Source organism: Carassius auratus, unplaced genomic scaffold, assembly GCF_003368295.1.
Source record: "Carassius auratus strain Wakin unplaced genomic scaffold, ASM336829v1 scaf_tig00006024, whole genome shotgun sequence".
Taxonomy (NCBI): domain Eukaryota; kingdom Metazoa; phylum Chordata; class Actinopteri; order Cypriniformes; family Cyprinidae; genus Carassius; species Carassius auratus.
In genome coordinates, this window is record NW_020523728.1 from 1 (window position 1) to 53414 (window position 53414).

Genomic DNA, 53414 nt, shown 5'->3' on the forward strand with positions numbered 1-53414 from the left:
TGACCAGGGTTGGGAACCACTAAGTTTACACTACTGTTCAAACATTTGTGGTTGGTTACGAATTTTTATATTTTTAAAAGACATTCAAAAACTCTTATGCTTAACAAGGCTGCATTCATTTGATCAAAAATACAGTAAATCAATAATTTTCTCTTATAGTTGTAATTAAATAGTATTACAATTTAAAATATTTAACCCTTTTTTGACCGAGTAAGCAGGCACCTATAGCAACCTCTTATCAAAGGGTTAAACCATCTAAAACATCATTCCAACTTCATAGAAATGGCCTCAAACCACATAGAACACCTTGGCAATCCTGTAGGGCTCCAACAGGTTTAAAACCATTTAGAACAGCTTGGCAACCATAGCCAGAGACAAAACCATTTAAAACATCTAATCAACAGTAAAGCAACAGGCTACATTATGAATTGCATATGCTGATTAGTTATGTTTTGAAGCATGGTAGCTGGTTTAAGATGGTCCTTAGTTGGTCATGAGCTGGTTAAAAAGCTGGCTCTGAGCTGGTTCTGAGCAGGAGCAAGTTGCATAGGACCAACATATGACCAGTTAAAACCAGCTATTGACCAACTAGGGACCAGCTTAAACCAGCTCAAACCAAATGCCAACACATACAAAATAAATGCTTCAAAACAAACCTAGCCAACGTATTCTGTTTTTTCAACAAGGTAGGCAAACCACTCGTATTTCCTTCTGAAAATGTAAAGACTCTAAAAGAGTCTAAAATGTTTTTAAATCCTATATCAATGTATCAAAACATTGTTCTGTCAGAGCTTCTTTATCAGTCCAACACGACAATACTGCATCAACCAACAGCATTATTTTGGAGTGTGACTATCTACTCATCGAGCCTATATCAGACAGGACAGTGTTTGAGAAACATCATTCTATAAACAGTTTGTTTAATGTGGCTTGAGGAATTATACACTTCACCTTTAAATACTAACTATAGTTTTTATATTACAACTTACTGTTAGTGTTCTGTTATAGTTACAGTCTTTGAAGGACACACAGAACCCAGTCTCTTTCCCTGTGTCTTTCTTTAGGTCCAGGGGCACCTTGCTAAAGGTCAGAGGAATTTGGCAGGAGATGGCATGTCCCAGGTTACGAAGGTCCTCCTGGACCTCACCCAAAGACGCAATTTCTATGCAGGTGACCTTCTCTCTTCAGTGGAGATTCTTCGAAACGTCACAGACACCTTCAAAAGGGCCAGTTATGAACCCTCTTCTGATGACTTTCAGGTAAGAGAGAAAATAATCTGGTTCTTGTTAACCTCCATGCCTATATGCATCTTGTAGCTGATTTCATTTAGGCATTGTGGTAAATTAATTTGTCTTAGGTCTTGAATGTTGATAATGCAGGTTGAAAGTAGCTACTGATATCACACATAACAGGTCCTGAATACAATACTTTTTACAATACTTTTTGAACTACTGTTCAAAAAGATTTTTTTTTTATTATTATTATTTTTTTTTAATAAATAAATGATTTTATCCACCAATAATGCATTAAATCATATATTATGGCTTCCAACACAACTGTTTTCAGCTGTGCTCATATTGAGCAGAACATTTGAATATTAGAATGATTTCTGAAAAATCATGTGACAGTGAAAACTGGAGTAATGGCTGCTAAAAATTCAGCTTTGCCGGCACAGAAATAAATACATTTCTTTTATAATTTACGTTATTCTGATATTTACTGTCTTTATTGTATTCTTGATCAAATAAATGCAGACTTGGTGATTTTTTATTTTCCAAATTCCATTTAAAAAGTATACTAACCCAAAAGGTTTGAAAGGTAAAATAAATTGGAAATATTTCATGATATGCTTTAAAGGGTTATTAAATGCATTTAAATGGGTTAAAAATAATTGCAACTATATTTTTTTCAAACTTAGTTCTCTATGACATTATACTCAGTATAGTCGCAAGTGAAGGGCTTGGGACTGTGTGCATTTTTGTGCAGCCAATTAGCTGTCATGATGTCATTTTCCTCCAGAATGATTAAACACATGGCAATGTGATTGGCTCTAAAATGCATATCTCCAGAAACGAATGCCTGTGCGCAGAGATAGCAGCATGCCAGTCACATGTTTCTGAGGGGTGATGTTCTAGTCGAGGAACTGTCGTCGAGATTAATGGGAATACGGACAGGTTTCTCCAGATATTCTAGGCATTTGGTTGAAGTTAGCAAAATGGCTAAAGTTAGTAAAACATCTCCAGTCACTTACAGCACCTTCAGAATAGCAATGTCACTGCTTGGCACCATGACTGATAAATATCTTGCCGCTCTTGCCCCTCACAGAGAGCTTATGGGATTGTGACACCGTGCGCCAGCTGCTGATAAGAGATAGTCACTAAGTCTATCTCATTCTATCTCAAAGCTCGTAGCCTTCCCAATGCCGAAATAAACCGATTTTTTCATGACCTGTTCGTTAGAATCTGGGTATTTTTACATAATACGGAGTGTAATGTGATTTTGTGCGTGTATGTTTGTGTTGGGTCGGGTTGGTGTAGGAGGTTTTATCTAGCCCTGATGTGAACCGGTGTGGCCCTCCTCCCCACGTCATGTGTGCCGGGGTGGGTTGTGTGTTTTGGAACGTATTAATGCTGTGTTTAAGTGGACGCATTACCACCAGAGGGAGCATAAGCATTCAAGTAGAAAAACAAGCGTGCCGGAGCCAAGACACTACCTCTCTCCTGCCTTCCATGGCACAGAGCAGCAAACAAAAAAAGACAGGCGCACATTCCAGCTGGATATCTTATTCAGCCCAGTCACCGCTGCAAACATCAGCTCTCTTTCCAGTCTTGGAGTAGACAGCTCTCCCAAGCGCCTTCAAACTCAACCGGACGCTCTCTGTTCTTCCCCTTTAATTCTGTGCACATTCGAGTGCTTAGGAAAGATCAAGCAATCCCTGAATTGAAAGCAGCAGGAAATCCCAGGTGTGTTTTAGAGCCGAGGCCTCTGGACATGTCCCATCATCTCCCTGTAAATCAGTGCTGTGATCCTCAGAGTAATTCCCCGAGACACTGTTTGTTTAGACTTCCGAAATACAAGGGAGATTCTTCATTATTGCCTTTTCGGAGAACACTGAGTAGATTTTTTTCTTCTTCTCTCAAAACATCCCAGATATGAACATTTCTAGTTAGCTTTATCAAGGGCTATGTAAAATTTCAATTTAAAGTCAATTAAATTCCTGTATCTACTTAAGCAGTAGGTACAAGAAGCTGAGCTATTTTTATGAATACAGTCACGGCTAAAGTCACAGACTCAAGTACATTATTGCTTTTTCAGTGCTTCATAATATTAAATATCAAGTCCACAAATAGTGTTTTATTATGCAAATTCATTAAACATTATTCTTCTGTTATAGAATATTGTCCTTGACAAGCAGGATATTATTCTGTTGGTACTCTGCATATACATACAAATTTTTCAAAAATGTATTATGAGGTTGTTCTGAATGAATTTAGTCATTCATAATGCCTTATAATACATCTCAGAATCTGTTCTTATGAATAGTTAAAACTATAATTATCATACACTTTTAATTCCTTTATATTCTTTCAGAAGCACATTTCTTTAAAATACATGGTCAAAAATCATATTCATGTTTATATCATGCATTATTATGCATTGTAATTTTTAAGGACAATCATGTTTTAAAATGTTGTTGTTGTTTACTCCCCCTTTTCAGGTTCAATATCACTATCCATCTTACCTTTATTTATTTATTTTCCTTTTTTTTAAATTGGTATATAACTCCTATTTTTTAAGTTCACTTTCCTATTTTACTTGCTGAAGTTTAGGTGTAAAAATGTGTTGCAATTCACGCTGAAATTTATACTTTTTAAACTATACAATTTATATATTGACTGAAATGTGATCCCAACTATGTTCCTGAGACAGCAGCATTCTACTAACTACAATGTCTTCTCTCCACAGAATTTTTTTCAGATCATCAGCAATCTCCTGGAAGAGGAGAACAGAGAAAAGTGGGAAGATGCACAAACAGGTGGGTCTGAACATTGTGAACGAGTGTTTTTGAAGCTTCGGGGTCGAGATTGCTTTATTATGGTCACATCGCAGAGAGTATCTGGTGTTGTGTGTCACTCTGCGGCTGCGGCTCAGTGAATCGATTGCCATCACCAGTGCAGATGCTTTAGGTAATTGTCAGGTCAAAGAGGTGCCTGTCTCCACAGGCAGGGCTGCGTCAAATCAAACCTTTTCTGCCAAATACCGACCTCCCTGCTGTGCTGATTGGTGGAAGGACATGCAATATCCACTGCATCCACTTGGTGGCAGCAGCATTGGCAGCATATGTCCAGCTCTTATGCTTTCCATCAGCAGTGACGGCATTGTCTTCTCTCGCTCTCAGAGAGACAGTGTAAAAGCAGCCTGAGGGATTTGGACTTCAACAAGCTGAATGTTCTTTAGAAACTTAGAGGAAATCTCCAACTGCATTATTATTGCTCTGAAACAAATTGAGTGTATTAAATGTCTCTTTCTTTCCTTTAAGCCTGAACTGGTAATGCCTCTTAAGCAGACGGTGGTAATGTTAGTGTCTGTCAAATGTAAGCTGCTTTTGGAGCTCCTTCGACTAATGTTTTCATCCGAGTTCTGGTAAAACACGAGTCCTTGAGCGGAGCGGGGTGCCGGGTGTCAAGCGAATTATCCCTTTAATGGAGTTTGCAGTAGGGCAGTGTCACAAGGCTTTTAAAGAAAAGCAATATGTTTTTAAGTCAGGAGTGTGTTCGGAGATCAGGTCACGTAGCCGGTTGCTTGTTTTGCCCAAGGTGTTTTGCCTGGTTTAGAACGGTCCCAGGAGCAGACGGTCTCTCGTTTTCCATCCACGTTCCTCCTCTGCTTTGTCAAAGATTGAATCTTCAAGCTCCTCGAATCATTAAAGGACATCTGAGACGCTTGTCACCGGCTCTATCAAACGATTGGCCTTAGAATGCCCTGACGTTTAAAGATCACCCAGGATTTTATCTTGTCAGTCTTGTCTTCTTCTTTAGAGTCAGCTCGTCTGAGCTTTGATTGCCAGTCTAGAGTTCACACCTCAGATTCATGGCAGTCTCTGCTGTTCAGGCAAAGTAGGGGGGACTTTTTAAAGGAAGAAGCTTTGACTTGCCTCGCAAATTCGCATCAGGAAATAAAGAAGAGCCTGAGGTTCATTACTAGTTTCAATGACTGATGGTCTTCTGACTTCTTATAGATAATAGTGAGGTAAAGTTATTTTCTTATCCTAATCAATAGGATATTAAATAATAATAGTAAATACATATAAAATATATGTGAAAATGTTATATTATACACACACACACTTGTGAACCCCCCGTAAAATTAAAGTTAAATATATGATATTAATAGATTTATTATAAAATAAAATAACCAAAAAAAAAAAAACATTTAGCATTATTTTGCATTATTGGTACTTTTCTGTTAGTAAGGGAAATTGGCTTTTGAAGTATAGTACTGTATAAAAGATCCTATTCTGTAATAGTAATAGTAAATTATATTAATAAAAAATAAATTAAAATATTATTTTATTTTATGTTATTTTATTATAAAAAATTGTAACTATACATTTAAGACACACATATGTATAATAAAAAATGAATAGATACAAAAATCTTAGAAAATGAATTTAGTTAAATATATAATATAATATTCCATTACCAAAAATGTTAGTAAAGGAAGTTGACTTTGTATTTTGGTATAAATGAGCTATGTTTATACCTGTTAGCATACTCCAGTTGGATATGCTTGAGACTCATGGCTAAAATCTATATAGCAGAAGAGTGCACCAGTGCAACATGATATGATAGAACAATTTACTGTATTTGCGTGACACTGAGTGCTGCAGCAGTGCTGGTTCATCTAATGGCCGTCAGCCTCGGCCATTTCCCGCATTGCTGTCTTCCCTGCACACTTCAGCAGCCCAGCGCTGTTGCCATGGAGAGAGATGCTCTCTGCTGTCCCCCAGCAGTCTGACCGAGGGGGGGGGTGGGCCCTCAGCATCTCTCTCCCCGTCTGCAGCTTGTCTGATTGGCTTGGCCCAAGATCAGCCCCCGTTCGAATGCAGAGCCCGACTCCTGCCAGGGGGATTATTAGATATGTGACTCCATCGCCCTGTTTCTCCACCTCACTAAGGGTGCTAATTATGAAATGTCACTCAGTGCTATTTTTCTGCACCCGCGTTTTTATTTTGCAGACTGGCTGCAATGTGTTTCTGTGCTTTGTTTGTTGTCACGACGAGAGGGAGTTCAGATGCTAATGAGACGAGAGAACTAGGAAGCACAGTGTCATATGGCATGTAAATCCATACTGTAAATCTGCTGCGGTAAAGGGCTTAAGACAACTCGGCATGAGAAAGTCTTGATTAAACTAGTATAGCAAACAATGCAGTCTTATTTTAGCATTGTTTATATAGTATTATAGTGTTTTGTTTCGTTTTGTTTTTGAAATTTCTTTTAGTTAGCTTTTATTTTTATATCATCAATTATATTTTTGTCAATTGTTTTTGTTTTTGATTTTTAAAGTTATTATTATTATATATTTTTTTCTTTTAACTTTTAGTACTTAAGATTACATTTATTTCAGTTAAATGCCTAGGCAACATTTTTAATACTTTAATAGTTGTAATACTTTTAGGTTATTAACAACACCAAAACCTTGCATTAAGTTTTCATTTGTCAACATATTTAAATACATTAGTTAATGGGAACAATACTTCTACAGCATTTCTTAATCTTAATGTTAATATTGACATTTACTAATACATTTTTAAAAAGTTATATTACAGTATAATAATTATATATAACAGTATAATAATAATTTTATAAAAATATATGGATGTGTACTAACTTGAACATTACATTTTTATTAACATGTTATTAACAAAGCATGATCATTGTTAGTTCAAGATATTAATCATTAACTACTGATAAAAAAAAGTTGCCCATTTTTTATTTTATTGATGCATACTATTCATAATAAATACAAACTAATTGTGTGGCATCATTAATCCCTTTTACATTTCAACCCCTCTCTTCTCACCACTTGATTCCTCTTAATGTATAAAATAGGACCATTTAATAGATGACTTTAAATAATGATTAACTGAATAGTCCTATTCTTAAATATTCTGTTAATGAGTCTGAAAAAAACGGTCTGCTCTTTATAAAAGTTCTCCTAGCCCTTCTGTTCCCTCTAAAGATCTTTCAGAGTGATGGCAGATGTAAATAGCCGAGTTCAGTCACCTGAAGGTCAAGGTTTGGATCAGCAGAGCGTGATGCTATTGACTGAAAGAGAGCAGGTACTTTGACAGGCTGAGGCTGTGGAATCGGGAGGCGGTGAGCCACAGGCCTGAATTCCTCCACCGCATTTGCTCTGACACTGATGGCTGGTCCTCTAGAGAGGCTCTGAGCCTTGCACAATCACTCTGCTGCATGAGCTTGTCTTTGTGAAGGACTGCGCAGACAGGATGCAGGGCTCTAAAGTGTGAGATACAGAGGAAGTGCCCTTTAAAAAGTCTTTATAGTCTCCTTCCAAAAGAGTCTGTCGGAGTGCTTTTACTAAGCTGACTGTTGTCCTTCTATCTATCTATCTATCTATCTATCTATCTATCTATCTATCTATCTATCTATCTATCTATCTATCTATCTATCTATCTATCTATCTGTCTGTCTATCTGTCTGTCTGTCTGTCTGTCTGTCATATATTCTGTTGTTCCAACATTTTATTGATATTGTTCTTTCTATCATTTTGTTTTTCTCTCTGTTCCATCATTTTATTGTTCTTTCTCTCTATTGTTCTAACTATCATTCGGTCATTCCATCCATCATCCATTCATCCATCCATCCATCCATCCATCCATCTATCTGTCTATCATTCTTTCTATCATTCTGTTGTGTATCTATTCATTTTCAAAGTTTTGGACTAGCATTTGTTCTGTCGTTCTTCTGTTTCATTCATCATTTAGTCATCTTTAAGCTATATCCTTTTAAACCTTCACATTTGACACCAACACTTTGGTTTAATTTCATTTAAATATAAAATTGGATTCCAAATCCATCCTTAATCCATCAGATTTGTATCTGTGTTTGATACTCTTTTCGCAAATAGAGGAACATTTCTCTCATTTTTCACCTATGATTCTCTTTTCCCAGATTTACCCAGGGTCTGTGGAACTCATGCAGGTCAGTGAAGAGTTTATCCACATCGTCGGGCTGGGAATGAGAGACTTCGACAATGCCTACCTGATGACAGGAAACCTGGGTAAGAGAGCCGCAGAAACCCTCCCGCCAACCACTTGTCTTGCTGACTCTTCCCGTCAGTTCTGTGTGTCGTCAGTAATTGAGGATAAATGGTGCATGGAGGGGGACAAACAACCGCCAGTCGATAATGTTAATTAAAATCAGCCCTTTCCACTTAATGTACTAAATTCTAATGCAAACAGCCTCATCTTATTTCAGCTCGGAAAAGAGGACTCTATGTTTGGGTTCGGTTATATCTATTGCAGCATGCTTTGATTTTCATTTTCAAAAACAAAAACTTTTGGCCCCTTACCTGATTGATTGATTTTATTTCTGTTCATAAAGTAGGGCAGTTAAAAGATAAATCTAGATAGATCTGCATTAATTGCATAGCTCAACAAATATGAAATGAATGGATTAGGATGACCTTCCTATCCATCAGCAGATACATAGAGGAGTCTATAATGTTTGCATGCTTATGCACTATATCATTAAAATGGTATTTTCGTTGAAGGTCGTCTTTGATATTTTTTTTTTTATGTTAACTTGTTTTATGTAGCTTGCCATAAAACACAGACAGGATTGCGAGTGCCATGACATTATGTACAGTACATTGATGTATCCTGAGATTTAAAGCTTACTTAGTATCTTGCTTAATATGGGCAACAATCTAAAATACATTTCTTCTTAAATCATACATTGCATTATCAGATTATTTTGCATAGTTTTTTGGGACTTTGGTATCTCCTGACTTAAAAAAAAAAAAAAAAAAAAAAAACAGTTTAAGTATTGAATTTAATGACCTTGGCCTTCTTGGCCGTATCCAAACTGCTCATTTAATATTAATTTGGACCTTCTGAGATTGTTGAAGGTTAAACACCTTTCACTGGCCATTTTAGTAAAAGAGTTTCAGGCCCTATTTTGTGTCCCATTATTGGAAGTGTCATTTATATTAATTTACCTGCTGACTTTCACATTTTATTTAACGAAACCACAAAAAAAAAATGTTTCGAGGTCTTTTTACAGGCAAGAATGTATCTTCATCAAGCCAGTTCAGACATGACCACTACATTTCAGTGTGTAAGATAAAACGCACAGCCAGAACATCAACATCATGATGCAGGAGAGCTATAAACATTTTAATGTCAGCCACTGACAAGGCAAAGTAAACCTGTGATTGAAACTGCTTCTTGTAGTCTGAAGGTGAAACTGGGTGATGTTCTGTCTTCCAGCTGCTGCTACAGTTTCAGAAACATAAAGAGGCTTTAGTAAATCACTCATTATGTCAAACATTATGTTGATTTGTAGCCCACTTTTTATTATCTAATTACCAGTCATTTAAATGAAATGAATTGTAAACTAACTTTGAAAGGGCTGTATTCAAAAGCATTGGATTTGCTTAGGATGGTATTTAAAATTCCACAGGCAGTCCTGCTTAAACTTAGGACTCAGTAATATTTCATTTTGCAGCTTAAATATAAATATATATATATATATATATATATATTTTTTTTTTTTTTTTTTTTTTTTTTTTGAAGTGCTACATCAAGGCTTTAATAGATAAAGATTCATATATATATATATCATAATGCTGTTTTCGTTCTACAGTATTATAGGCAAAATGACAAAAAATGTATTTAGATTTTTTTTTAATTTCCTTATCAGTGAAATTAAACATCTGTCTCAGCCAGAGTCTGCTCTCTCTGATTAAAATAACAAAATGGTACTGCTTGTACTAGCCAAGTAAAAATCATCTGTCATAGTAAGATATTGCAGCATCATTTCCAGCCAAATTTATAGCACGTTCTTGACACCACAATAAATACCTTCTGTCAGCACGACACACTGTTGCGTCCGCTTTTAGCCATATAACCTTGATTGCAGAGGCTCCCTTTTCCGCGGCATGTCTGCTCGTAGAATAAACAATGACTTTGTCTTAGTTGCAGCTCTTTAAAGCTAAAAGTTTTATTTTAATTTTTTATGTGTTTAATGGATATTGATTTGTGTGCATTGATTACTCAGATGAGTTGAGAGACCCTGTTGTCTACTCCAGTAAATAGTCTAACCTTCACATTTAGCCGAGATTACACTGAAATCTTTGACGTGACAGAAATGGCCTGTTATTCCTCGGTAGGATCCAGTCATTAAGCTCATTAGTTACAGGTGGGCGCAGGTGCCGATGCCTCCTGGCTGGGTTCCCTGAGGACCGTTTCCCACAGCGGCGTCTCAGCACAGACTTGAGCAGGAAAACCGCTCTGAGCACATCCCAACTAAAGAGATCTCACACACAGAGGGAAACCAACTGAACAAATCACTGTTGCAGGAGATGATTAGAACCTGTCTATATAAGAGGAGCCCTTCACTCCACAACACTTTTGTGTGATTCTTCATCTTTTTTTGATATGCAAACTCTTTTGCGCTTTTAAATTTGACTGTTCATTTTGCTTTTGGTTCTTTTAGGCTGTGTTTGAAATACAGTGCAGACTTCATGTTAATAGTATGGTACATTTCCTAACATTTCACTTCACTTGTGTAGCCATCTTGTGTAGTTAAGGATACACAATATACAAATTGTGGCTGATATAATAAGCCAGTAATTATTTTCCGTAATATAGCTGGCAAACAATAAATGTTACCATTTTGTTTGTATTTACTTAAATGCATGAAAAATACTAAAAAATAAAATCAGTAATTTTAAGTGATCCAAATAGAATTAGGCATCACAATATTATAATGTATTTAAAATTATGTATTTAATAGTGTTATTGACTCATTAATGTTTTTTTTTTTTTAATAGAGCCAAGATTATTTACTAAAAAAGGAAATTTTTTTGTTTCTGTATATTTTCTATACGCTTTGTGCGCAGACAGATGCCAATGTTGTCAAAACAATCCCAATTCGCACGCATCTACAAAATGGCAAAAAATGCTGTATTATGCACTTTGAAGCCTATTTTCTAAATTCTGCATTTCAGGCTCTCAAAACGCTGTTGCTGTGTCTCTGAATGGCCAAAATTCCTAAACATTTTCAGTTTTTTATAATGTATTTATCAGTAACATGCAGCAGGTAAATGAAGCAGGATTCCTTCTGAACAGAGAAGCCTGTATGGAGGTAAAGATCACTAAAGGGCCTGTGATCTCATACTGTTTTAGAGCTCAATGTTTGAGCTGCTTCACCCAGTGTTCTTCAGTTCTTCCCTGTGCGCTCCTGTGACTAATGCACTCCTCCAGCTCCCCACACACAGCAGCTGTCAGCACTGCCACTCTCCTCCTCCTCACACACACACACACACCCTGTGCCCGCTGTAAGATGGTCCTTACCTACACCTCAATGCTCATTACCTGACAATTCTCTCTTCTGCTGGAGAGACCAGTCATGCACCAGAGTTTGCACCATTAAAATAATATTTAAAAGGTCTTTTTTAATTTAAATAAAAAAATCCTGGAATTTTAATTAAGGTTGCAAACATGATGTTAAATTGTAATTTGATTTAGAAGATGGGCAATGTAGTTAAAATTGAATGCTTTTCATTGAAATTCATTAACTCATTGAATAACATAAATTTATTTGCCTCTGTTTCTTATTAAATAACATTTCAGTTTATGGATCATCATAAAGAACAGTTAATTTCTCCTAATAATATATATATATATATATGTATATATATATATATATATATGTATGTATGTATCTTTTCTTCCAAATGACACCAAACAATATTAGAAACGTGCTGGCAAAAAAGACAAAAATAAAATAATGTTCTGAAAATGTAAATGATATCACGGTGCAGTTTGATGTTAATCGTTTTGACTGTTTTGTGCTTGGGTTCAAAAAAAAGTCTAATTAGTTGATAAAAACATATTCTACATATTATGGAATAAATAGGCACCATTAGTCAAACATTATTGATGTAATTATATATGTTTTGTCACAAATCTTGTGTTAGATTTCCTGTCTTGAAAGTGGATGGGGAACAAACTGTCCCTCCTGATTTTTTGTGTGCTTTTTTTAGTTGCAAGTATAAAGAGGATGCCTGCGCCATCTGTGATAACAGACATTAACTTTCCAATGAAGGGACGGAAAGGGATGGTGGACTGGGCCAGAAACTCAGAGGACAAAGTTGTCATTCCTAAAGGAATCTTTGTGCCCCAGACAGCAGGTAATGTATATGTTGCTATCTTATGTCCTGTATAATAAGGCTACATTAAATAGATTGTAAAGCCAGTTTTCATTCAGTGCATTTACATTCAACAAAGCAGGCCATCAGCATGAGAATCAAGCTGTCAGTGAACGGCAATAGACAATCTTTTTCCAGAAATAATGCTTTGAGTTAAATAATTAACGCAACAAACAGCATCTTTCAGGCTGACACTGGACGTATTTTCTTTCCGTTATGGAAATAACATCAATGAATTCAAGAAATTCTGGCATGTTATTTAATAGGGAACAATAATTGAGGTTTTTCACACCACGTTAATATTTTGTTTTGTTCTAACAACTAATGAAACCCAGTTTGTTCAAGGAATACAGAATGAAATAGTAGTTTGTAGACCTAATAAAAATGATATTCCTGCTTGGTGATACTGTGAGTGAGATTTTTTTGTAGAAGTTAGAATTTCACACTAGGTTTTAACACTTAAAACATGAAACACTTGGCAGACTCTTAACTACATTGCATTCATGGAGTTACACTTTTTTCAGTTTATGCGTTCCCTGGGAATCGAACTTATGACCTTGGCATTTGCTAGCACATTGCACATTGCTCTACTCGTTCAGCTACAGGAATATTTTTAACTGTATGTGCTAAAGTATATGTTAGAGATAGATAGTAAAGTTATCTCCTTTTTTATTACCTTTTATACTAGTGCTTTCAAATGATTAATCACGATTAATAACATCCAAAATAAAAATAAAAAAAAAGTTTACATAATATCTGTGTGTGTACTCTGTATATTTTGCAATCATGACTCATTGTATTTTCTCCACTTATTTATTAATTTTTAAGGCCATGAAAACGCTTTGTCACTTTGATTTTTTACATTTAAAATTTACAAATGAAGGCATATTCCGTTATTTTGGATCATCAGTAGGATGTTAAAAGTTTAGTAATCGCTACCATAATATGATTGTGTTCAAATTTCAAAGCGGTGACACACTGTGACCGTTTAATGGGATAGCTTTGAGATTACAAGACTACATGTCAAACGCTTGCCATTTGCCTGTTTTAGAGGAGACTGCACTTGGTTCGACCACATCAATTCAGATGACACAGCACTCGCTGTATCCTCTCAAACAATGATAGTAAAGAGAGCTGAGCACCAGCGCACCAGACTATTTACTTAATTAGGGTGATCAGTCTTATCTGAAGTGTATCAGAGGGAAGTAATGAAGGATTGATTTAATACATAACTCACTCCAGTTTGCCTTGAGCTTGACTAGAGGGCTGTACAGAGCTGTTTGAACCAAGATTAGCCTTCCTGTCAGCAAAGAAGACCTTTGCCTTCTAGTTATCAATAACCTTTCTAGTATAGCCTGATCTACCACTTGATTCACTATTGGCAGGGAATTTATGATGGATTAGCTGTCAAGGATATTGTTTGGCAAGAGATCTGATTTTTAATGAGTATTTTGCAGGTTTAGAGGTTAATGAATTCCTGTAGCTTTGAAAAAAATCTTGTTAAATTACTTTGGATTGAATGATCCCTACATGGAAGTGGGAAGGTATTAAAAGAAAATTCCTGCTGTCTGCCTCTGAAACAAATCTGCACTCTGAATTATTAAATAATCATCCATGTTGCTGAGTGAAAAGTTGAAAAGGAAGCTGAGAAAAACAACTTTGTATGGAGATGCTATTTGATATGATTAGATAATGTGATTATAGTATCATCTAACCTAGATTGTTTTCCGGCAGATATGGATGGATCTCCTGTGTTCATTCTTGGAACAGTTCTCTACAAGACTCTTGGTCTTATGCTGCCTGGTCCTCGGTAAGACTCTCCAGTCATTTAGATGAAATATTACAAAGATATCATAATGATATTATTGAGGAGAGATTCATAACCAAGGATACTTGTACCCTAGGGACTACTTAAGAAGGTTCCTGCCTAGAAAGATTTTGATGCATTAAACCTGTATAATAGAAAAATTACTTAAACAATTATTCATCACGAGAAGTTTTATGTTCTTTTATAAAAAGAAAATCAAATAATGTGTGTAATATGTGCAAGTTTATGAATTTATGACACCCGTAGAATACATTTGTTACTTTGAAACCGGAGACAAATATTCCAGTATGTGCATTTACGAAAAATTACTACTAAGTGCTCTGACCCTTGACTTATGTATTGGAATATATGTTTTAATGTTTCACAGGAGATATTAATTATTGGAAATAACAAAACTTGTTCTTAATTAACTTCCCTGGTTAAATAAAGGTCAAACAAAAATACAAGTACTTTTTAATATATTTTTTAATCAGAAAATTTCCTATGCAAAAAAAAAAAAAAAAAAAAAAAGGGATGGTTTAAACTTCCCTGTTTATTTCTAATTTCTGTTTATTTCTAACTTAATTAATTTAAAAGGTTTTTCATAAATTAGATGCACGCAAATATTAAAGAATTTACCTTTATGCTGATTTGTTGATATTTGTCCTTTTTTTGTGTATTCATGTCACATATATGCAGTCATAATCTTTTTAAGTTTGAAAGTTTGAAATTTTTTTTCTGTCATTTTATAGCATAGAAATTATGCTGCATTCATGTTGGAATTATTGTAATTTCGATAAAAAAAAAATAAAAAAAAAAACGTTACAAGTTTTATCTTAGGAAGCTAAAACTGTATGATGTCATTTAACAAAAATGACAGCAGCCTCAACAGTTAAAGGCAATTCTGTTCGATTATAGCCTGTGTAACATGGTGCTCTTTCTTTGATTTGAACTAATATAATGATAGATTGTGATGGGCGGCCTGATTTGGCATCATGGATGTTGCCATAGAAACCAAGGATTTCTGTGTCTGAAGATGTGAACTACTCAAAGAGTTATCATCTAGTATTTTCTAAATTGCAGCATTTTTCCAAGCTTCAAATGTCAGGTGCAGTCATTGTTTATTATGGTGCTAATAAGGAATTTGTCCTTGTATGTAGAAGCTCAGTTATGTGACTAATGTGTTAAAGCCTAGTGACAAATACTGTAAACGCAAAAAACACAATCATTTGTTTTAAAGAAAGCTGTTTCACACAAATTCCTTGTGATTTTCATCTAGTCCCAAATACAGAAGCTGGTACAAACACACTACAGCGTTTTCACTCACGGCAATTCTTAGTTATTCTCAGAGTCCATCTTGAAGCTCGGGATCAAAACCTTCTGTTTCATTCGAGGACTTCTAGTCAAACCTCCAGAGACACACAGGACAGGACAGACCTTTCCTGGTGTGGCTCTGAGCTGTCAGTCAAACCTCAGCAAACCCCAGTTTGATTCCCTCGTGCAATTCCCACCGACAGGGAGAGAGTTCATGGAAGAACAGAGAAAAAGGGCGGTCCTCTGTTCTTGAGCAATGTTGGATTTTACTAAAGCCAGTAGGGAGATGGAGATCAGTACAAACAGTAGAAGATAACAGAAGAAAAGTGTTACAAAGAACAACATAGCAGAAGGAGTTTTAAAGACAGATCATGTTGCTGAACATTTAATCACAAGACAAAATACTCTGGTGTGATAGTTACAAGAAATGTGTGGTTATTATTATTATTATTATTATTATTATTATTATTATGGGAAAAAATATATATATATATATTAGGATTTTGTGGAAATTGATACCAGAACATGCAAACTGTTTCTTTTTTCTTCTATATGTATTGAAAGTAATTAATCACTATGGCTTTCAGATACACTGAGAAAATAAATTGGTTCAGAAACAATTTTCATCCAGAAATTGCTAATAAATGTATACATTTGTAAAACACACTCCAGTAATCATCCAATAATCTGTTTTATTTACAGCTCAGAATTTTATTTTATTTTTCTGTGTAAGATTATCAATTAATAAAATTCTTAGTCAGTTGTATAGCTTTAATATATTGGAATATAGTATCCAAATTTAGTTATATGGACCACTTTAATAATGGTGCTGTTTTCTGGTCACCTTTGACTTTCATTATATGGTAAACCTTTTGTGTTTTATTGGGGTGTTGCTAGACCCTTTTTACTGTGTTAGATTGGTGTATACCAACCTGTAAATGTTAAGCAATCAAGTATGTGTGTTAAATTGTGTCATCTACAACAATGACAATGCAGCTCTTTTTTGCACATGCAGCTTGTGAATGGCTTGTACAAGACTGTATATCCATTTATATCCAAACAGCATTAAAAATGATAATATCAAAATATGAGCTCACTTTTTTGAAGCGGGCCTGTGCCCCAATACTGTTTTAAACGCTGGAAATGATTACCTGATGGAGTATATAATTACAGAATTGTAATCTTCATTTTTAAGAGTTTGTGTTATTTCATGCATTTCAGGATGTGTGGACAGTCATGACACCACGCAACACCACATCTGCTTGATTTAACCAAGAGGCTGGTTAACCATGCACGGATAATGTCTGATCCCATCTGTACATTTATTTTGAAAGGAATCATTTTTGCCTTTAGGCTGATCTATTTGCAGACAAAGACAAATTAATTTTCCTTGGCATAGTCTTCTCAATTCATATGCATTCTAAATACCATAATCAAAACTAAAAAGAATGTGACAGACAGTGAGGGCTGAGGAGTATGTCTCAGATGTAGCTTTTTTGTAGTCTTTTGAGAAGCTACTTGTTGGGCATTCATTTTCTGTCTTTGCTTCTTTTTAAATGGACCATGAAATCATGCCCTAAACAGTTCAAGTTGACAAATGTTATACGAGGAAAATTGGTTTAGTTTAGAGGAGGAAGAAGCATGCAAGGAGAGCGATGCTGAGTGTACTTGAATCTTAATATCGAAAGGATTTTTGCACCCCTGTTGCATTAGATAAGCGCACTCGAATGTTTACAATTTATGCCAACCAATATTGGTTTTAATAATGAAATTAAAAAAGTAATAAAGCACATAAAAGTACTTGAAGTAACTTTTTGTGTCTAGTGATGACAAATGACTGCTTTCCATCTCTATGTGATCGTTTTACCCAGAGGCGATCATTTCGGGTTAATCAAAAGCTAAACAATTTTCAATTTGTCAATGTTTAATATATTGTAACTTTGTCCATCTTTAGAGTTAGATCTTGATATTTCATTTATTTATAGTCTAATTATTTCACCTTCTAAAAAGTAGTCAAGCATATCACTATTTCTGGCCTCTGCGAACAGAAAATATCTTATTTGAAGGGAGAAACCAAAAATCACGACCTCACACCGATTTTCTAAACTGAGTCCAACCTGGAAAGACAGTTCTGTGCTAAATGAGCCATTTCCATTTAAATGCTCAGAATGGGGAGTTTAAACAAAAATCAATGCTGATGATAATGGAAGTATTGAAATTAGCATTTCTCATTCAAGCATGACCTGACTGTTGTGTGATCTAACCCACAGGAATAACACTGCTGTGAACTCGAAAGTGATTGCTGTGATTGTCCGACCAGAACCCAGGGTTACAGAAGCCCAGCTGGAGATTGAGTTAGCTCATCTAGCTAATGTAAGCACCAGTCAGATCTCAACACGCTTCACAAAAACAGTCCGTAGAGGCTAATTAATGCTGACGTGGAGGTCACATATATTTTAAAACCTCCTAGTTTTGGACTCTTTTACTGTTTCACTGGTCTGTTGGTTTAAGGAGCATGTTAATATGCCATTTATTTTACACAAGGGAAGGAATCTACAGCCTTTATGTCCCAGAGATCCTCCATTTATGGAATATCATCAGAAGGGCTTAAAGAAGTCCTGCATCTTATGTGGATTTTATTATTATTATTATTATTTCTTTATATTCATTATTATAAAAATTACAAATACTTATTTATGTATTTATTTATAGTGCAAAAAATAATAACTGTGCTAATAATAACTTGTTCTCTTTAACACATATTCACAGAATAATCTATTATTTGCATCATATGAATCATAACCAATTGATCTACTATAGAAAGCAGCAACGGTAAACACTAACTTAGCATAAAAATAAGGTTAAAATAGTATACTGTATATGCATACACACTGGGGTGGCCATATGCACCATTCATATGGGACACGTCCCAGCCAGGATTTCAATATTGCCTTTAATATTGGCTATTTGCACTGTGCAGGCTGATTGTTGTGTAACATACATGAGAGCTATAAAGAGCAAAGCAGACGGCTCCTTATTCTTTCGAATCGCTTTCACGTGTTTGTTCATTCGTTTGACTTGAAGTATTGTGCCGCACTTCGTTTTTTTTGGATTTGTGTGCAGCAACGCTTCACGTCAATCGAACGAACAAACACGTGCGCATATTTGCATTGCTTTCATCGTTCCCTCTTGATCTCACCTTCTCACACGCAGCCCCACGATTGGTCGATTAAGCACAATACCTGCATGTTATTGGTCCAACTGCTCTGGATGTTTTAGGTAATATTAAAATCTTGGCCGGGACATGTCCCGTATGAACGGCGCATATGGCCACCCTAATACACACACACACAAGGTTCTGCAGCAAATGATCTGTTCTGCATCAATACAAACACTTCCACATGTAATTGTGTAATTGATGTAGAAAGCAATGAAACATATGGCCTTTTAAACTGAGACTAGGAGAAGAATCTGGGTGTATCTGAGCTGAATTCGGAAAGAAATGTAGTTTTCTGTTTCTCTTTGAAGCAGTACAGCCAATCAAAGGGAGCTCTACAATGCCTGTGTCATCTGTTTCAGGCTCATTAATCAACAGACAAATAGCAGTAATTAGTCCAGTAATTAATTTGCCATCACCAGTTATTTCTCTCCTTATTGTGTTATCAAGATATGGCCCCGATGATTACAATGGGAGCACTTTTCTCCACATCGCTTTTTTCCCCTTTCCTGTTTATCTTTTAAATAACGTGACTTATGCTTTGAGATATTGCCTATCATAGTGAAAATGTCTTTTTATTAGCATGTACTGTGATGTCTAATCATTGTGCTGCGTGTCCAATCACAGTATGTGTTTGTTCTCTTGCAGGGAACAATGAATCCGTTCTGTGCACTGTGGGACAGCTCTATTATGTAAGTGAAAGTCAGTTTTATGTCTCCAAGATTGTGTTCTGATTTGTGAAAATGAGCCTTTAATACAATAACTTCACAGCCAATAATAAATTGTGGTGCTTGTTGAAATATCCAGCCATTGTATCCATGGAAACATGTTTCCACTGCCATCGAGGTGAAACAGTGGTTGACATTAGCAGTAATAGAATTTTGATTGTGTTATTCTCAGAGAATACATTTGATAGAAAAATATTTAGAAGACTTGTGGTGCTGTCAGGCTCCTCTTATCTTTTCACTCTAAAGTCAACATGAAATCAGAACTGACCTGGTTTATTTTATTAATTCCTGTCATTGGTCAGAAAAAAAAACGTTTTGTAATCTTAAATCAAATTCATATAACTGGTTTCTAATGCTAAGCAATACAACTAAAACTGTTAATATTTCTCAATATTTTTCAGCCTTTTCAATGTAATGTTATAGTTTTACATTTAACATTTATGGATTTATTTTTTCTTTTTCATATAATGTACCATTCCAACTAAAATTGTGGTTGTTATGAAATGTTTTGATTATGGGAAAACTGGTCTTGTATTACTGAGAAATACACTACAGTACTCTGAAAGCATAAGTATCCAGATGTGGTCTTTCAGAATAGATCAAGGACCAGTTTACCTTAACACAACCTTCAGGTTCTAGGAAACTACAGTGTGAGATCACTTCCACCAGTGCCCTTTAAAAAACTGTTTGAGAATAATTACTCCAGTGTCAGTAAAGTATGAGTTAAAGATGAAACGGACAAATCCCCAACCACTAGAAGGCATTACAGCCAGGCCAGCCGCAATCATTTCTATAGCTGGAGATAATTATATGAGAGGTAACATTAGGATGATATAAACCTTATTTTCCCATTTTGAAGTGCTTTTTTTACTGTAAGTACTGTAAATACTGTTTTTAACTGTTTTGAAGTACTGTAAATACACTACCATTCAGAGGTTTAGTTTTTATTTTATTATTTAGTAACGCTACAAAGGTACAGTTAATGTTGCAAATGGTTTTTGTAATACGAAATGTTTCCTTAGCAGCAATTCAGCATATTAGAATGATTTGTGACCCTGGACCACAAAACCAGTCTTAAGTGTAAATTTTACTTAGATTTATACTGTAGATCAGCTTTTAATTTATTTATAAGTTTTATAAAAACTTTTTTTTTTGAAAAAATGTATAAATAAGCTTTCCGTTTATGTATGGTTTATTAGGATCGGACAATATTTGGTCAAGATACAACTATTTGTAAATCTGGAATCTGAGGGTGCAAAAAAAATCTTGTCCAAATGAAGTTCTTAGCAATGCATATTACTAATCAAAATGTAAGTTTTGATATATTTACGGTAGGAGATTTACAAAACATCTTAATGGAACATGATCTTTACTTAATATCCTACTGATTTTTGGCATAAAAGAAAAATAAATAATTTTGATCCAAACATTTTTTTATTTTTTTATTTTTGGCTATTGCTAAAAATATACCCCAGCAACTTAAGACTGATTTTGTGGTCCAGGGTCACATTTCTGTATGTGTATGTAACACTGAAGAGTAATTTGTACTTTTACTCTATTTTTGATCAAATAAATGCAGACGTATTGACTTTTCAAGACTTGTTTCAAAAATATACTGTATGAAAAACAATCTTACTGACCTCTTGGATGGTAGTATACCTGTTGAACCAAAGAAACAAGTTTAATGCATGACACAGGAAGTAGAAACACTGGTGGCCCAATATTTTATGGAGATTTTTCCATTCTGAAGTGGTTTTCTAATTTAAAGTGACATACAGTACATTTTCTGCATGGAAGATCACCCTAGGCATAATTGTGATGGTTCATGGATCGATTCTTACTAGCATTAAACCTAAAATCTTTGCGCTCAGGTTTTTAACCGCTAAATTACCATGACCATTAAATTACTATGAAAGAATCTCTTTGTCTAGAACAAATGTCGTGTGATGGATTTCGTGGTGGATCTAATATTCTCTATTGTCACTCGTGATTGTGACTATAGCCCGTAGACCCTCTTTAGAGACATTCCGTCTTGTCTTTGCTTTTCATCTGGTCCATTTGGATTTGGCAGCCTTTTCTCTTTTGTTCCCTTAGCGTGCAATTAATAAACCAAGTATTTCTTTTGGCCAGGCTGTGCAGAGACAGGTTCTGTTGAAGGGATGATTTCTATAAATGGGAGTCAGGTTTGGCCACACAGAGATGTCTGTAATGCTAACAAGTTTTATTTAAATTCGAAAATTGTAGTACTGTGTGTACCATGCCATGTGCTGTTATTTTTCCTTTGTCATATTCTTTTAGTATTATTAAATATTTTATCTCCATACAAGATTCTCTCTTAGTGTCGTGTGAGTGCCAAGTTTAGAAAAGTATTATAACGATACCCTAAAAGTAATCTTAAAATGATCTGAGTAGTTTAAGATATAGTTCACCCCAAAAATGAAAATGTGTCATCATTTACATTTATACCTGAACATGGACCTCATTTAAATGCTCTCATTTTGTTCTCTGTACAATGGACTATTTGTTGCCATACTGCTAGTGTTTTTTTTGTTGTTGTTGTTTTTTTGCCCATGCAGTTAAAGTAAAAACCAAAAACAACAACAACAACAAAAGTTTTGCACGTTTGGAACAACATAAGAATAAAAGATGATAGAATTTTGAGTTTCTGGTAAACTATCCCCATGTTTTGTTATGATGTTTCTCAGTAATTATATGATATCTGTATAATCCCAGTCATTTCATTATTTACTTATTTAGTCCTGTCTGGCCCATGCTGTAAATTGAAATTGGCTTCTATTTAATCTTAATCATCTTCAAATATGAAAATTACATGGTTCTTCTGAGGCAGTATGAGCCAGACCTCTGTGCGGTGACCGATAAGAACACAGAGAAATCGTATTTATCAAATTCAATTTTCATTGAATGAAGGGCCACCCGAGTCTGCCCCCTTGAGTAATTTGAGCCACTTGAATGGATTTTAGCCCTGTGGTATTATTATATGCGGCTTATAAAGAGGGAAGGGTCTCTGCCCCAAAACACTCAAGAATATAAACAGGCTTCATATTTGCTATTAAAAGAGATCCGCTCTTATTAGGCTCAAATAATGTGGATTTCATGCCTGTTCATGATAAATTTAAATAAATTTGCTGTTGAGTTAAGTCTCTAATCTGTTTGCATGATTATTTATGTGGACGCATGTTCGTTAATAAATTTGTTTGTTAGCGTGTTTACTCTTTGCACAAAATCAAAATTGGCCTGTGCAAGCAAACAATTACAGAACACAAATGCACAACTCTATCAGCTCTCTCTAGCATGATTGTGCATATTTTGAGGTGCAATTTTAATTAGCCCCAAGAGATTTTCTCAAACAACGAGGGAAAACAGCTGCTGATTTCGATGACATTCATATCATAACATAATATGCGTCTCTTCTTGGAAGTCATTATGTATACGCTAGTGTATACAAGCTCCTTGCGAATGAGAAATTTCATTTTTTTAACCTCTGACATCACGGGTTCAGGCAGAGTGGAACATTTAAAGGACTTATTCACATAAAAAAATATAATACTCTCATTATTAACTCACACTCATGTTGCTCTAAACCTTGTATGACTTGTGATAGTCTCATTTCCATCTATTTAAAATATCTAGGAACCTGTCATGCTTCAACAGAAGCACTAAGAAAGCATAACAAAAAGTCCTGAAGTCATTCAATAGCTTTATTTGGAAACGTGTTTTAAAAATTAGCTGAAAATTTATTCACCCTCAGGCCATCCAAATTGTAGATTAGTTTGTTTCTTCATAGGAGCAGACTTGTATTAATTTAGCACTACATCACATGTTCGCCAATGGATCCTCTACAATGAATGGGTGCCATCAGAATGAGAGTTCAAACAGCTGATAAAAAAATCCCGATAATCAGTATAGAGGATTTGTTTCTTACAAACCCATAGATTTTCACTTTACAAGACATTAATTGATGGACCGGAGTTATTATTATGTTTTAAGCCGCTGTTTGGACTCTGATTATTATGGCACCCATTCACTGCATAGGATCCACTAAAGCAAGTGATGTAATGCAAAATTTCTCCAAATCTGTTTTGATGAAGAAATAAACTCACCTTCATCCTGAATGCCCTAAGCATGAGTAAATTGTCAACAAATATATTTTTTTTTTGGGGGGGGGGGGGGGATTATTCCTATATAAATATATTATTTTTGTTGTTGTTGTTGTTATTTCTAGATCTCCAAGACATGTTCATGAGAGAAGCTTGGATTCAAAAATAGACTGAGTCTTTTCAAAGGATTATTTCAGTTCAGTCCCATTTCAGTATTGGTCTGAATTATTTGGTCATGAATCAGACTGATCTAATTCTTGATTTCTCAGTGAATCAATTATCCAGGTGCTGTGGTTACTAGCTCACTGGAGGAAGATTATCTGTGTATAACGACTTAAATTTTGTTCTGTTCTTCAGATAAGGAAGTAATATGACTTCCGAAACTTTAAATATAGCACCATTTTTAAGAACCAGTTTTGCTTCTGCATCATTTTGACACTTGAAAGCTTTAGTTCCCCTTTCATTGTAATGGAAAACAGGACTGGCATAGTCTATTGTATTTATTTTTTTGCGTTTCAAGAAAGCACGAAAGATTTGGAAAAACATGAGGTTGGAGGACAAACTGAGGTTAAGTGTCTAGACTGGATTTCTTATTCATGTAGACTTGGATGCATGTTGTTGATTGCCATTGACACTGTGTTTGTGAGGAAAAACAATGAAGCTTGTTCATTGTTTGCAAGAAAGTAGTAGGTGTACTGAGGCACTGTTTTACAAAAACAATTATGGTAATGAGTAACTGGGGAAAAAATTGAGGAAAATGTGTTGTGAATACCTGAACTCACCATTACAATCCTGTTTGCTTATAAGCTTTGTTCACTTAAATGGCTTACATTATCCTAGACATGGCTTCATGATAGCATTTGTATATAATCAGATTCAAAGTATTTCTTCCCCATCCCAGCAAAACTGATTAGCAGTTTCTCCGAAACTGTCAGGAAGGTGTGGTATATGTCCCAGCACTGTGAAAATTATACGTTACCTTGATTTAAAAGCAGAATCTTTCTCTCTAAGGCAAAATGTTGCTTAACTCTGCATCGGTCATGCAGATTCTTGTTTGAATACTCACAACTCTATAAATTTTTGCATGTATGAAAAATCACAGGAGGGCCATACTTGGCATGAAATATTCATTCATTTATTCAATGGGTAGAAGAATTTCCAGCAAAAACATACAAAATACAGAATCACATAATCTGTATAAATTTGTATGACCTTATGTGGCATTAACAGTCTGTATTGGTTTATGGGTAGCTGACTTGCAAGTGACAAGTACTCAGTATAGCTGTAATTTAAATCAATGTATTTTTTTATAATTAGTATGACCATTTATGAACTTACAGTACATTAATTGAGAGAGTGCATGGAATATTTGCTCTTTAAAAAATTAATTTGTCACATGACAGGGCTATTATATTTTAAATTAAGTTGTGATGTTTAAAAAATGGATGTAGAAATATGGAAAAATAGTTCAAAAATGGTGTTTTTACATAATCCTAAATTTGAATTTAAAAGGTTTTATACATTTATGGATAATTTGTTTCATGCATTTATGGAATAATTACTGTATCTTCAAAATAAGTGCCTTCTCCCCTCTTTTTTATGATTATTATTTTTATATCTGTTCACATCTTGAAGAAAAACTACATCAGGAGGAATTATTAAAAAAGTAAACAACATGTTTAGTGATATGCAACTGATAACTGCTTGATTTCAATGTACATTATATGCTATCAGGATGTTTGTTGCTAAATTTGTTTAATGCATTTTTATAAAATATAATTTTCTTGATGTTGGAATCAAGGACTAAAGATGTGTGGTTTATGAGCATTTGTGCTATATTTTGTCAGGTGTACAGTACTACTACTTTTTTCATATGACCCTGAATTAGGTGTACGCTGAGTTGCATTATGAAAGTGCCTTTAAAGTGTTATTGTTAGGCTTATGTATAAAATGAACAGTCCGAAAATAACTGCAAAGCAGACATGAATAGACCACTGATTGCAATGTTCCAGCAAAGAACACCGCTTCCTATATTAAGTGCATTACTTCCAGTTACCTGGCATTCAAACAGTGCAATTGATATAAAATATAAAGGATATATTGAATAATCTTAAGAGTAAGACAAATCCCCAAATGTCAGAATTCAAATGAGATTACAGTGTCATTCTGCTAGCCTAAATGTAGTGATTCAGTACCATGGACAGCGTCACATCTTGGCTATTAAAAGTCATTAGTCTCTACTCGTACAATTGCCTAGAAACCAAGCCTATCTTGAGCCTAGCGTAATTTATACACCCACTGACTCCTCCACAGACTGTGTGTCTTTAAAATTACTCCCAGACCGGAAGAACCAAGTGAGTAACAAGAGAACAGATGCAACTAAACGGAAAATAAATGGCCTTTTCTCTGGTAGAAAATATATCAAACTTCCATAAATAAGCCATGCAAACTGGAATTACCAGAGTAACGTTTTGTTTTGATAGCTATAAGGTAATGTTGGTTCTTTAATGCCATACAGTCAGTGATCAGATGAATTGACTGCGTATTGAGTGTATCAGATCAAATTGGTTTGCTGACACAGTAACCCACAACAGTCTATTCCACAACGTCCTAATAAACGCCTGGAGTCAGTCACTATTGGCTTGCTGTTGCACCGGACAGGGCAGCACTCCGTCTTCCATGAGAGAATCGATCCAACCTGATTTATGTTGTACACATACTGTATCTAGAGCTAAATATGATCCAAAACCAAGAAGCATTTGCTATGCATGAAATGCTTTTGGATCATTACAGTTCATTAGTTAATGTACATTCAGTCATGAAATTTTCATGTGAATCATGCATTTTCATATATGAAATATTCATATATATTTCATATTCCTATATGAAAGATATGCTATTATATAATGCATGACACTCTTTAAATGAAAGTTATTATGCATGTTATCCATGCATATAAAAAAGTGTGAGTTTTAAAGCTTAATTAAACCTTGAAAAGAGAGCAATTGCTGCAGTTTAATTATGGAGATCCTCATAGTCTTCCTCAGGGGAATTAAGGCCTTAGGATGTCATGTCATACAGCCTCCGGAAAAAGGGCTGTGTTTGTTATGCATCTTTTGGAGGAACTATAATTCAGTGTTGCTTTTATACTACAGTGATTGTATTCAACTGGTTAATTATAATACTTAGTAGCTCTTGACTAACTGATTTTGTTATACCAGAGATTCAATATGAATATTTTACACAAGATAAACAATGTTATCATTATATAACTTATTTAAATTATTTTATATTTAATTATCATATAACTTATTTAACTATTTTAGCCTTAAATAATGTATTATCCGGCTAAGTAAGCTATATCAGCCTGATCTTTAGATGTTACCGCTGCAATATCAGCCGAGATGTGTAAGCATTAATAAATAGGTGAGATGTCTATTCTATCATTTTGCTAGCCAGAAAAGGAGAAATTGGCTGCTACCATCCAGCCCGTTTTCATGGGGTGGTAAACGTTTAAGCTCCGTTTTCCCCTGCCGTTTATTTATCGGGAAAAGCATATTGTGAAATTAAATGCTATAAAATTAGATTAACTTAAGATATTCGAGAATAAATGCCGAAATCAGGATGAACGAACAAGAAACGGGGACTATTTCTGAGGCATCTCACCCCTCCGCTGCAGCGCGAGGCAGGAGGCAAGAGAGTATCAGTCTGATGCCGTCCGCTGTTTCTTGACTGAGGAAAGGAAAGCGTCCAAAAAGCGCTAATTAGAAAAAGTGAGTGGAAATACATATCGATAGAGAACGATAAGAGAAACCTGAAGCAAAACTAGAGGAGAGGCGTCAAAGGAATCGCAGGTTCGGGTTTATTTTGTTATGTGGTGTGAGTGTATCTGTGAGCAGCGAGTCTTTCAGCACCAGAGCCTCAGCGCTTCAGTCGCACTCAGAACGATCAGCACTAAAAAAGCGTTGCGTTTACTTTCTGTCGCTTAAGTAGGAAGTAAACTGGATGAGATGAGAGCGCAGTGAAGAGGATTTGGAGTGACGGGTTCACAGAGAAAAGGCTTGTTAACGCGATTTAATCTTGTCTGTGTTGTGTAGGAACGATTCTTGGGGCAGCTGGAGCTCTAAAGGATGCAGAACTGTGCTCACCGATGCATCCCACACCAAATGCTTATGTGATCGGGTATCTACCTTCGCCATTTTGGCTCAACAACCCAGAGAAATAGTAAGTATTGGAATTGTCTTCTGCGGGGGATCTCGAGGGATGCTGTATTGATTAAAATGTGGGTTGTAATCAGATGGATGTTTAATAATTTACTTTAATTATGTAATGTTTGATTATGATAGAAATCTTTCTTGTGCAAAGCGTGTGTGTGTGTGTGTGTGTGTGTGAGAGAGAGAGAGAGAGAGAGAGAGCTCAGAATCTCCTGTTTAAGTAAATGTCATTACACATTTATTAAAATAAAAAGTAATATTGATCATCATAATCTCCATTTTACCTTTCCTAAATGTTGCTCAAACCATTTGTACATGCTCGCATTTGTATGTGTGTATTCGTATGTGTTCACATTTGAGATACAGGAGCATCAGCACTGGCCTCTTCAATTTCAGTATTAATTTTGCTACTTACATTAATAAAATACTTCTTTGCTATGAGATATTAGGCAGATATACCAGGATTGTGCATAAAAATGATGGCTTTCATATTATGTAATAATGGCTTCCTCCTTTATTAAGATAGTTCACTGTCTTAGATTAATGTGTAATATTAATCTTTCCTTTGCCTTTGCTGTAAATTGCTCTAAGCATTTATATATGCTTTACTATCAGCCATCAGCTGCCATCAGCCATCTCTTTTCTAGTGGGTTCAGTAGACAGCAAAACATGGCTGTTTTACCCTACAGAGTAAGAGGCAGCCATTTTTTCTCTGCCCATGTGACCAGTCAGAGGGCAGTCAGTGTATAAATGGCTCCCGTGTGAAAATGATGGTGTTGTCTGCGTCTCAATGATGCAGCAGGGGCAAAGTTTGATAACTCCTATCATTGCAATGCACAGCTGATATGTCACAGTGACTTGTGACTCCTGGGAACTGGATTGAGGGGGGTTGTCAGATGGAATTGTGGGGGGAAAAGGCATAAAACAAATGGACTGGATGTGCATTGTGAGGGCTTAGTTAAGGCCCGTGCAAATAATGCAAGCAATAGTTTAAAATGATAGGTAGCCATATGTATTCTTAATTGTGTTCAAAATTATGGTCAGTATCCATTGATTCCCCCACAGTCATTAAAACAACAGAACAAGAGACAGTATAAGCACTGGGACAGTCCAGTCATTCACATTTTTGATTGACAAATAAAAGCCTTGCCCTACAGTTAAAAGACCCAATCACCATTTTCAAAGAAGCATTGCCTGTTTGTTCACTCTTGAGTGTACATTAATAATACCATTATTTTGCATGATGAATTTATGACAGCAGTGTTATCATATTTTAGTTTTAATTAGAATATAGCATTAACATTCAGTTTGGGAGATTTCCATGTTTTCCAATTCAAGAAGCTGTTCTTGCATGTCCGGAAATACCTGCCCAGGGCATTTACAAAGATGATCTCTAAATAGTTTGACTTGCTTTAAAAGAGATTATGTATTTTAGTTAATAATGCTTTGTGGCATTAAGCCCCGACCTGTTGATAATAAGCACCGTGTATGTGAATGGAGACTAAATACATTTTATTCATGTGAAGGGGAGATTTAATGTGGGGGGTGGGGGGGGGGGGTTGAATTACAGACCAAAAAAAAAAAAAAAAGCTTGTCCTTTAATCCTCTAATATTGGACAGTATAAATGGCCTTGCTGCAATAGGCAAGCATCCTATAATGTGCTTTATTACCAGGCACTGAAATGGGCTTTTATTAGTGGTACAAGGGTTTGAAAATCGCTCACTGAAGCTCTTGTGTGCCATTCACAGGCTATGGAGTACTCAGGGGTTCCATCTGTGACACTAATAGTAGGCTGTGGTCTTTCCTGCCTGGCCTTGATCACACTGACCGTGGTGTATGCAGTTCTATGGAGGTAAGTGCATAGAAGTACAAGGGATTTTACAAATAATGCACTTTGCACTTTTAGAGGGATGCAACTTTAATCAACAATTTGTTTTCAGGTACATCAGGTCGGAGAGATCAATCATTCTGATCAATTTCTGCCTTTCAATCATCTGCTCCAACATCCTGATCCTAGTTGGACAGACGCAGACACATAATGCGGTAAATCTTAACATTTTACCTCCAGTTTGTTAATTTGAATAATGCCAGATTAGACTGAAATTTTGATATAGGCCACCAAGCATTAATGAATGTTGATTTGTATTTAAACTAAATGTCCAGTCTGGGTGCTCATATTTATTTCTCGGCTTGCGTGTGGGCTGATTTTGCAAGCTTGTCTTGAATGCCAGACTGCTTTTCTGCACTAATATTATGCCGATCTAGACATTTCAGGGTTTATAATGCAAGTGGTGGAGATCTCTCTGTCTGCTGTTTGTATATCATACCACCGAACCAGATTGTTTTAATTCCTCTTTTTGAGGCATTGTGACTTACTTAAATTCAAGTTGGCTGGCCTAATTTTAGCAAGTGACCTACCTACCTATCCAGATGTTCGAGTCTTTGTGTAGTGAGCTACATATTCTGTTATATGCTAAATGATTGTGTTGGTATGAACAAATTGCATTCTTTTATTGTGGTAAGCAATTTATGTACTGTAAATATTTTGATATGATTATATTTTCATAACCACATGGTGATTAGACACTGGTCCCCAGTGCAAAGAAACAGTTTAGGTTCATTTTGCAACTACTGGCTAATGAATTGCTTGTTGTCGATAATTTTAAAATGAACCTATATGAGCCGGATGCTTATTTTTAAAGGCATGTATTTAGAAGATTTTTATTTGAGCTAAAGAAGTGCAATTTATTATATGATTGCATTCGGTATTGTTAATTTGAAATATGTGAGACAAAATAGTTTCTTTCGTGCATTCTCACCATTGTTTATCAGCGTACTATATTATATATGAGTCTTAAATTAGTACTCCACAAGCCACAGAAGTTATTTTTAGCGAATGAGTCCATTTCTCTTTGTCCAATGCCAAGGAGAAATGATGATGATGCCTCTATGTTCTGAGCCACTAAATACATTAGCCAGAATTCAGCTGGCTGCATTCTGAATCATACAATGAAAATGCAAAATGGACAGACAAAGGTCCGAAGCACTTAAAGATTGTGTCTATATAAACCACAAATATGTATTTCCTCAAATAAGAGACGAAATAATTATTGGCATTGTTACATGCAGCAGTTCTGTTGCTTTAATGTCAAAATCCCAACTGTCCTAACCTCTTTCCAAGTAATCAGCTTCCCCAAAGACTAAACAGTCTTTCATCATCAAACAGGTTTTTGGTTGAGCGAAGATGCTGTTCAGTTAGGGAAGCAGAGATTGAGCATTGTCTGTTTGATACATTGCATTATTTAAATAAAATTTATCCTGTATATGATGAGGATCAGTAGATATGCATCACAGTAAATGTGAAGCAAAAGTCCTTTAGTGTTCACAGTCCAAATGGTTCGGTTATATAACCGTCTCTTTGCAATATCCAGAGCCCACGTGAATCTGAACATTTGGTGCCATTGTGAATGGAACATCTAAAGTTCAGAAAGGGTTCCAGGTAGGGTGAAAGCATTTTAAAGCTCTTTACATGTCTGCAATTAGTTTTAAAAAAGGACTAAATGGGCTCCCAGTTAAAACTCTGAAAATGATTCTTCCAGCTCACAGTGTGGAGATGGTGTATATAAGTCATTCAAGATGTAATTATAAGATGCTGATCCAGATCAGTGGATCCTAGAGTCAAATTTTCTCACATTCACCATTTCAAATTCGACATAAGAGATGATTGGATATGGGAAATTGCAGAACTTCGGAAGAACAAAGATTAATTATTCACTCTCACGCTTACAAACGACGCTCATTTGCCCTCGTTTGAGTAAACAAGATAAAAGAGGTTGATTTCTCACTGCTTACAAGCTTGTCAGGACTAGCACAGCTGGTGGTTTTTGGTTATCATCAGAGGAGGGTTTACACAGAGTGGAACGTTATTCCTACGCTGCCCACACAGATAGGGCTTCTGAGTGAGTCAATGGCGTTGCGGGAATCACACATTACTCAGTCACACAGTCGGACATTTCTTTACAGGCAGCACAAGGCATGAGCTTTTTCCTATTCTGATTCTAACGAGTGCTCTGGGATGGAAGGAAGTGAATTCCCAAGGTTAAAACAAATTAATTTCCTGTTACAGTAAATGGATCAAAAGATGACATTGACTCTAGCTCCGTTCCAAAACCTGGTGGGATGATTGACTGTCTGTCGTTCCTCTGACTGCACCTTGAGGGTGAATGGGTTATAAAAGCATGCATTTAGGACAAACATAAAGGCTTTAATTAAGCTGTTTATTGGCTCTATAAAACATTTTAAAAGGCCAATTTTTTTCTCTTTTTTTTATAGCAATGTTACTTGAAATTATTCAAATTGTTTATTATTTAATTAAAAAACATTATTAAATAATGAACAAAAATAAGCATTGCTATTATATATATGTATATATATATATATATATATATATATAATATAACTATTTCAGGTGACTACCTCTTGAAGCTCATCAAGAGAATGCCAAGAGTGTGCAAAGCAGTAATCAAAGCAAAAGGTGGCTACTTTGAAGAACCTACAATATGACATTTTCAGTTGGTTCACACTTTTTTGTTATGTATATAATTCCATATATAATTCCACATGTGTTAATTCATAGTCTTGATGCCTTCAGTGTGAATCTACAATTTTCATAGTCATGAAAATAAAGAAAACTCTTTGAATGAGAAGGTGTGTCCAAACTTTTGGTCCGTACTGTATATATAATAGATCAATCAACTATCATACAGCTAGATTTTTCAGGCATGTACATAGGACAGTTCAATATACTGTCATAGTTTCCAAAATCTTCATATTTATTTAAACAGCAATGCTTATTAATGTATAGACTGGTTGTAAGACAGATCCTTCCTGTTAAAAAAATGAAGACTTGGCAGCACGCAGTAAAGTGTTCTCTCCATTTTTAATATTTTAGTGACTCAGTTATTCTAAAACAATCTTTGAAACAATGAAAACAGAGGTTTAGTTTAAAAGCACTTTTATGAATGTAAAACTGTACAATGGAAAAGTACTCAATAATTAATTTAAGTAATGTACAGTACATTACTCACATTAATTATTGAATATTTTTTTCTTTGCACAGTGTAAAATTCACTATTTTGAATGAACGCTTTTTAGTTTCTTTCCACTCATCCACCACGTTGGATGAATGTCTTTACTAAGCGCATTGCGGTGCCTTGTTCGTGAACACTATATGTGATACTGTCTTTAGAATGTAGCCAAAATTTGATACTTTAGAAGGCAGAACTGTTTTGCTGCCTACACTTTGGAACAGTTTTTGAGTTTGGGAGCATGCCTACAATGCCTTAAGGTTTTGGAACAGAGCTTTGGTGGGTTGCTTGCCATTAAACATGCCATTTACATTTTTTTAATATTATACATGAATCTGCTTTGGCTTGTTGTGGTACAGTGTATCATACTTGGCGTCATTATTCTAAGAATGTACAGCACAAAAGTCTTGTTGACAGCAATGCAGCAGGTCCAGTCTGCCATTAATGGACCATAATTACATCTGGACCTCCGCTCTATCCACATCTAAGGCATCAGTACAGCATTTTAAATGGTCAGTGTGTCTGTGTTACCATGACAATAAAATGGCATTCTCTAGTGTATCACTGTCTTGCCAGTTCTTTTTGTAGCCATTTGCCACGCTCTAAAGCAGCAATTTAGAGTAATTCCTGCTTCAACACACTGGTGGGGAAGATGTATACGTGTCTCAGAGGGTACAGGTTTTTGCCTCCAGATGGAGGTCGCACATATGACGTGATGGTCATGCGAGGAAGAGCACTCAGCCTGCGGCTTCTCCAAATGCTGAGCTGAACTGAAGGCCTGTCAGTGCTGATCATACACACTCCCATCTTCTTCTTTAATTCCACACCACATCATTTTACATTAAGCATGAGGGAGGGTATATGCAAATATGCATTTCTATTTGTGAATTGGAAATGAAACGACGCTGACCTATCCACAACCTTCATTATAAGCAAAATCTGTAGTATAGAATGATTCTTTTGTGTGTGTGTGTGTGTGTGTGTGTGTGTGTGTGTGTGTGGAACAAAGGGTTGACATCCTCATTGCATCAAAGATGTAAAGCATTTCTGTTATCCTCCCACGAAATGATTAAGGCGCTGACAACAGTTTAGTCCCCTTTCAGTAATTTAAAATGTGCTTTCCTTTTTTTCTGGTGTGTGGATCTTCGTAAGCTTTGACTAATGGCAGCTATGAAAGTAGACATGCTTATACCTCGTTTTTTATTGGATTGTGGGTTGTTATTGAATCAAACAGGGTTTTTTTGGACTGAAATACAAGAACATGCAACAAATAGCAAAGAATAGGAACCTCTGATAGACGTTCAATACAAACCTGCCCTTAATAAAGGAGCTTTTTCAGCTGAAATGTAGCACACTTTTTAGTCAATATCTTTTTTTTTTTTTTTTTGTGCAATAGACCATTTACGAGACCCATGAGAAATTACAATGTGTATTCTGCTAGTGTATGTTGAGATGAGAGCTGAAGACATACGGTCAATGCTGTAGTTTTCTTAAGAAAATCGGACGGACAGGGCTAGGATTATTAAATGGTGCTCCGAGACTTCCTCTTATCTCTCGCTGCATGAAAAGGTCCCATTTAATCGAGTGGTGTGTTGTGAAGTATCTGAGTGCCAGTATGTAGTAGCTGTCAGTGGAAATGAAATGGCAGATTTAAATGAACCAGATTTTATTCACTTTAACTTTTACTTTCAATTTAAAGTTAGTCAAACTTAAAAAAAGAAGTGTTAAAGGAGACTTTTCAGGTATGTCAGCCTTTAATGATCCGAGTGGAGTTTGGATCATTTAATTGGCAGCCGCAATATCTGTCTGTCTATCTGTCTGTCTGTCTGTCTGTCTGTCTGTCTGTCTGTCTATCTATCTATCTATCTATCTATCTATCTATCTATCTATCTATCCTATCCTATTATTTTCTATTATTCTGTCTGTATGTCTCTCTGTCTGTCTATCTATCTATCTATCTATCTATCTATCTATCTATCTATCTATCTATCTATCTATCTATCTATCTATCTATCTATCTATCTATCTATCTATCTATCTATCTATCTATCTATCCTATTATTTTCTATTATTCTGTCTGTCTGTCTTTTTCAGCACTACCCGCTGTTAATATCCCATTAATATTTAGAATACATAAAACATATATATTAATTAATAATAGTCTTAAAACCTTTTCAGTATCGTAGGCAAGGCTTTGTCATGCCAACATGACATGTCTTCTTGACAAACCTAGCTTTTTATACAGTTTTTTTCTTTATTTATTTGAATTTCGATTAATTTTAATTGTACTTTTTATTATACTTTTAATCATACGTGATAACTTTTGAATTGCTATTCTGCAATTCAATTAAAATCCAGCAATTAAACTGTGATTCAAAAGTCAGCTTTGTATGAACTCTTTTGAGGTCATCCAAGAAGGAAATGTGTTGCAGAGACCAAGTTATTAGTAAAAAAAAAAAAATGAAGTTATTATATTTTGCTAGATGATTTCAAAGACATTTTTGAATAATGTGCACTGATCAATCATGCACCAGGAAAGTGCATTACAAAGTAAATAGGGTGCATTTGTTTCATATTGATTTTACAGGACAGAAAAAAAGCAACATGTTCTCTAAAAAAAAATAATGGTCAGCTTTCCTAAACATTTTTCAGTATCTTTTTGCACCAGACCTCAAAAACATCATAAAATGATCCTAATCTTCACCTTCAAGACGAGCATATAATTTAGTGTCTGTATTTATGTGCAACTTCCTTTTGATCAGTTGCTGACTTGTTTATTTTCTCAAGTACTAGATGTGAGGATAGCCCACGGCACCTTTCCACACACAAACATCAAGGATTTTGATGGGAGAGAACCAATCCGAGCAATGTTTGAACATGATGAAAAGCATTTGGAATTTCAAAAGTACTTACCTCGCTGAGTTTTTTTTTTTTTTTTTTCTGTGGAATTTTCATTTTGTAAACGATGACATTAGTAATAGTCAATGCAGTTTGCAGTGAAGGAAACTATAGAAGAAAACTGTGTGTGGTTATTTGTGGTATCTATTTAAAAAAACATCTCCTATTAAGCAGAGATTGGTGCAGCCATACTTAATGAATTATTTAGATGCTACTATTGTGATGTCAGTTCTTTTATTTAACCTCACTTGTTGAATAATATAAAGCAGCATTTTCGTATCTTGGCGAAACAGCAGCTTTTGTCATAAATATTAATGTAGGAAAGGCACTTATGTCAAAACAGAAACAACCCTGCTCAAACAGCAGAAGAGTGCTAGATGTGAGGGGTATGTAACATTAATTGGCGAGGAGAAAAGCGTTTCCAGCAATAATCTTGACAGAGTGTGAATAAATAGTTGTTAAAATGAGATATTGTTCTACAATTCAAGAATGTAATGAAGGCAGGATCACTGAAATATCCAGACTTGGGAAAAGCGACAATTCGAAGCCTATACTATTCTGTTGCATAATGAGTCTTGCTTAATTAGCCTGCATATCAGCATCATGTCAGTTTGACTCTTAGCTATGCCTTATATCAACACTTGCTTTACATTGTGCTGATCTGGGAAAGTGCTGAACTATTACAAACATCCACTGCTACCAGAGCTTTGGTATCAGTCTACATTAACTTAGATTTGATCCTGTTCTTTACAGAAAGCTGTCATATGGCTTCAGAAAGAAATAGTGAGGTGGAATATATATATACATCACTTGGTCACTGTCAAGCAGTTGAATAATTTCCAAATATATTCATCGGCTTTTTTTTGTTTTTTTGTTATTATTAAAGGTTAATCATGCATCATTGGGAGTGCAGTTAGAAAATAAGAGATAAAATAAATAGGAGAAGAATGGCTGATGTGACCAGATCTGCTACCTAAAATGATATAGAAAAGTTTAGAAGGCATCATAATTTATTTTCTTTTTTTATGTCAGTAGCGAATTAATGACTTTTGTAATTACATGAATGTTTCATTATTTTATTAAGTTGCTCCCTCATATTATGAGAGGTTTATTCCACTTGGTAAAATCTCATTGGCAGAGGACAATGCAGTGACCTCATATTCCCAGTACATATTTACTTTTAAATTACTTAGATTATGCTATATTATCATTTATTATTATTGTTATTAATATTCATGGAATCATTTAATCACATCTTCAAAGAGAATATTAAAGCTCCCTCGAAGAATCCTCTGAAATGAAAGGATTCTGTGTTGATAAGAAGCCGTGACGGATGACTCACGGATCAAATAATTTCGCTTAAAGTCAAGGATTTGAATGCTTCTGACACATCAGCCACTTTGATGATCTGTAGAGATAGCTTTCAATAAAAACCATGCTCTAATTTGTTTTATCTATAACTTCGCCTTGGGTTAAAATGAGTCAGTCTTTTTCATGTTTGAACAGCTGACTGATAAATATTTAATGACAGATTAATGGGCAAACTGACCTACTGCACTGGCAAACTTATGACACTGGCATCTGTAGATATTATCTGGGGTGGTAGGCTATATTTTGGCCCCAAGCCTTTTAGTTTAGTAGCTTTGTGAGTTACACAGTATTCTATAGATATCTTCTGACAGCTTGGTCCCTTCGCAACGTGTGAGTGATATGAAAGAATGACGTAAATGCATTCCTTTAAACTGAAATCCAAGAGAGCAGCGCCATTTAAAGTATCACCCTTGGTGAAGTGTAAGATGACAAATGCGAAAAGGGAAATAAAATCTTTAGGGACCTCGCGATTCAAATGGATTCAGGGAATAAGTATCTGACTCTTGACAGTGCATCTTGTTTTTTTACTTTATTATTTTATTAACAATATAAAACACATATTGTAAACCATATATTGTGAACTTTAACAGAGAAAACTGTTAGGAAACATCTCGTAAAAAAGCTATTCCACAACCGAAGCTGCAGGATATCTGATCATTCATGTTTATTTTGCATTTGTGAGTTGCTTTCAATTCATTACATTAATGTTTTAGTTAATTGCATTTTGTTAAAGTGTCCAGGCATTGAATTGACATAATGGGCACAGAGTTCTCTAGTGTGTTCAAACATGCAGTCTCATAAATTAAATCCCAGCTCTATACATAAATGGATCTCATTAGGCATTCATTGTTTAGAGTGATTTAATATTTCTCGTAATTTGCTGCATATTATATAGGTTTATTTATTTTCAACCTATATCAGCCTCAAACCGTGTGTCCGGAAGCTTATTGAAGTGAGTTAGCATTACACCAGAGAGTCATCGTCCATGTATGAAAATGAACTCGCAAACCTTATAGCTAATGTCTCGAACCCTCCCTGGCCTCACGCTCACGTACGTGAATCCCAGCAGCGCACATCAGCATCAGCCCTTCGACATCGACGCGCGCCTCCCTTTACGTCAGCTATGTTGTACTTTACTGTTCTCCTGAACTTCCTCTGTTGCCATGGATACAGACACAGTGCGCTCAATATCTCCCGGCAATTTGCCTTTGTAAAGGGCAGTGTGTACTCAGGATTTCAGCTGAGGCTGTGTGCCACCCCCTCCACTTCCTCTGCTGCCCAGCTCTTCAGGCAAACCCACACGCATACAGATATAGTACGTTTGCTACTTAGAGATACAAGTCAAATTCCCACTCAGGTTAGGTGCTTTTGGTGTCATGTGCCTTCAAATACCTTCAGATGTGATATGAATGCATCTTGTTCCTCTGTGTGATGCTATCTACCTTCAAAAGAAGTCTCTTATTCTCAACCCGAATGCATTTAGTTGATCAAAAATACCTGTTTTCTGTTCAATGTATTTAAAGATGTCATTTATTCCTGTGATGGCAAAGCCGAATCTTCATTATCCATTACTCCAGTCTTTAGTGTCACATGTAGTTTTCTATTGTACATTCGTATTGGCTGCCGCTTGTGCTTGCCCCCTTACCCGGCGGTAATAAATACAGTCACGCAAGCTACTTGTTAAGAGTGTCAATCGATACTATATTTATAGTAGTTAATTTATGCTCTGTGTGGCATAAGTGTTTATTCATCAGTCATTAGCACTGGCCCATATGGCCGTGAGGTCCTGCGGTGACATGCATGTGCCATGAGCCTCATCACCTCGCTTCTTGTTTGCTAAGCAGCTTCCATTAGGCAGGAAATAGAACGAAACACATCCGACACCTAGAAAAAGAAAAAAAAAAGATTGGTATTGCTGCATGTATTTAGCTCTTCATTGAGGCTAATGCATCTGAAAATGTGGTGCTAAGAATATGTATTCAAGTATCTACCTCTAGTTTAAAGTATCTTCAAGCAGTGGAGTAATGCTAAGCGTTCATGTAAGCATGAAAATGTTGTAGAAGAGCTGTTGCTTTGCAGTAAGCACACACTTACATTTATTTTAACAAAGTACAGTAAAAGCAGTTATATTCTGAAATATTACACTTTAATATAGCTGTTTTCTTTCATTTATTTTAAAATGTAATTTATTGCTGTGATGGCAAAGCTGAATTTTCAGCATTTTCACTGTCACTTGATCTATCAGAAAACATGATAATGGTTTCTTATTTTTATCGGTGTTTAATTATCAGTTTTACTGCTTTTTTATTATTATTAATTTAATGCATTTTGCTAAATAAAAGTATTAATTTATTAAAAAATAAAATATTACTAACCCCAAGCTTTAGAATGGTAAAAGAGACAAAAGTTGTGTGTATTGTAAAGATTTATAGTAGTTTTATAGATTTACTGACTAGAGAGTGGTGTTGGCCATTTTACTTTTTTTTTCTATCAAAGTGTTATGTAAACCGATGCAACAGTGAAAGTAAAACAGTCTACAGAAAAGTAGGCTACGGTGTCCTTCTAATTTTCGAAGTCAAGTAATAGCGAATGCAAAAGGGGATATTGGTCAAGGAGGTCGTCTGGTTTAGACGCACACTGGCTGTGAACTTCAAACTGAGTCTCTTAGATGCTGAGTGCAAGAGCTCATGAAAGCTGCTTTACTTAGGAATTGTGGTTTTATGGCAGCGTGAGAGAGCTCATCAGCATCAGGTGTTCCATCACATGCTGCCAGCTGATCCATTTTCACAGCATTCGTCCTGGCCGCATCAGGTGGACTGGGAGCAGGTGGAAGCAGAGTCTTCATTATGTCCCATCCAGCTTGTCTCTGGCTCATGTTGGCAATGCTCCAAACTCTTTTCTATGCCTTGAGCATCCAGGTTCTCCCTCTGTCAGATTCACTTGTCGGTGGCTAGCCGGTGGGTGGATTTGTCTTCAAGTACACCACCCTTGATGTGCTCTACCAAAGATGTGTTCCAGTATCAGCATTATTGTTGGTCATTCCCATCAACCAGTCAGATTTGAGGAAATTTCAAGACAATTTTACAACATTTCTAATCAAGCAATCATCACCCTTTGACTTTAGGGATGAGTGGGAATTTTAAAATGGTGAATTCCAGGAAAGCCATCAAAAAGAAGAAAATCTTAAAAATCCTGGAAATTTCTTGAGTGAGTAGAGGTTTTCTTAATTATTTATCTTCTCTAAAATATGTAAATGTGAAAACAAAGTCTCATGGAACACTGGTTTGTCAAATGTGATGGGAACCCCGGTTTTAGGAGAGAGGTGTTTTTGTCACATGCCGATCATCCCAGTCTTAAAAGATTTGCGTGAAACACATTGACTGCCAAATTCAGTGAGGAAGATCATTTGGTGAGAAAGATGGTAATGTTTTGTGGTTTTGATGCTGAAGGCATCTCTCTGACTGATCGCTGATGGTGACAAAGCGTTGAGAATGTCCAGAGCACATATGTTCTTATTGCAGTGAGATTTCCTAGATTTGTTTTTCTGCCACCACAGTGTGCACGTAACTGCAAGTAATGTAACTAAGATCATCTGAGCTATTGATCAATTTAATGCATTCTTGATAAAAAAATATAAAAATTCCAAATATATCTTGATGACCCCATTATTTTTTTTTTATGTTGAAAACTAAATGAAGTCTAATTTGTAATCCATACCCATACAAGCACATTTGCACAACAGAGCACATACCATCAAAGCACCTAGCCCTAAACAATGGTCTAGACGAGCCTGGAGCAAAACATGTTCTGTCTGTGACTTTGTTGTTTTTAGTCTCAAGCTTTTCATGACAATTTCGTGAAAATCAAAGAGAGTATATGCAATGAGGGATCCATTATTTTGTTTTCAATCTTGGTTGTTTCAGCGAGTTTCACATTTCTTTCTTGTAACTTTAATTAATTGTAATTAGTGAACTGAGTACTTTTCACCCAAACTCTGGCTAAGTCAATGCGAAATTCGATTGGCAGTCCAACAAATTTGAATTAAGCATTTTATCAGTTTCTCTTCTCTCTCTCTCTCTCTCTCTCTCTCTGTTAAATGGACAGGGCATATGCACGATGACAACTGCATTTCTGCACTTCTTCTTCCTGGCATCCTTCTGCTGGGTCTTGACAGAAGCTTGGCAGTCCTATATGGCCGTGACCGGGAAAGTTCGGACCAGGCTCATCCGGAAACGCTTCCTCTGTCTGGGATGGGGTGAGTGCTTAGATCTCCACAACAATCTCTACATCTCTCCCTCTTTCTTTCTCCCAGTCTCTATTTCATTCAATCCATCATCATCACGCAACTGGTATTTACTTCTCAAATGTGGACGGTGTGTGGGTAATTTTTGAATATCGTTTTGTATGTTCCATACCTCCCCGGGGTTTCTCATACAGGACCACTTTACGCACACATCAAATTGATTACAGAAGAGCTAACACTCATTCCTCCAGTTACCTAGCAACAAACAAGGCTCTCTCTTTCCTTCATAGCAGTGTTTTACTGTGTGCAGAGGAAAAAGACAAGACAGAAGATAGACAAAGACAGATATGTGAACCGTTTATTAGTTTGGCTATTCTGATACACACTGATGGTGGATTAATTCAATTATTGGTATCCATGAAATGTTTCTTGTGAGCATCAATGCATGGCACTTGTTTTAAACAAGACTCACGTTTTAGATTTATATGGTTATACACCGATCATAAGTGGTTTGTATTCAGTATCTCAGAGCTTAATGGCGGGTGGAATTCATAAGTGATGTCTGCTATCAAATGAACTTGTTGCTCCTGCTTTTGTATCGGTCTGTGACTCCATTGCTATAACAACAGTTGCTAAGCAGTGAATAGACTAGACAAAAAGAATAAATTAAGGATGCCAGCAGCCACCTTCCAGATCATTATGCCTTCATTAATGTACCTCTGGCACGACACAACACAGCATATATACAATTATATACAAAATAAAATAAAATATTTAATTTAAATAATATTTTTTTTATATGTAACTGTTAAGTATATGGCACAATATGTAATTTCTCGCCGCTAGAGGGCACGTATTCAAAACAAACAAACAAAGCAAAGGCGTAGTTTGATGACTTGAGTGTGGAATCATGGGAGTTGTCGTTTACATCCCCACAGCCGATGAAATCCATCGGGACAGAAATCATATTCATGAATGAGCTAATGATTTATTAACATTGTAGTATGAAATATGGCGAGGCTGAAAGCCATCAAAGAAAATGAGACAGCTGAATAAATGATTAAATGTGTGTGTGTTCATATATATATATATATATATATATATATTAGGGGTGTAACGGTTCACAAAATTCACGGTTCGGTTCGGTTCAATACACTGATGTCACGGTTCGGTTCGGTACGGTTCGGTACGTTTTAGATACAGCAAAAAGAAAAAATTGGCAGATAAATTTCCTTGATTTTTTTAAAAATGTTTTATTTATTAAAACTAACAAAGTATGTGTTTTTTTTACATTGAACAATGATGGAGCTATTCTTTACCCATCTTCTATGGTGTTTTCTTAGCAGCATACTGTATAAAACAAAAATAGCTCCTTTTAAATTTTTTTTAAAAAATTAAATGTAATATTGTTGTAGTGGTTATGAACAAATACAAAGATGTAACTCTTTTTATATGGAACTCTATAACTCTTTATATTTAGTGTGTTTTTACTCAATTGGTTCTCTATTTGGGCTTATGTTTTTTGGAACAAAGCAGGAATTACGGTCTGTCTGAAATGGGCTCGTGAAGGAATATTGTAATGGGGCTCAATTACATTAAGCATGTTCTTAAAACCTGCGTTTTCCACTACAGAGTAAGGTCTCATATCCGCGGCTATAACGTAAATGCACCATTCGCTGCGGTGATGTCCGTATACGGAGCCCGGGACGTCACCTGTAGGAGAAAAAAAAGCAATCCGTGGCGACGGTTTTGCAATCCGTCCCCTCAGTTTATAAACCATACTCACGAATTCATAAACTGTTCACTCGATTTAACAAATCGTGCCCACGGATTAACAAACCGTGCCCACGAATTTCCAATCCGTGCACTTAGATTTGTAAACCGTACTCACGGATTCATGCAGCAAACTCCTACGTGTTAACATACAGTTTTATTGAATATTATTATGTGGAATAGGTTTACAGCAAAGTGTCTTAAGTGATTCTCTATCAAGTGTAGTACGAGGTGGAATACAAAGATTTAATAAGAAAGATGCGCATTAAAATCTTGTTCAATTGCTGATAATCTATAATAGCACTTGATTATTATTGTGCAATAAACCTGGCATTGTGACTGACTCTGGAGTAATTTTTTCCTCTTTTGTAAGTTATTTTGGATAAAAGATTCTTATGCATAACCTGTTTAATTTTAATTTGTAGGCTAAATAAATGAGTACAAGACAGTAAAAATATTTGTCATAAAATAATTTGTGAATTGCTTTATTTTTAAATAACCTTTGGACAGTTTTGGAAATGCTTGTGTACAATTCTTTCTTAACATGAAGACTTATTTTTGTGATTTTATTATACTAAGCTCCACCCACCTCACCCCACCTGCCAGAGTTAGATGCATGTTTCACTGTTAAGTGTAAAATGCGTGTCAGTTTTCAAATCCGAGGGAACGGATTGCGAAAGCGTGCGCACGGATTATGAATTCGTGGGTACGGATTCAAAAACCGAGGGTACGGTTTACACAATCTAAACGCACGGACTGGGAATTTGTGGGCACGGTTTGTTAATCCTGGGTACGATTTGTTAAACCGAGTGAACAGTTTATTAATTCATGAGCACGGTTTATAAACTGAGGGGACGGATTGCAAAACCGTCGCCACGGATTGATGTTTTTTCTCTCCTACAGGTGACATGCGGGGCTCCGTACCGAGCCTTCAGCGCGTACTGAGTGAGCGAGCGCCTGACTGAGTAGCCTAACATAAACATATAAGTTGGTGTTTTTTTTTCTTCGGGGGTGTCAGGGGCATTGCCTGTTACGTCGTTTGGGTTATTGGGCTACCTTGTTGAACGCATAACATTATATTTCACACACCTTTTTTATTTTCCAAATTTAATTAATTAGTCCAACGAACCGTTCGGTACATAATGCGTACCGCGTACCGAACCGAAAGCCTCGTACCGAACGGTTCAATACGAATACGCGTATCGTTACACCCCTAATATATATATATATATATATATATATATATATATATATATATATATATAGTGCTGACAAACTGTTAATCACATCCAAATTAAAAGTTTTTTATGTATATATAAATACAAACACACACTTGAGTTTAATTTATATATATATATATATATATATATATATATATATATATATATATATATATATATATATATATATATAAATAATTTACATATTATTATATTTATATATTATAAATACATATATTTAATATATAAATATACACAGTATACACACATATATTATGTAAACAAAAACTTTTATTATGGATGTGATTAATCGTTTGACAGCAAACCTCTAATATATTTGCTCTGAATGCTTTATATATAAAACAACCATGCAGTAATATATTTTTGGTTAATTAAATGGTCTATTAAAATCTTTACAAGTAAACAATGTATTTCATCACCTCTCGTTTGTTTTCTCTTTTTCTTCAGAAGTAAATGGTGTCTCTGTGTACAAGTACTAATCTAAATCATCTGTTAAGGATCCAAAAACCAACAGCTGGTCCCTTTAATTTCATGACCTCTACTCGGGTCTCGCTATCTGTCAGACTATGTTGTGTTTGTTCAGCTGAACTATAAATCCACAAGTATAATTTGTATCTGTGAGGGAACAAGTATATCATCATGGATAGTTTCCAGGTCAAATTCATTAATCCTTCTCAGATACTCACTCTTTTCCATCCATCCGGAGACTAATGTTACCTTTGAGGGAGGAACAGTGGTGCAGTGTGCACTGCAGTGTGCTTTCCGATTGGTCGAGGATGAAACTGCTTGGTGGCTAGGGGAGGAGTTTCGTTTAGACTCAGCACAGGGAGGGGGAAGGGCCTTCGCTGGTTCCTCAGACAAGCTGATTGCATCAATAAATTGAGCCAGCAGTGAGAGACGGTGTTAATATTCAGATCACAGGACAGTGGCAGGAGCAGAAAGAGCCCTTTCATAATGGCAGTCCTGCTCGAGACTAGCAAAGATGAGAGACAGAGAAATAGAGAGAGAGGATTAGAAAGATAGCAGATATTATATTACACTTCAGCTCAAGACCTGTTTGATTGTTTCAGCCACTCTGTTCAAAAGCAGTTGTGCTAACTGCATTTCAATGGCATGCTGGGTTAAGTGTAAAACCTCAGGGATTCTTATTAGATTGTTTACCAGTTCTCACGTCACACACACTTTAAAAGTTATATCATTTCTTGAAAACCTGGCATGCTTCTGAAGACCTGCAGTGGAGTTTAAGGCAAGCGGCACATACCGTTGGTCAAGCATAGGGTTATTAATAAAACATATATGCAAAACAAATCAACACTGTTAAATTGAATCTTTAGCAAATAACAAAAATACATACATTTCATACTGTACAGTTATACTATTGCGATGGCTATATCCCTTTTTATATTTTTCAAAAATAATTTTAAAATATATATTTAAAATAAAATTATATAAAAGATTTAATATATTATATAGAATTTAAATGTCAGCCATTTATCACTTTTCGAAGGAATAAAAATCCCCCCCCAAAAATCCCACTTTAGCACTGCAGTGGCTGGTTCTGCATGGATAAGCACCACTTGCATTAGATTCATCTCATTCTTAACCTACTGTTGATGCCACTGTACATGTGCCGTGCAAGTCTCCAGCCCTGAAGGATTACAAAGTATGTGGCCTTTAATCACTCCTGTGTCTCTTTCGAAGGATTACCTGCTTTGGTGGTCGCTATCTCAATGGGATTCACAAAAGCTAAAGGATACGGGACACCTCAGTAGTAAGAAAACCTCTTTTTTCTTCTATGTTCCTCATGTTTACCCAGAAAACTTCTTCAGAGAAGTCTTTTCAATTAAAACAGTAGCATGAAGTTATGAGTGAGAGCCTAGAGACTGCAACAGTCCCACCTAGTTCTCCCGAGGTTACCTGGATATAAACAGTGTTTTAAGATCTCTTTAGAGTTCTTGTTCCATACTAAAAGTCCCTCATGTAGAACCATGGCATATGGCTCCAGATCCCCAGACACTCAAGGACGATACGACTGTGTACTGCCATGCCCCATTAAGTTGATGCCGGATGTAACATTTTATGCAAGATTTGCTGATATTTGGGGGGGGGGGGGGTTGTGTTTGCAGCTGTTGGCTATCTCTGGAAGGTGGTCTTCTCTATGCATTTGTGGGACCTGCTGCTGCAGTTGTGCTGGTAATTTTACCCTTTGTTTATTTACAGTCATTTACTAGTCTAAACTACACACACCAGTGCCTTTATAATGTTTTATGTCATTTACTGGATTAGTCTGCCGTGCCAACACTGAAATAGAAAATTGCCTCACTCCATCGTGGTACGGTTTGAAGATTGTGACCCCCGTCATTTATATGCATCATTAAGCAGGTTGTCTCTAGACTGAATTAAGTGGTGGCACAAATTCACACTACCATGCATCTACAAAATACAAAACAGTACATTTAGATCTATATGGTTGCATTTTTCAAGTCTAGCTTGAAGGTAGTTGTAAAATTCTGAAGAGCAATTTTTACATATTTTTTTTATGTTAAAAGAAGCATTTACTTTAAGTCATTACTGTGGACAGTGCTTGAGCGGTGTTGTTAATTAACTGCAGTTTGATGAGATCAGGCCCTGACTGTGTTACTGTGTGTGTGTGTGTGTGTGTGGTTACAGGTCAACATGGTGATTGGTATTCTAGTGTTTAATAAACTGGTTTCGAGAGATGGGATCCTGGAAAAGAAACTAAAACACAGAGCAGGGTAAGTGACAATTAGCTAAATCACACAAAAATATAGATATAAAAAATGTCAAACTCATAAGCTATGTTCTGAAATCTGTATCTTGGGTTCACAAGATGCTTTGGAGTCCTGACAATTTACAAAAAAAATTGAATATTTTCTGTTATCTACTGCCTCTGGTATAATTTGTTATCAAGAAGGAAACCTGTTTCTTAGAAATTAGTTGGCTGATACTTTCATTCTAAAATGTCTTTGAGCAAATCATATGGTAATGTGTCTTGTTGAACTTTGGACAGCTTGCATTACATTTTTGCTGATTTATGTCATCCTATCAGTTAGCAAGATAGCTAAGGAGAGGAAATTAAGTGATGAAAAGAAGAAACATTCACTACCATTCAAAAGTTTGGGATCTTGGGATTTTTGGAATACTTTTAAATGAATACTTTTATTCAGCAAAGATGCTTTAAATGTATCAAAACAAAAGTGACAAAAAATATTTCTGTTCAAAAGAAATGCTGTTCTGTTGTACTTTCTATTCATCAAAAAAAAAAAAAAAAAAAAATTCCCATTCCAATAATAAATTACATTTTACAATATATTAAAATAGAAAGCTGTGTTATATATTTCTCATATATTACATTGAATATTTCACAGTATTGCAGTTTTAATTTTTTGATTAAATAAATTACGAGACTCTTTTCGAAAGCATTTAAAAACTTTACCAATCCCACACTTTTGAACTGTAGTATTACTTCACACAAAAATGAAAGATGTTTTTATAATTAAAGCCTGTTCACCATAACCTGATAAAACTTTGCCCAATGTATATGTGTGTGCTACATATGTTTTATGCTTATTGGAGTATTGTGTTGTTTTCCTAGCATCAACCTTAAAACAAACTTCACACTAAACTGCTTTAAAAGATTGTTGCCTATGTTGACAGTAGGCTGTGGACCTCATTAGGTTCGGGAACAGAGCTAAAGTGTCATCTCAGTATGACAAAACCGCAGAAACAGGTAGCCTTGCCTCAAATTTACACCATTAGTTGAGCTAATAGAGACATTTCCAGCCCAGTCAAGCTGCCCTAAAAAATACCTTACAATCCTGGTGCTACCAAAGGTGCAGAGATGACACACGTCATCTTTGATGAAGTCCACAAAGGGCCGTGTCCACCACTTCTGCTTTGGTACAATCAGACCACCATGTAAAATACATTCCCTTTGTGTTGTTCTGCAGGCAGATGAGCGAGCCCCATACAGGATTAACTTTAAAATGTGCCAAATGTGGCGTTGTCTCAACTACTGCTTTATCAGCAACAACGGCCAGCAACGCCATGTAAGTGCCCACCGATGCCTCAGCAAATCGATTATGCTGATTAAGCTGCATGCAAGAGTGTGTGTGTGACTTTATGTGTGTGTGTCCTTCCCCTTGCCTCGGGGAAGGAGATTTGTGGAGGTGTTAAATGAGCAGCTGGCTCTTGTTCTTTGTCTGTGACACACTCTATTGAAACAATGCATTGGTTGTTTAGTGCTCCTATACTCATGTATGTGCCGATGGCAATTTAGGACAATTTGAGCATGTGCATGCTTTCATCTGGAATGAAACTGGCAAACGAATGACATATATCTCCTCTTCATCAAATCTGTTTACAGAGCTTAAACAATAGACTTCTGTAAAGTAAAAAACCCCATCATTTTTCTCCATAAAGGAAGATATATTTTACAATAGCATAAATAACTTTCTTGAAGAAGAGATCTGAAGTTACAGTAAGCAACAAGTTATATGGATTTTAAACATATAAAGCATTGTAGCCTCCCTAAAATCTCAAACTAGCATCTAAAATATTCACATACTGTTTAAATATTATTATTATTATTGCAATAAAATATAATAACAATTAATAACAATAATAAACATTTTAATTATAATTGCAATACAATATAATATTAATAATAAATAATAAACATTATATTTTATACCTGTAGTCAATGATAGATTCTTGGTTGATTATTGATTTAATTATTAGTATCACTGTTGAAATAATAATCTCAGAATAATAATAAACACTATTTAATACTTGTAGTCAAATAATAGTCTATTTGATTATTCTATATATTTTTATTATTGCAAAAAATATAGTAGTAGTTATGGAAGCCCATTTCCCGTCACTAAATAAAAAATAAATCAAGGTAACTCCGACTTTTTTTCTCAGAATTGTGAGATATAAACTCGCAATTCTGACTTTTTTTTCTCAGAAAATAACTCCGAATTCTGAGAAAAAAAAAATGTATTTTTGCGAGTTTATATCACAATTCTGAGAAAAAAAAGTCAGATATAAATGTGTAATTGCGAGAACATTTTATCTCTAATTTTGACTATAACTCGCAGTTGCATGTTATAGATATAGATATAGATACGAACTCACAATTCTGACTTTTTTTTTTCTCAGAATTGCACATTTATATCCTGCTATTCTGACTTTGTAGCTCGCAATTTTTTTAGATTTTGCAAGATATGAACACAATTCTGAGAGAAAAAAGTCAGAGTTGTTATTCAAATCAAAGACTATAATGTTATGACTCAGAGCTAGCTGGTTTGTTCAAGGCTTAGAGTTTTTCATTAAAGTGTGTGTGTTTTTTTTTTGTAATGCCTTTGGAGAAAATGAATGGGTAAAAATACTTTTGGGAGCAAGAACAAAAATCCATCTCTTTTGTTGTTCAGTCCACCAACTCTCTTCTCTCTCTCTCTCTCTCTCTCTCTCGGTCTCAGGGCCTCCCTGTGGAGTTCCTGTGTTGTCCTTCCTCTATTAGCTCTCACCTGGATGTCTGCGGTGCTGGCCATGACGGACAAACGCTCAATTTTATTCCAGATCCTCTTCGCAGTCTTTGACTCCCTGCAAGGCTTTGTTATAGTCATGGGTCCACTGTATCCTCAGAAGAGAGGTAGGGCTTGAACTATTATAATCCCTTACTTTTCTTCTCTTTTCCTTTAGCATTTCATCAGAATGTCTTTAATTTCTTCAGAGGTTCAGTTTATTTTACTCCTTGTCCAGTTTACTTAAATAAAGGGATAAATATGAATATTGTATCTATCATCACTTCCTCACCATCATGCTTTTCCAATGACTTTCCTGCTTCTTTGAAACTCAATAGAAGGTATTTTTAAATATAGAAAAAACACTTTCAGAAGAGCCAAACTCACCCTTAAAATCTGTCTGACTGATCCCCAAATGAATCCCTCTTGATCTCTGATGATCCCTCTTCCTCTAAAAATAACTTTCCTGTTGGACCGACATCAGCAAGCTCTCTTATTCGTTTAAATCTGTCATTTAGAGTTCACATCCACTGGTACCATTCTGGTACATAACAGCCAATTAAATCCTGATGAATAAAATCAAATCCCTAAATGTTTTTCCTAGTTTGACATCTTTGCTTCACAGAAGTGGGTTGCGTATGTTGCCTTTAAATAGTTGGATGTCCTTTTTTTAACCCCCTACCCGGAAACAATCTGGCATTTTTAAAATAAGTGAAGGGTAAAAGGCATTTGTTGATACATTTGATTACTTGGCAGGCTTATTCATTTTATAATAATTTGAATAAAAAATTCATACAATTCGTTTTAAAATCTCCAAAATATTCCTGTTTTTATTGCATTTTTGATTGAAAAACAAAACAAAAAAAAAACAGTCCAACCCCCAAACTTTCACATTCTGAAGCAATGTGCTGTACTGAAGCGTTTTACAATAGCATATGCGACTAAAAATGTTGGTTCACAGGTTCAGGATGCCTTCAGATGTCGCCTGAGAAACTGTCAAGACCCCATCAGTGCAGACGCGACTGGTACATTTCCCAACGGGCATGCACAGATCATGGTAAGACACTCGCCTTTTGAGACTTCAGTATTCTTCCACTGTACAGTCACAAACTCTTCGTAAATTAGCTGAGAAATCATTTGCATTTCGGGCGTCTGTGCTATCAGAAGCATCTCTCACAGTCCTCTTTGATCTATATGAAATGGTTTATCTAGTATGAGTATTTGTTATAACAGTGTTATTGCTTATACAGTTATGACAGGACATGGAGATCTGTCTTTGCTTAATTAAAACCAGAAAATCTTTCATCTATGTCCTTTGGCTTTCCTCTGGCCTTCGCCTTTCTCAGATGGGACATGTTTGTCGTATTTCACACCGGTCTCTCTCATCCTTCACTGGCTTGAGGGAGTAATTGCTTTTAAAATGGTTCCGGAGATGTGTGACCGCGCGAGAACCACTGGCACATAATGATCACAGTGCTCATTTTGTGTTTTGATTTAAAGTTTCTTTACTAGAAGTATTTCAGTATAATGAGGCTCCAATGTGCAGACTGTCCTTTGATTTGCCGCTGTTGATGGCTCCTCTATTGTCATACCTGAATAATCCGATTCTATTTCTAAGCAGTTTCAACAGAATGACTGTTTTCTCTGTGGGACGTGTTAGACTGCAGACACAAGCAGCAAAAGCATAACAATTTGAGAAGATCCCAAGGCGGCATAGATATTATGATTTTACATAGTCGATTAGACTATCCTTTTTTTTCTTTTCTTTTTTTCATGGCTCAAACTGTCAACGTTAAATTAAAGCTAATAAGGCTGTCTAAATTGAATCCTTTTTACTTGTCTAAATTTCACTTTGTCTGGCTTTTCTTTTATTCTGTTTCCACAGACGATTTCGAGAAAGACGTGGACATTGCATGCCGATCAGGTAAGAAACAGATGGTGGTGCACCATTAATGTGTTTCCTAATTACTTCTCCTCTCCTGGGCGCAAAACGGCCCAAGAGAATAGAACAGTTCAAGTTGCACCATTAGAGAGTTCACGGAGTCCCAGTGGCACCCAGGCCTAATCATCCAGCGGGATAGATACTAAGTGCATACTACAATATCTTTGTTGAAATGTAGGTTTGCAGATTATTAATTCATAACTTTATGCATTACTTCCGTGTATTATAAATATATCAAACTAATGTAAAAATATATTTAATGCTGTTAATCTAGCACACTATAATGTGAGGTCTTTAAATATTCAAGAGACGCGTGACTCTTAAGTATAAAAAAGGGTTTATGTTTTAGAAGCCTTCTATATATTGATATGCTACATATCAAATCAGAATTAGTCCTAATATTTTATTCCACATATATGTTATTCTCTTTTTATCTTTTTGTTTTCCCTTTATCTAGCTGCCATATGCAATAAAACTAAAGTTTTTTTAATTGTCTCCCCAAAGTAAAATGAAGAAAAGTGAAGCTTTTTAGTCCCTTGAAGATTGGTTCAAAACAAGATTTTTGTTCAAAGTCTAGACAGATTTATTGTTTTATTTTATACTGAAAAGTTGTTTAAAAAGATGTCATTCTTCTGACATCCAACCAACAAAGTTCAGAACAGCATGAAGTCTTCATTATAGGCATTTTTCAGTTTGTATGTAGCATCGCTATGCCCCTAGACAGCATGGTGACTCGTCTCACATTTCCTGAAAGCACTGTGACTGCATTTGTTTGTTTGTCTGAAGGTGAAAATGTTGCATGATGCAACACAGTCTATTAGCTGGTTATGTGTGGGATTAAGACCAATGAGATTTCATTGTGGGTGGGGCTACACAGTGTGACGCCACATAAATGGAAACCAAGCAACTGAGCAAATGTTGTCACTTATCGCAGCCAGAGCTCATTTAAACATCGATATGAGCCGCTAAATTACTTTAACTGCATAATGAGATGTCATGGCAGTTGTTTGAATGTTTGTTTTTGTCTATCTGCACTTATGGCACGTTATTAAAGTCTGTAAAAACTAGCTGACTAACAAAGGCATAGTAAATCAGATAATTAGCCAATGCTGTAAACATGAAATGCAAGCAAGTAACACAATTAGCTAACCCTTTTGTTTTTGTTTTGCAAATGAGTGTAATATAACAGCGCCGTGAGTCTAGTGTTCTTCATTAAAACTGGATTAAGATCAGCTCAGAAGGTGATATCGTGTCGCATTGTGTGTCCTGCATTAGGACGGCATAATAAAACTTTAATCCAAGGTTTACTTCTAATTTCCAAAAAGCAGAAAAGTAAAACTCAGGAAATCAGGTCATATTTTAAATAGTAAGTAAATATTTTAGAACAATTTAACATTTTATTTTAAATTTTGATGATCCATAAAAGGATTTCTTAAAAAAAAACATTCACTT

The 53414-nt window shown here is 35.6% G+C and overlaps 1 pseudogene; it reads left to right on the forward strand.

The window, feature by feature from the left end:
• Positions 1-1064: 1064 nt before the first annotated feature.
• On the forward strand, positions 1065-51944 carry LOC113071133 (adhesion G protein-coupled receptor B3-like; annotated as a pseudogene).
• Positions 51945-53414: the final 1470 nt, after the last annotated feature.